Source organism: Ambystoma mexicanum, chromosome 6q, assembly GCF_040938575.1.
Source record: "Ambystoma mexicanum isolate Mex_15411 chromosome 6q, UKY_AmexF1_1, whole genome shotgun sequence".
NCBI lineage: Eukaryota > Metazoa > Chordata > Amphibia > Caudata > Ambystomatidae > Ambystoma > Ambystoma mexicanum.
The window spans coordinates 1131864495-1131936583 of record NC_090937.1 but is presented as its reverse complement, the minus strand read 5'-3'; positions in this window follow the sequence as shown (position 1 = coordinate 1131936583).

The window sequence follows — 72089 nt, the reverse complement described above, 5'->3', positions numbered from 1 at the left end:
GAGGTAATCTGGCATATCTGGCAGGAGTGAGAGCTGGAATCCTATCGCTTCATAGTGTGCCACAGCCGTTTTACTCAGCGAGCCCAGGAAGGGATTTAGATGCAGGCCCTCAAAATTAGCTGCCACCAAAGAGAAGAGTTTAGAATCGTCTGGGGGCACAGTCTTAATACACGATAGAGTTTGAAAAGCTTGAGAAGTCAATGTGCCCGGAGGGACCGTACACATAGCTCCAAGCTTAGGGCTTTCACCGGCACTGCATTGGGGATGTTCAAGATAGACCTTAATAACTGCCCCTCAAATCTGTCCAGCCTGGACAAATGGACCTCTGACAATAGTTCCTGGCCATATGTGTGGGACTGCAAGAGTTATCTGTGGCCTCAAGCCCTGGGATCGTATCTCTCCAGCTCCGATATCTCTCCAGTGGATGCAACAATTACATTCAAACCCTCTGCATTGTCCACAAGGCTTTCTGAGGCCTGGGTAAAAAATACTTTCAGCTATCCCTCCGCAAATACCTTCCCTCTCGAGATCTTTGCTCCTCTACCTCTAACTCCCTCAGGGTCAGTCATTTTTCAAAGAAACATGCTGGGGGTAGATCTCTGTCTTCGGCTGGGGCCTCCCTCTGGAACAGCCTCCCTGCCACTCTAAAACTTAAGGAGAAACAGCTCTGGTTCCGGAAGCACCTCAAGACCTTCCTCTTTGCTTCTGCCTTTGCTCCCCCTTTCCCCTGCTGATCTGTTCTCTCTTGTCACCATGCACCTGGCCACCATCTGTCCTCCAGGCCCAGGTACTTGCTCACCCTGCCACCCTCCTGCACTGCCTCCGGGCTACCCGTTGCACTGGGGTATGTATCTGTACACATACACTCCCCCCTTTTTCTTCCAGTAATCAGACCTACCTTAAACCCAGCTCTTGTCAATTGCTGGCTGCACTACCACTGTTTGTTGCCTTTATTATTTATTTATTTATTATTATTTATCTGTTTCTGCTTTGTTCTGCACTTCCACTTTTCCCCTCCCCCTCTCCCATGCACTTACGCGTTCTCAATGTAACTGGGCCTAGTATGATCGTTGTTTTGTTCTCCCCTGTTCCCCTCCCTTGCCTTGTCGCGCTCTGAAACACTTGTGTACGAGCGCAATAGAAATAAAATTTCAATATCAATACTCGTGGTCCTTTTTCTGCAACATACATCTTGGTTTTGGTGACCCTGCCTTTGAATTCCACTGTCGCTCTGATTTACCCCAAAAGATTCACACTGGCACCATGTATGCCACGGGACTAATGTTTGTTTTGTACGCTTCTACTCTTTCTCTTCCCACCATGCTTTTGTACAAGTTCAAAGGTAGTATGGTGAGGTCGGACCACGAGTCCGCCATCACTCTTGTTTCCTGGCCATTGACTTTAATGGTACAGTGGGGTTTTTCCCTCCGTATCGTGCCGCTGTTCACCATGAGAACTGTGGGACATGCTTCTTCATCTGAGTAGCCCTCATCTCTGCCCTCTTCACTCTGGATTGCTGCCACAGTCTTCCTTCTTTCCACGTGTGCACCGACACAAAATGTCCATATAGTCTGCAATTCGAACATTCTTTATTCCTTGCCAGGCATTCTCTACTGTTGGCTTGGTGGCTTGTACTGGCGCATCAAAGGCACTTTAACGGTTCAATGCTGCATCATCTCTGGCTTTGCGTTATTCTCTGTCTCTTCTGCCTATGGATTGAACCCACTGTACTTCGGGTGATTGCGCAGCAATTCTCCACTCCTTGCACCTGCAGGACATCTCTTCTACCACCCTCACAATCTGGATTGCTTTGTTCAACACTATTTCTTTTTCAAGAATACATTTGTCTTATACCTTTCTGTTGTTCATGTGACTATGAGCATGTTGCAGATTCTTTCCTCCGACATTGCTCCAAATGTGCACAACACAGCGAGTTCTCTCAACTTGACTATGTAATCATCCACAGGTTCTGCCGGTTCTTGCGTCATGCCATAGAATCTTATTCTGTGTAGTAGAACATTTTCTTTATATGAGAATATCTTGGCTATTCTCAGTTTTGCTTCTTGATAGACATCATCACCTTCTCATGTCGGGGCTTCTGGGTTCAGGCCTGCCAATGTTCTTTGTCCTTCAATGCCCAGCGCCTTCAGTAACATGGCCTTCTTGCATGCCGCTGGACAGCCTGTTCCCCCATAGCTTCCAGATAAGTCTGAAACCAAAGGCTCCCATTGGAGCCATGGAATGGCTGGTTTGCCTAGGACTTGCAGGAACAGTGTTGGCGGCGTTGCTCCTGGCATTGTAGGGCAGTTGGGTCAGTCCGATCCTCATTGAAAATGATGTCATGGCCATGCAAATGATCACACCAGGCAGGAGATTGAGTTAGTATTCCTTTATTAACTTATCACACTTAACTCTGACTTTACCCACCAATTATCTCTCAGCATACAGTGCAGTCATAGGTGGTATGGTTAATCTAGTCCTGCTGGCAGCTCTTGTATTTAGGATAGCTACTAGGCCCCTGATCAGGAGTTTGCCTGAGAGAGCATTGGACAGCCTGCCTCTCCGTGACTTGCCTTGGTTGTAATGTCCCAAGACAGGAAGCTCAAGATCTTGCAGTTGTTCCCCCGAGACTTGGCACATGACTTATTGAAGGTCCTTTACTCTACAGTACATCCTGGACTTTGATTCATCTCTGTCCTCTATTGACTCCCCTCCTCCTTCTGTTCCTATGCAGAGGATTTTGTCAGCTTCACCAGATTTTAATCTTAAAACAACAACTTTGTCGGATCAACTCCACATAGCTACTAAAAAGGTTTTATTTAACCGTACGTCTAAAGTCTCCTTGGCAAAAACGTGCTTGCAACCATTGACTTGGACGAATGAGTCTAACAATGGACCTATGTTATTCATTAGGAGGACTGTTTGCAAAAGTCTGCTCATTGTGATTCAAAATGAAGTAGGAACAAAGGAGTGAGGATTTTGGAAAACACTGATGTTATAAGTGTTAAGGGTAATAATATAATTCCACAAAGTGTAGAAACACAATTAACTTATGATTCACTTCTTAATCAGGATTTGACTAGTGTGGTGGGGTCTCGAGTTGCCTTTGGGCATGGTGTGGCCTCTGAAGTTGTCCTCATTGAGAAGGCAATACCCCAGAGACCTAAACATGGGATACCAAGCATGAATAAGAACTCCTTAGCTCAGAAGAAAAACAATCAGGTATCTAAATAATTTCAGAAAAATCTGTTTTCACAGCTGAATGTGCAAGCAATTCTTTGACAACCCCCAACAGGATTCAACGTCAATGGTAATTCCTGTTATGAGTTCCTGTGAAGAAAATACATTTGGCCCTGTTAGTGCTGTGGTGGTAGATTCTTCTTTCACACCTCTTGTTTAGCCAGCAGTTAATGCTGCTATCGATCCTTGCCTGTTCCAGCGAGGAGAACCCCAATTAGATCACATGCAGATTAACGCTCAGGTTTCCTCCATTAGTAACACTGGACTTGCTCAAACAACTTTGGGTACGGATGGCTCGATTGGGACACGTAATTCTCAGAACAGTCAAACCAATATGTCCAGTCAAACCAATGTGTCCTAAAAGATCAATCCAATTGTGGAACGTTTTTGGGTACATATCAAATGCTGAATGGTGGTACCTCAGATCATTGTCCTAAGGGTCCTTATGTTTCCCTGGGAAAAAGTGACAGCAATACAGCTTTGCTTTTGGGCCCTGAACCCTCAGCCCACAAGTATGAGAATTGTAGGGAACATCATTATGCAGTGTTATTCAGAGTGTCCTCCCTGAAACAAAATCAGTGATTCTTAGAAGTGCCACAATTTTGCACCTGCTTTCAGGAATTCCCAATTTAGTGGGGATTACAACAGGAGGCCTGAAAAGGGTAGACTTTATACAACGACATAGAACTGATCGTTCAGTGTATGTTGTCATTCCCAATTGTTGTTTAATGACGTTATGAGAAAATAGGAATGCGTGGTTTTGATCTTACCCCTTTTATGGGATTACAAACCAATGAAAAAGTTAGTAAAATGGCAGGTTTGATAAAGTATAACGTGATGAGATCTACCGATTACAACAAAAAATGAAGGTTTCAGAAGAAACTAAAGACTGGTCATTGCTAATAAATGAGATACAGCAGTAATGATATGATATTGCATTTAAAACGCGCCTATACACAAGTGTTTCATGTTGTGAAGAGGCAAGGGAGGGGGAACAGAGGGAAGACAAAGACAACGATCCTACTAGGCCAAGTGTCAATCAGATTGCGCAAGTGCATGGGAAGGGGGAAGAGGGAAAGTGCAGGGGGCAAGGAGGAGGGGACAGTGCAGTACATGGGATACAAGAATAAATAACTATAAGTGAAAGTATGGCCAACTGGTGACAAGTGCAAGGTTACGTGCAGGCATCAGGTGTCAAGTGCTGGTGTTGGGACTGTAGGGATACAGAAAACAGTCCCCAAATGAGGGGGTTGCCAGGAAGGCAGTGCAGGTGTATGACTGGCGGAGGAGGGGACCTGGGCCTGAGATCAGAGGGTGGCCAGGTAACCAGTGCAGTTTCAGCCAGGAAATTCAGCAGGCGAGAGGAAGACAAAAAGCTGAAGCAAAGAGAAAGGTTTTGAGGTGCTACCGGAACCAGAGATGATTCTCCTCAAGTTTCAGGGAGGCCCAGCCGAAGAAAAAGATCTACCACCAACTAACTTGTTGCTAACTTGTTGCTTGGAGAAGAAACTGACCCTGAGGGAGTTGGAGGCAGATGAGCAAAGCGCTTGAGAGGAAAGATATTTAGGAAGAGAGAGTTGAAAGTATTGAGGCTGCAGGCCCCAGAAGGCCTTGTGGACAATGCAGAGTGTTTTGAACTCAATCCTTGCAGCCACTAGGAGCCAGTGCAGAGGATTCAGTCCCAGAGAGATACGATCCCTGGACTTGAGGCCAAGGACAAGTCTTGCAGTCATGTTCTGGATGAGTTGCAGAGGGCGGAGAGTAGATGCATGCAGATTTCAGAAAGAGGCTGTTGCAATAGTCCAGCCAAGAGAGATCCAGAGCTCTGGAGACAGTGAGCTTCTGGGGGAAGGAGAGGAAAGAAAGAATAACTCTGAGGAGGTGCAGCTGGTAGTGTGAATTCTTCGAGATGTCAGAGATGTGAGGAGAGAAGGAGAGTGTGTAGTCGAAGATGACCCTAAGGTTTTTAGCCTTACAGGTGGGAGCAGGAGGATGCTGTAGTTGGGTAAAACCACATACCTTTTCATTGTGTTCAACTCTCCTTACTGTCTTGGAATACCAGGTGTCACCAACATCTATTTTCTAATCAATCGCTATGCAAGAAGATTAGGTCATTTACAGTTATTTCTATTAGGCGGAAACCTGTGCAGTTCCCTCTGGGACCACTGCAAAAGATTTAGGACTACAGGTTTTTGGCAGTAAACCCACTTGGTAGCAGTCTGTACCACACAGATTCACTTGGTAGCTGTGGCTGAGCAGTCAGACTTCCCTCAAGAAGAGTTAAGCAGTATGTGGAGTATACAAGATAGGGCAATTCTTCACAGTAAGGCAAGCAAACACGCAACAAGGCTTCAGTGTAAAGATATTAAGGTATTTATTTATAACGAAACATCTATCAAAAACACTATGGCACTATCACGGCAAACAAGTCAAATACAATTACTCTACGAAGAAGAAACGATCAATCCCCCTAACAATATTTCGACAAGTCTAGGTTCTACCGGCACCACTTATTTGCAGTCAGAGGTGTATGCCTCAACCTAGATGGCACTCTAATATTAGTTAGGACGGGAGAGAAAAATAGGTAGGTTAAGAAATCAACACAGTTCAATACTTCACGGGAAAAAATGCAAGGCAAGAAGGCAAGAACCACATTAGATCATAAAGTTCAGAGGCCAGGCCCACTCGGAGAGAGGCAAGGCGATATGTCCCAAAAAGTCTCTAGTGGAGATGCGTTCGAGTCTTTGTAGCAAATTGTTATCGGCAGATTGAACTAGTTCAGAACAATACGTGAGAAAGCTTGGAGGCGACCCAATGGAAAGGAGAGGATTAAGAAACCTCACTCGAACCGATCGAAAGGGAAGCCAGGCAGACACGGTACCTTGTTTGTGGAGAGACAGCTCCAGCGGGGGCAGTTGTTCCTGGTGGTGGATGCACATCGGGTCTTTGCCAAGAGTAGAGATGATTTCGTCGTTGAAGAAAAGTGAAGTCCAGTGCACCACGAGGGAAGAGACCAGCCGCAGAGTGCTCCGTCACAAGGCACCACCTTTTGGTCGCAGTACAGGGGTAGTGGCTATCCGGTTGCAGATGTGCTCTGCACGGGCAATTCGACCACTGCATCCTGAGGTGAATAAAAAGCAAAGGGGACTGGTTGTTCCCACCAGTCAGGGGAAGAGACTCTCCGGCAGGGAGATCTCCTCTGTCGTCGAGAAGTGGTGAGTCGGTTCCGCAGGGCTCCACTGGAGGTGTCGTCGTTGCAGGTTGGCTCAGCTTTACCCTCGTCGGATTCTTAGGTCCTGTGGCGACTTCTGAAGATCCAGTCCCAAAAGCCCTGCTTTTATGCAGAAAACCCCCATTCATTCAGCCTAGCTGTCAATCAACACATGCTAAGTGGTGAGCGGGGAGGCTCACCACTTGGGCCAATCACACCAGAGTGAGACCAGAGTTGGCAAGGCAACTCGGTCCAGGGTGCCTAAACCCCCTCCCACACTCTTTTGGTAACCCAGACAGAATGGCACCACTTTGGAGGGTCTCTGTACAGAGCCCGCCAAAAGTGGAACAAAGGGCTCGACCTTTGGTTTAGGAGTCACAGAGACGAACACAGATGCCATTTTAAAAACCGAGTTCTGGCAGAAAATACCATCCGATAGACTTATTTAAGATAAGTAGACTGGGGGTATGTTAGAGATTAACGAGAAACAATATCAATCTCTAACAATGGGAAGAATCCCATAGGGTTATATTCGGGGTCGAATATAACAAGTAGTTTTCACTGCCACCAGCCAAAACTCGACGAGGGGGGACGGGACAGTGCCCCCTCGAATAACAGACCGAGGAGTAATCGAATTACCCCTACTAGTACATCCACAATAGGATGGTTTGTACTAGTTCTGTTAGTAAATTTAGATCTAGTAACGCCAATGGTGACTTTACATGCCCAGGGAGACAGTAGCCAGTCCCCGGGTATGGAGTCTATGGTGGAGGTCCGCTAGGACGCCCCAGTGTTACGGCACGTAGGGTGCGGTGTAACACACATAGCAAAACATATGAGACCCTATGGAGTAAAAGACCCCATAGCCCATAGAACACATTGACATTTACAGGAATTACACACATAAATGTCCAAGAGTGAGAGAAAAAGAGTCTCACTCTTGGCAGGATGGAAAAAAACAAACTCCAGAAATCCAGCAAAGCTGCTGGGGGACTCACTAGGTTAGGAAATTCAGCCAAAACAGAGAATTCTCCCTAACACTCGCCACCCCATACCAAGGTACAGGAAGATTTAATCCACTCCTGGATGAATCTCATACCTCTAGTCGATGACAAACATCCTAGAGAGACCATCAGCATTTTGGTGGTGACACCCTGACCTGTGCTCAATGGTGAAATCGAACCCTTGCAGGCAGATCGACCATCTCAATAGTTTTGGGTTTTCCCCTTTCATTTGCATTAACCATCTCAAGGGTTGGTGGTCAGTCTGAATGACAAAAGTAGAACCATACAAGTACGGCCTAAACTTCTTCAGAGCCCACACGATAGCAAAGTACTCTCTTTCGATTGTTGCCCACCTTGTTTCAGGATCCTTCAGCTTGCGACTGATGAAGCAAACAGGGTGCTCCCTACCTTTCCCATCCAGTTGACTGAGTACGGCACCTATTCCTACATTTGAAGCATCTGTCTGCACAATGAAGTGTTGGCGATAATCAGGAGCTCTGAGTACTGGGGCTTGGCAAAGAACCTTTTTCAGGTTTTCAAAAGCCTGATTGCACTCCTCGTTCCATTTAACCTTTTTAGGAAATTTGGGCGAGGAGATGACATTCAGTGGAGAAGCTATGGTCCCATAGTTCTCTATGAAATTCCTGTAGTACCCAGTGAGGCCTAGGCTCTCACTTGGGTTTGAGTAGTAGGTGTTGTCCAATTTTGCACAGCTTCAATCTTACTGAGCAAAGGCCTTATTTCTCCACCTCCTACCTCATGTCCAAGATAGACTACCTTACTCTGTCCAATTTGGCATTTACTCGCCTTTATGGTCAGATTGGCTCGTCCAAGAGCCTGCAAAACATCTCTCAGGTGGGTTACATGTTCTTCCCAGGAATTGCTGAACACTGCTATGTCATCCAAGTATGCCATGCAGAAGTCCTCCATCCCATTCAGAACCTGGTTTACCATGCGTTGAAATGTAGCAGGTGCATACTTCAATCCGAAAGGCATTACCTTAAACTGGTATAAGCCAAAGGGGGGTAGAAAATGCAGTTTTCTCCTTGGCATGGTCTGTCAGGGCTATTTGCCAATAGCCTGATGTCAAGTCAAATGTGCTGAGGAATTTGGCGGTGCCAGGTTTATCCACCAACTCATCTGTTCTTGGCAAAGGGTGGGCATCAGTCTTGGTGACTGCATTAAGAGCTCTATAATCCACGCAGAACCTAAATTCTTTAGATCCGGCCTTTGGTACTAACACAACTGGGCTAGAGCATGGACTAGTAGAGGGCTCTATTACCCCGAGATCAAGCATCTTGCTGACCTCACCTTTGATGTGGGTTTGTACGTTCTCTGACAATCAGTATCCTCTGCTTTTGACCGGCAGACAGTCACCAGTGAGTATGTCGTACTGGCCCCAAGGGGTCAAGCCTGGTGAAAGCGAGAACAGAGAGGCAAACTGATTCAACATAGATTTGCACTCTTCTTGTTGCTCGGGTGTCAGATTAGAGGAGAGATTTACTCCTTCAATTTTTTCATCTAAAGGTAAGCCTCTGAGGAGATCCGGAAGAGCTTCACTCTCTTCTTCTTCCTCGGATGATGCTAGAAGCAACGCTCCTACATCGGGTCTTGAGACATACGCTTTGAGTCGGTTGGTGTGGAAGACTGTCGGAGCCTCCTTGGGATTGCCCAAGTCCACCAGATAGTTGACCTCTCCGAGTTTACCCACGACTCTGAAGGGTCCCATCCACTTATCTTGCAAGGCCCTCTGCCTTGTTGGGATCATAATGAGAATGAACTGGTCTTGAGCGAACTCAACCATGTTAGCCTTTTGATCGTGCCAGTGCTTGACCAATGCTTGTCCAGCTTTCAAGTTATCGCTTGCTTCCGTCATCATGTGCGACATTCTCCTCCGGAGACCTATCACGTAGTCAGTCACTCTGACTGGCTTGGGGGAAGGAGCACTCTCCAACCCCTCCCTAATCAGGGCCAATGGACCTCTGACGGGATGACCATAGAGACGCTTGAAGGGAGAGTAACCTACTCCCTCCTGAGGGACTTCTCTATAAGCGAAGAGAAGACATGGCAGTAGAAGGTCCCACTTATGCTTAAGGGGTTCTTCTAAAGCACCTATCATGCTCTTCATGGTTCGGTTGAACCGTTCTACCAACCCATTGGTTTGTGGGTGGTAAGCTGTTGAGAACTTGTAAGTAACTCCACAGGTTTTCCACATGGCTTTCATGTAGTGGGACATAAAGTTTGACACCCTGTCAGAGATTACTTCCTTAGGAAACCCAACCCTAGTAAAAATACCAAGGAGGGCCTTAGCCACAGCCAGAGCTGTAACAGTCCTCATAGGAATTGCCTCAGGATACCTAGTAGCATGGTCTACTACAACAAGTATGAACCTGTTGCCTGAGGAGGTTGGAGGATCAAGGGGACCAACAATGTCAATCCCTACTCTCTCAAATGGGACTCCCACGACTAGGAGAGGCACTAAAGGTGCCACATTCTTGGAGCCAACCTTACCAGAGGTCTGGCAGGTGTGGCAGCTCCTGCAGTGTTTTTCCACTTCGGCCCCCATCTTCGGCCAATAGAAGTAGAGAGAGAGCCTTTCCTTAGTCTTCTTGAAACTCAAGTGACCAGCCAAAGGAATCTCGTGGGCTAACTGCAAGAACTGTGGTCTGTTCTCTTTGGGTACTACAAGTCGTTTGTAGTCTCCAGGTGCAGACTCGGTCGGTTCACTGTAGAAGAGGCCATCTTCCCAGTGCAACCTGTATTTCCCAGGCTCTTGCCCTTCAGCCTGAGCTTCTGCCTGGTGGCGAAGACCTTCCAGAGTTGGACATTCCCTCTGTCCCTTACTGAAGTCTGCCCTGCTGGGTCCACCTTCTGCCAGTAAAGACTGCAGCTCAGGATGGTCAACAGGATCCAGATCTCCAATGAGTTCCTGGCCTTCCATTAGCTCTTCCTCAGAGTCTAATTCTACCACACAGGGTTGTACCTCCCTCTCAGCCTTGGCTGGAGGTGGAGTTACAGGTGTAACTTTGGACAACCGCGGGGAAGTCCGTGTTGGCTGTACTGGAATGCTGGCTGTTGGTTTCGGGATAGAAGTCTTAGGTTGCCCTTTCGCTTCTGATTTTTTGGAGACAGCGGCCGACAATTCCAGTGGAGCAGGAGTGATCTCTTTCTTCATCATCTCCTGGAGAGTACCGTGCATGGTCCTCTCTCTTGCAGGTCTGGTTAGCTCCTGTAACCGTTTACTAGGAGGTCTGGGAGTATGCGATACAACTCTGAGAGTTTTCAAATCGTTACCCAACAGTACACGTCCTGGTACCTCACTCTGTATGCTGTCAGGTATCTTCACAGTCATGTCGTTACACTGGATGAGAACTGGTAATTGGGGAAGCATCTGCACAGGCCCTCCAGCTAACTTGGTGAGGCGTTTGGGTGCCTTAGCAACATCCTCAGCCTGAAAAAATGATTTATCCACCACAGTTATGCTGGCCCCAGTGTCCCTAATGGCAGGAGTCTCCTGACCATTCACCTGGACACTGTCCTTATAATACTCTTTAGTATTATCGGGGATAGAATTATAGACAGCTAAATTCTGTTGTTCCCACAACCCCAGAGATACTAAAGAAACGCTGGCTGAGACTCCAATGGGTTCGTCAGCTAGCAGTAGAAAGTTTCCACTTGCCATTTGGACTTCCTCCTCTGGAGCGAAGGCTAAGGAGACAAGCTGGACCCCTGAAGGTTTACCCTTACATCTGGATCTCCTTTCACGTGGTCAGTCGAGCCACAAACAAAGCATTTACCGAATGCTTTCTGGAATGGTGGCTTGTTCTAAACTCCTTCCGGTTTGGCACCAGAAGACACACTATTCTGCTGTGGTTTTCCTTGTGGCTAACCCTTCTGGTTTTGTTTGGGGCCCTCTTTGGAATTTGAGTTATTAGAATTCTCTTTTGATTCTTTTTTAGGCTGTTTTCCCTCATCCTTGTTCTGAGTTGCCCCAGAATCCTTGTGAGTAGCCCTGTTGGCAACCCATAAGTCAGCAGCCTTAGCTAGCTTCCGGGAATCCAATTCATTCGAATCAGCCAAGCGCTGTCTGAGCTCAGGAGAACAGGCATCATAAATAGACTCCAACAGAAAAAGATTCCTCATACCCTCATAAGTGTTCACTTTGTAACCCTTAATCCATCCCTCTAAGTTTTTCAACCCTTCACTCACCCAGGTAGCCCAAGGGGTACCATCATGCTTTTTGAGGGTTCTAAACCTCTTAAGATACTGGTAAGGGGTCTTCCCGAATCTAGCTATCAAAGCTAGTTTCACACTTTCGTAATCCGTCTTATCCGCCTCCCCCAACTCCATTACCACATCAGTCGCAACAGGAGGGAGCCTAGAGAACCACCAGGGAAGTAAATCATTCCTGGTGATGACCTGGAGCCCATGAATGTACTCACACAGTTTCAACCAATCCAACACATCCAATCTCGGTTCATACATACCCACTAATTCCTTCGGCATCCGGGGTCTTTTGGGACTGGAGCTCCTAGAGGAACCAGAGGAGAGAGAAGCATTTTCCCCAGACAACTTTTTCATCTCTAACTTGTGATTAAGTTCTATTTCCCTGAGTCTTAACTCAGCTTGCTTCTGCTCAGCCTGGGCATTCATCCGTCTGAACTCGAGCTCTTGGTTTCGTTCAGATTGAGCCAAGAACCGTTTGTATTCTAATTCGAGCTTCATTTTTCCGAGTTCAAAATAAGCAGGATTACTCGTGGGACCTGGTATTGGCCCCGTAGGTACAGCTGGTAAGGCAGGTAGAGGAGCAGGGGATACAGGTTCGTTAGCCTCTCCATCCTCTTCAGCCTCTTCATCGCTATCATCAGAATTACGATTTAGATCAACACCATCACTGTTATCTACATTTGCTGGAGAAATTGGTTCCTCTGAACCAGAACCCAGACTTTGGTTCGCCAGCAATCTCTCTATTAGTTCTAATTTCTTGCCTCTTACAGGAAGATTCTCTTGCCTACAGAGAGCTCGCAAACTCTCAGTATTTTCACCTGACAAGGACTCATGACTGTAAGTTTCCATCGCAGACATGTTTTTGAAAGTTGCTTTTTAGTGCTAAGCTTTGTGGTTAGTTATCCTAAAGTGTCAAAAAGCACTCTAAACTGTACACTCGATACAAATTCCACCGCTGTACACCAGTGTTAGGCGGAAACCTGTGCAGTTCCCTCTGGGACCACTACAAAAGATTTAGGACTACAGGTGTTTGGCAGTAAACCCACTTGGTAGCAGTCTGTACCACACAGATTCACTTGGTAGCTGTGGCTGAGCAGTCAGACTACCCTCAAGAAGAGTTAAGCAGTATGTGGAGTATACAAGATAGGGCAATTCTTCACAGTAAGACAAGCAAACACGCAACAAAGCTTCAGTGTAAAGATATTAAGGTATTTATTTATAACGAAACATCTATCAAAAACACTATGGCACTATCACGGCAAACAAGTCAAATACAATTACTCTACGAAGAAGAAACGATCAATCCTCCTAACAATATTTCGACAAGTCTATGTTCTACCGGCACCACTTATTTGCAGACAGAGGTGTATGCCTCAACCTAGATGGCACTCTAATATTAGTTAGGACGGGAGAGAAAAATAGGTAGGTTAAGAAATCAACACAGTTCATGTTTCACGGGAAAAAATGCAAGGCAAGAAGGCAAGAACCACATTAGGTCAGAAAGTTCAGAGGCCAGGCCCACTCGGAGAGAGGCAAGGCGATATGTCCCAAAAAGTCTCTAGTGGAGATGCGTTCGGGTCTTTGTAGCAAATTGTTATCGGCAGATTGAACTAGTTCAGAACAATACGTGAGAAAGCTTGGAGGCGACCCAATGGAAAGGAGAGGATTAAGACACCTCACTCGAACCGATCGAAAGGGAAGCCAGGCGGACACGGTACCTTGTTTGTGGAGAGACAGCTCTGGCGGGGGCAGTTGTTCCTGGTGGTGGATGCACGTCGGGTCTTTGCCAAGAGTACAGATGATCTCGTCGTCGAAGAAAAGTGAAGTCCGGTGCACCACCAGGGAAGAGACCAGCCGCGGAGTGCTCCGTCACAAGGCACCACCTTTTGGTTGCGGTACAGGGATAGTGGCTATCCGGTTGCCGAGGTGCTCTGCACGGGCAATTCGACCACTGCGTCTTGAGGCGAATAAAAAGCAATGGGGACTGGTTGTTCCCACCAGTCAGGGGAAGAGACTCTCCGGCAGGGAGATCTCCTCCGTCGTCGGGAAGTGGTGAGTCGGTTCCGCAGGGCTCCACCGGAGGTGTCGTCGTTGCAGGTCGGCTCAGCTTTACCCTCGTCGGATTCTTAGGTCCTGTGGCGACTTCTGAAGATTCAGTCCCAAAAGCCCTGCTTTTATGCAGAAAACCCCCATTCAAATCCAGCAAAGCTGCTGGGGGACTCACTAGGTTAGGAAATTCAGCCTAAACAGAGAATTCTCCCTAACAATTTCCATGCAGGAAACATGGCTGCTGACTTCACCAGTTTTTGATGTGTATGCTGTAGTTTTTCAGCCGACAAAGAAGGGAATGTTGGGTCACCTCTATGGAGGTGTGATGACTTTGGTTCGATCCTGTTGAAACATCACAGTTAAGGGGAGTGCTGACATACGTTTTGGTATCTCAGGAAGACATTGAAATTACTGGCTTGAATTGTTGTGATCTTTTAATAGTGAATATTTTTTGGAATTCTGGGATAAGGGACTTGAATGAAACTGTAAAATTTCTTGTTAATTATGTGAACAATTGGAATTCATTGTTTATAGACGGTCGAATTGTGATTATGGAGGACCTTAACTAAAAAAACTCAAAATGTGCAGGCATAGATCTATGGGAAGACACTCTCTTTTCCAACGCCGAGAAAAATTGTAAACAAAGGTATGTAAGATGTTGGGTGGAAAGTTTGAGCACACTTGGGCTGACCTCTTCGCACACAATCTCTTGTGACTGGCCCCTTACAGCTCCAACATGGTCAAATGGGATAGCATTTTCGACTATCAACTATATCTATGTCGATAGTTGGATGCTAATAAAGTTCTGGGAATTTGTAGTCATTCCCTCAGGTCATACTGATCACTCAATGCTTGATTTAGTGTCTCAAAAGGGCCAATGGAACCGCAGGTGGTAAATCCGACAAATTTGAAAATAAATGTACCAAGGACACAATGCGGCAAGAGTACATTCATATTTATCAGTAACTTTGTGGGTCACCTTTTGAAATTCAATAGGATCATTGATACACTGAATACACAAAATTTAAAGAAAAAGCATCAGCATGTATATAGAGAGGATGTGGTTAACAAAAAAAGCAAACTGAGTTGTGGTGTTAGTAGTTTGAAACATGTGAAACTCCCCCTCGTACAGAGGAATACTTAAAAAAAAGCCTGCTGTCAAAATATAAGGTTAACTTAATAATGCACATGGCAAAAGGCTTCAGAATTATGCGGAGACCATGCTGTGTACTCTAAAAAATAAAAATTCTAAAGCCTTATGCTGACTGGTCAATGGGGTGGATTTACCATGTGTGGACACACAGAAAAATGGAGTGCAGGAATCCTCCTGGGTTTCTCTTTTCACTTCTTTTCATGCAAAAACAACTTTAGTTTCTTTTGAACTTGCTCCAGACATCGAGAGGGTTTGTCGGGGGGAAATTCTGCCGGGGTCGGCCGGGCCGTCCGCAGACCTCCAGGCAGGGAGGCCCCAACTCCTCCCGTGTATCCCAGATGAGATAGAGTATGAGACACACACAAGGAGCAAGGTGACTCTGCTGTTTATTAGACAAAACGGCAGGGACGGGTCAAGGAGCGTACGCGTCCGTCCTGACACACACACAATCGTGGGGCTCGCAGGCCCTTTTTACTGTATTATGACGCGCTATTTGCGTCACTTCAGAAAGTTAACAAAAAACCTATTGCCACTCTTAATTGGTTGCTCGAGTGGTAGGGTTAGTATAGCACACATATAGAGGACAATGTTAGTGGACAAAGGGTAGTCAGGTGATATATCTGGGTTGTCCCTACAATTAGATACATGAAAATTGTTACATGAAGACTCCTGAGGATTGGTTAATATTACTGGCGTCAGTGATAAGAGCCCCATGTTCTGATTGGTGCGCCCGTGAGCTTCCCAGCCTGGGACCACCGCTGTTCCCAGCTCTCGGTGTACCTGCAATTGCAACAATGTTTCACTATGGGTACGTGCAGACAATGTGAGGATTTATTCATAGTTGGAAGGCTGACCGCTCCCATTGTCGCAGATGTCCATTGAGCCTTTCAAGTGTATCTGCCTGTGTCTCGTAGCGAGGGATCCAGACGCCTTTTCTCTCCTGGGTTTGGCATCTCGTCAGGTTCGGCTTGGTCACGTGGGGAGGGACCGTGTTTGAGGCAGAATTCTGCACAATTAATATTGCTTTTCCACTGTGTGTCTGGTTTAATTTGTAGGTGTGACCTTAACGTTGGTGCGCGGAGTGCGAGGTTGCAACATCGTGCCTTTGATGCTTTGTTCTTGGAATGTGGGTTTGCAACATTGCGACCTTGGCTGGTTGTTTCACCGGGCCCATTCTGCAGGATCAGCAACCAGACTCTTGCTCTGTTAATGTCCATGGGAGCTCTTATTTGAGGCCTACTTGGGCCTGGTGCATAAGTGGTCCGTTTGGTGCATAGGTGCTTTAGGTTATAGTAGCATATAGTTCCATGACCAGTATCGTGTCTTCATTATATTTCTTATGGTGGTAACTGGTTTCAAGAGAAGCGTGAGCAAGCTTTGTGGATGAGTTCATGACGCGTCTTGCGTTTCTGCATTCTGAAAGCCTATGTAAAAATAATAAAGATGCACGTCCGTGAATATGCCTGTCGCCTACGTCATAGCACTGAGTATATTCTTCGTGTAGATCGGTGTGGGAATGTCCAGTGTGTATATTTGTACAGATGTGCTTCCCGTTGTCTAGGTCGTCATGGCATCTCTAACGACGTGTAGATTTTAGTCTAGTTGGTCCGTGTCGCAGGTGTCGGCATGGCCAGTGCGGGCTGTTGGGCAGGCAGATGGACACATCCGTATGTTCCTGTACCAGGGTATTTGGTCGTCTGGTAAATGGACAAACTCTTCTCGTGGCGGGTGTCTGGGTCGTGACCCTCTAGGCCAAGCGCGAGAGGTGAAGGACGGGAGCCTGGTCTTCCATTCTCCCACTTCAGTCCCCCCTCTGGTCGACTTGTCGACCACAAACATATCCTTCTCGTTATCTCCTCTTACTCGCCATATCTTAGTTATTCCTCCTAGATGTCCATAATGGTTTACATGATCTTCAAATGACCAATACATATATTCACAGGTTCCTCCAGGAGTACAGTATACCCATTTCCCTATGTAACTCCTGGGGTTTCTTGGGTTCTCGATCTTCACTGATGGTGGGTCTAGATGGTTGGTGATGATTTGGGTACGCAACTTCTCCCTCTCCTGTATTATCACACCTGTATGTTGGCCGTCATCTGCTGGCATCAAGGGGTGCATTCCCACCATTTCGAGCAACTCGTCAGTGGTACGTGCCTTCCGGGCCTTCCAAAATCTAATTATGATCAGCGTAGCTCCAGCCAAAATAGTACAACCCACTATTATTTTCAGTCCATCTGACAGCCAGGATGGCATCCATGACCATAATATTGAAAACCAGCTCTTATCCTTGTTTACACCGTTACTTTCATCCATCATTTTGGAGTGCATCTGGGCCAATTGTGAAACTGCTTCCGTCAGTGTACCATTATCAGCATCGTTGGCAGGTATGAACGTGCAGCATGATTGTCCTATCTTTGCACAAACTCCTCCTTCCATCGCTGTGAGAAGGTCCAATACATATCTGTTCTGAACTGCTACCATCCTTATAGCTCGCAGCTCCTCTTTTATTGCGTGAAACCCATTTACTGTAGAATTGATGGTCATCATTAGTTCCCATCTAGTTATTTTGAGCCATTTCGCGTTTGCATAAGCCTGCAGTCCCGGGTGTATTATTGAGGAGAAGAACATTGCTGCTCTGCTGAATAGTCTGTGTTCTGGCGGTATGGAGGTTAGTGCCGTTTCCGACCTTCCCCACAGGTAATTTCCTGTCAGTGGCTCTCCTTGTCTTTTTCTTCTATTTAGGACAGTATCATTGCTGTTGGTCCTGTTCCCTTGCTCCTCCTGAAGTGGTGCAGATCTCTTTTTTCTCTTGTCCCCTTCATCCATTTTGGGAAAGTTCGCCACATTGACATGCTTCTTAGGTACCACTAGTGATGGTACATTGACGTGCACCATTGTGCACACACCATTCCACAGGGGGGGCAGTGTATGGTATGCCTTTTCTCCACAGGCCCAATAATGGTCCATTATTACTGCTTTTCCTGCTCCCCCCTCAGGTAACTCCATCACACTTGCACAATTGGTGTTATATCCTACGTCCACCTCTCCTTTATGCTGGTAGCATACCTTGGGTGCAGTCAGTGGTAGTATTGTTATTGGGTCTTCATCTGTTTCTACCCACGTGAGCATTGGTACATACTTGATCCACGTCGTCCAACATCAGTGATTGTGTGCCTCGATAGTTGAGATAGTTTCTTTTGTTATCATGTTGCTGCCAATCACTCCTATCTCCCAGCTGTTGTCCAGATACACCTTTCCTGTTATCATCACCAGCGGCCTCTCCCAACATCCTTGTTTACCCGGAACTTCAGTGGCGTACCAATCACATGGTAGATACTGCAGTGTTACTTTCTTTGTTTCTCCTTTTGCAGGGCCACTTGTTATGTATCTGAATGCTTCAGCATGTAAACTGCTCTTGTGGTAATTCAAATAGGTCTTGAGGAAGTTGTTTTCATATGGATATGAGTCTCGCGTTTTCCATGTCATGTGCACTACCGTCCCTTGAAATCTTCCTTTCGTGTGGAACAGTGCCAAGTATATTATGCACCGTGCTGTCTTTTCATCAATTTCTGTGGCAACAAATGTTCGTGAAGCACTCATGGCGTATGGTATTAATGAGCAAACGTAGCAGCTATCCTCAGTTGTCTGCTTACCAATGCGGGTCATGTGTTGGTACCATCTGTTGTTTGTGACGTGTGCCGAATCTTGTATATAATTATCAATACCTTTATTGTCTGAGTATGTGCTGCGTTTAACTCTATTTTGCTTGGGTGCAAGGTTACTACTATCACCTGATGTAACACCTGTTGCAGCAGGGGACGGGGGTATATTAGGTTTAGGTGCAGCAATAAAATTAATAGCATAGCTGCATTGCCATACAGAGGCAGCCAAGAACCCGGTGATCATCAAAATCCCTATTACTTTTATTACATATGCTAATCTCACCGGCATTTTGCTCTTACCTTGCTGCAGTCCTGGCAGCGTATTCTTGCGAAGTTAAAGTTGCCCGCCTGAAAATTCTCAAAATGCTTGTTATTAAATGTTAGTTGTTTGTTTCCTTTAAGCTCTCCCTATCAAATAGTCATTCAGTGCCCAGGCGAAGAGCTGTTCCCACGCTACTCTAAGTGATCTGTCTCTTAGGATCGGCAAGTATGGGCGGAGGTGGGGCATGGAATATTCTATGGCCAAGAGGAATGCTGTGTAGTAGACACGTACCCTTCTCCTTTTTAGGTACGTTGGCCTTTTTATTTCGTATACAAATTGGTGTGACAATTCTTCTGGGTAGTTATCGTCTGGGAGTACCATCTACACCTGGGCAGTGAACTTGTTAGTAAGCTATTATCTTAACAATACAATAATACGCAGTTCCTGTATGTGCGAGAGAAAAAGAGAACATTCACGTGTTTACATGTGTATTTGTGAGGCAATGTCTTTCAGTTCAGTTATAACTATACTTGGGGGTCAATGGGCGGGGGGTTTGGGCTCAGATGGCGGAAGTATTTTTACTCTTTGAGCGTGTGACCATGGGGTGGGCAGTATGGGGATCACCCCTTTCTTCGTCAGTTATTGTCTCCGGGGAAGCTGGGTAGTGACACGGTAAGGGAACAATTGGGTCGTTGTCCGTGGTAGAGCTTCCTTCCTCTGTTGGGGATGTTGTTGCTGCTCTTCCACTGGACCTGTCGTTGGCGCTGGGGCGGGTCTGCAGTTTGTAGATCTTTACATCATGTAGGTGGTTCCAGGCACGCTTGTCTTTTAGTTTTACTGCTCTTGTTGATACGTCCTCTACCAGATGGGGGCCAGTGAACCGCTTATCGTTCCACTTTCTATTGAAATTGCGAAGTAGCACGTGGTCACCTTTGGCAAGTTTGCACAAGTTCTCCTTTTCCAATTCTGTACTGGCGCCTTCTTCTTGATTGCTGGTAGACCCGCCCCGTGTGCGCTCGAGCTGTTGAGACACAAACACAACACTAGTAATCAAAGAAGACACATATTGATACATTTCATCACCTAACACACTTGCTGAACTTTCGTGGTCAGTGAATGCCCTTGACGTTGGCATTAGGGGAAGGCGCATTTGACGTCCAGTAACCACCTCGTGAGGGGTGAGGTGGTGGTCGGACCCTGGCCTATTCCTCAATTCAAATAGGGCTAATGGAAGGCAATACAACCAGCTTTTCTTTGTTGTTTGTTGTATTTTTGCAATTGCCTCCTTCAATAGGCCATTCAGGCGTTCACATACACCGTTAGCCTGTGGGTGGTATGCACATGCAAATTTATGTTTTATGCTCAGCAAGGATGTGATATGCTGGAACATTTCGTTTGCGAAATGTGGGCCATTGCCTGACCTTAACACCTCGCACACTCCCCACCTGGGGAAGACCTCCCTTACTAGGAATTTGGCTGCTCTAAATGCATCTGGGTGTGAACAGGGCCCTGCTTCAATCCACCTAGAGAATGGACATACTACTACAATCATATACCCATTACCTTGACATATGTTGATCATATCAACATAGTCAATGTGAAGGTGCCGAAAAGGTCCCTCTGGCCGGGGTATGGTACCTCTTATCACCTTTAAGGTATGACCGGCCGTAAACTGCTGACATGTGAGACAATTGCTGATAAAATTCGACACATGAGAATTTAACTCGGGACAAAACCAATCTTCTCTAATTCGTGCTGCAATTATTTCCTTGCCTGTATGGGCTGGGTGATGTAATTGGCTCAGGGCGGTGTTTAAAAGTGCCAACGGTATTACAGCTTTCCCAGTGCCACCCTGGCGCCATAGTGCGTCGGTTGGTGACATTGTACATCCTCTTTTTACCCATATTTCTTTTTCGGCCATTGGTGCAGCTGCTTGTAGCTCCATAATCTGTGTGGCTGGGAGATGGGTGTACCCTTCTTTTATCAACATCTCCCTAGCCATTCCCCTCCCTCTCCCTCTCTGTGAGTCTGTGGGGTTCCATATCTCACCAAAGTATGCAGCATATTTCGCATGTGCGTCTGCTGCTGCATTCCCTTTTGAGACGTGATCTTCACCATTGGTGTGTGCGGTGCATTTTACTAGGGCCAGTTCTTGGGGGTTGTTTATTACTTCAATCAGTTCAGCCAATAAGAGGGCATGTTGCACTGGAGTGCCATCAGCTCTCCTAAACCCTCTTCTTCTCCATTTTGATAGCCCTGAGTGGACAGTGGATGTAACATATGCACTGTCGGAATATATGGTTACTCGCTTGTCAAAACTTTCCTTCAATGCCAATATTAGTGCAACCAGTTCCGCGGCTTGAGCAGAATAATGCTGTGGTAATTGTACACATTTCATAGCCACACACACCGGCGCCTCCATCATTTTTACCACTGCTGCCCCAGTCCTCCGTATCCCATCTCCTTGATCAATAGTTGATGACCCATCAATAAACAAAAGCTCACCTCCCTCTAGTGCGTTTTCTTCAACTTTTCTAGTACACGAGTATATTTCAGTTATTTGGGTGCAGTCATGGGCGTAATCTCCCTCCTCAATTACTTCTGCTAGGAACCTTGCAGAGTTAACCGTGCTACATCTAACAATTGCTAGTTCAGCTCTAGACAAAATGATCTCATAACCTGATGCCCTCTGCGTTGTTAGTGTGGACTTAGGTTTATTCAATATTGCAAATAGTGCATGTTCCACAAACAGTGTAGTTGGACACCCCATGGTTATTGCTGATGCTTTTTCTACTGCAAAAGCAGCTGCAGCGAGACCTTGTTCGCAAGGGAAGTGACCTAACATCACAGGGTCTAAGTGACCGCTGTAAAATGCTACTGGTTTATAGCCCATGCTCGTTTTTTGGGCCAATACTGCTTTCATCACTGCTGAGTCGCAATGTGAAAATATAAAAAATCGTCGCTCATAGTCTGGGGATGCCAGTACCGGAGCAGTTGATATCGCGTCTTTCAATTCATCAAAGGCCTCCCTCATTTCCATAGTCCACCTCAACTTTTTCTCCCCTTTATTGGCTTCTCTCAAACCCTCAAGCAGGGGTCCTATGTATGAACTGTAATCAAATACCCATGCTCTACAGTAGTTGCACAGCCCCAGAAACTGCTGCAGTTCTCTCACAGTCTGTGGCATTGGAGTGCTTGAAATGGCCTGTGCTCTTTGTGGTGCAATCTTTCTTCCATGTTGGGATATCAGTTGGCCAATGTAAAGTACCTGTTCCTGACAGTATTGTATCTTATCCATGTCTACCTTGTACCCTTTTTCAGCCAATATCGTCAACATTTTTAAGGAGTCCTCTCTGCATTTACTTTTGTTTGTACTGCAAATTATTATGTCATCCACATACTGTAACACTGTGCTTTCCACTTCAACGTTACCCAAATCCATCTGTATTACTCTATTGAAAATTGAGGGTGATTCACAATACCCCTGTGGCAATCTGGTATGTTTCCACTTTGTATTTCGGTAAGTGAAGCTTGTCAAATCTTGTGAGTCTGGGTGTAATGGTATTGAGAAAAAAGCATTTTTAAGGTCAATCACTGTAAACCGTGATGCTTCTGCTGGAATGCCACACAATATTGTGGCCGGGTTTGCTGTTACTGGATACTCTGCTTCTACTATGTTGTTCAAGGGCCTGAGGTCCTGTATGAAGCGCCAAGACCCCCCTTTAGCCTTGCGCACTGGGTACACAGCCGTGTTACATGGTGACTCTGAGGGGACCAATATGCCATTGTTTAAAAGGGCCGTTATGGTTTCATATATGCCCTCATCTGCCTCTTTTGACAGTGGGTACTGTTTCACTCTTGGTAGTATTGCACCCTTTTTCAATTTTATCCTTACACCCCCTATGCTTTTTATGCATCCCACGTCATAAGGGCTAATAGTCCATAATGATTTGGGCACCTTTGACATATCCTCCTTAAAGAAGGGGACTGGGGTGCATGCGGGTGCCTCAAGTGCCATTGCAATTTTCTGTGCTACTTGTTTGTGAGCCACTCTTAGCCATATTTCTACACTCATCATGAACACCATTTCACCTTCCTCCTTTTCTTCTGAGAACAGCTCCTCATCTGACACCTGGGTCAGCCTACATCCTTCTGCTAGTGCTATCACTGCCCTCCATGCTCTCCCTTCTTTATCTTGGGCATGTACAGCAATATAATCAGCTGTTGCAATAATGCTCTCAATGTCCATTACAAACACCTTTCCTTCTGGTTCATTAACAGGTGTTTCTGGTCGGAACAGATAGGCTGCTGGCCTCCTCCATATCTTCCCTTCTATCCCTGGCATCCATGCAAACGCCATGTCTGTTCCATACTGGAATAGCTCGCCATCTACTGGCTCCGCCCTAATCGCTGTCTGTCCACAGTATGCTTGCATAATCTGTCGTGCTGCGAGCATGTTAATCCCTGGAGTAGAGCAAATTATGCCATCCTCTGTAAAGGAGATCGTCATATTCAACCTGTTCATTATGTCCCTCCCCAGTATATTCACTGGTGAGGCACTATAATATAAAAGTGGAACCGACAGATCATAATCTCCAATAGATAAGGGAACGTTATCAGTAAATGGAACCAACCCTTTAGCCCCAGAAAATCCTTGGGTGTTCATGGCTTCGCCTGACAACTTAAATTTACCTTCCCTTATGCAAGACCGGGTTGCCCCGGTGTCAACAAGGAATGATAATTTTTTGTCACCTATCGTTATCTCTATGCGTGGCTCCTCCGCACTATTAGGTGTTACTGACAGGATGGGACACACCAAGGCCGTCTGTGGGCTGTCCTATTGTGGGTACAATGATTGGCCTTTCCCTGTGTAAGGGTTGTGTCCCAAGACCGTCACCCTACCCAATTGCGTTTGTTGAGTTTGGGGTTGCTGTGTTAGCGCTACTTGTTGTTGTGGCAGTGGCTGTTGTTGTGTTATTTGTTGTTGTTGTGGGTCACTTCCTTGTTGTAACGTCTGCTGTTGTTGTATGCCCTGCTGTTCTTGTGAAGTCCTAGGTTGTGCCTGTTCATTCCATGCTGGTGTTCCTGGCCTGACCCTACACGTACGTGACATGTGTCCTAATATCCCACAACTCCAACACACGGGTGGTTCCCTGCTTTGCCATGGGAAGCTCCCTGTGTTGTCCTGGTATACTGGTTGCCCTGTGGGGTAGGAATTTCTAAGTCCTCCCACCTACTGTTGGGCATTATATCTGTATCCTCTCCCTCTCATAAATCCTCCTCTCCCCCTATTATAACTATAATACCCAGCTCCTTGCATTGGGTACCCTCCTCCCATGTTTGGTGCGTGTAATTGCAGTGGCGGGACTTGTTGTGTTATAGTCTGTGGAGGTGCTATTTGAGCAGGATCTTGTGCAGCCACTACTTGTGTGGGGCTTTGGGCCATTGGTGTGGGCGTAGTTATTAGTGCCCCTTCCATTGTGTATTTAGTAAGTTTTTTCTGTACTAGTTTAGCCTCTTCTGTTTTCCTGTCCTCTTCCTTTTGTTTCATTTTTCCTTGCCATGTCCGGCAGTGATGTACTATAGTCAGTTGTATTTCTGGCCATGGTTTTGCTTCCATTCCCACTACTTTCTTTAGTTGTTTCTGAACTCCTTCTGGGAGCCCTTGTACTAGTATATGATAAAATATGGCTGGTGTTTTGTCCCATTGTTCTCTAGTTTCCATGCGCCACTTCTCTTGGATATCCTGGATATAATCAACAGGATCCTCATTCTCACGCATCTTACGGGAAGTAATTGCTCCTATGTCTGATGTGTCTGGGTACTGTACTCTCAGTGCCTGCCATAACGCATGTCTGCAGTTTGCAAATGGTGCCCCATCATGCGATGTGTTTGTTATTGTTACCCCATGGAATCCCGCTCTCTTCCAAATGTCATCCGCTCTATCCCCTAATATTGATATTAACAGGCCTTTTACATCTCCTACTGCTAGTTTCTGTCCTGCGGTGTGTTTTTCCATTTCATATATCCACTTACCCGCACCTCCACTAAGTGATGGGAGCCTACATTTTATATTTTCTTTATCCGTATGCTTCCAAGGGACGTACTGTGGTCTAACCCCTCCTCTCTCCAACAGTGGCATTAAGTTGTGTCTTGTGTCGCCTTTTATGTTCCATAATATCGAGTCCTCACACCCCTCCTCTTCTTCCGGTTCCTTTACCTCTTCAATTCCGTCCTTATTACCCCTGCTCCTAGCTCCTTCTCCATCCTTTCCCCTTTCGTCATTTCCTGTATTTAATGTGGGCGTGTTTATTTGTCTGTCTTGCCTGCGACTAGGGAGGTCTCTAAGCCGACATGCATAGGGTGTCAGTTCGTCCATGAAGGGCGCAAGCTTTATTCTGCGCAGCGAGCGTGCGGTGGTTGAGCATGTAGGGTGCGATGGGGGAGGGCGTGATGGAGATGGGGAGGGTGTGGTTTCACGGGTTTGTCCTTCCACTAGTCCTTGCACTCCCTCCTCACTTCTCTCCAGGTCCTCCCTTCTCCTACTGATCCATGGCGAGTCTATGTTTGTTCGAGTGAGGTATAGCTTATCTAAGCTTTCCCTTTCACTCTTTCTTCCTTCTCTCTCTCCACTCCCTCTTCTTCCTCACTGCAAAAATCATTCATAAATGGCACCCCCCACTCTGCCTTTTTCCCTTTTATTGTTACTCTCTCTAAGTCTATTAGGTCTATTTCTCCTTTTCCTTTGTTACCAACTGCTCCCCCTAGTGCTGATGTTGTTGCTACTTCTCTACTTCTATATACATCCCCCCATCTTTCACTCTCCCTACTCCTCCCTTCTCTTTCCCCTTCACTTCTCTCCTCCATCTCCCTACTATTTTCCTCCCTTTTCCTTTTCAATTCCTCCATCACTTCGTTGCTCATCTGTTCCAATATTCTTTCATTCTCTTTCTTCCTTTCCCATTTCACTCTTTCTCTCTCTACTATACTTTCTATTACTTTCCCCTCTTCATATTTCTTAGCTGTCTCTGATAGTAAGGTGAGTTTTAGGCTCCAGGAATGGAACCTGCCAGTGCTAAGCTCCAATTATGCTGTGGTTGCGATTTTGGGCAAGATCACAGGACCGGTTTTGGGGTTTAGCCTAAGCCCCAGTTTGGTAAATTAGAAAAGAAAGGTTTGTTGCTCCCGGATATCTTGCTTGTAGTTTGTGAAATAATTATTTCTGACACCTTGGTTAGTATGAATTACTTCGTTTATTGTTCGTTGTTTTTCTGGGTGATTTTTTCTTTTTAAAATACATGTGTTTATGAAAAACACTCTTTGGAACTTGACAAGCAAGTTAGGTCAGCCGACACGTGTTTCGACCATACGGTCGTTCTCAAGGCCAGTTGCGGTTTGCTGTGTGCCCAAAATGGGGTTCTGTAATATAAACTGTCCTTTACGGCAGTCCTGGCTCCTGTTGGGCCCTAGTTGAGGAAGTCCCCTGTGTCTCGCCTCACTGGCGGCCGGGACTCGAAAGACTCGAGGAGCAGCTTGTGCTCAGCAGCCTCCCGTGGTATGTTGAAATGCCCCAGTTGGCAGCCACTCGGGTTATTTTCCGAAAAAGGGGCAGCCGAAGGGGAGCGATATGAGGCTGCTGAGCACAAGCTGCTCCTCGAGTCTTTCGAGTCCCGGCCGCCAGTGAGGCGAGACACAGGGGACTTCCTCAACTAGGGCCCAACAGGAGCCAGGACTGCCGTAAAGGACAGTTTATATTACAGAACCCCATTTTGGGCACACAGCAAACCGCAACTGGCCTTGAGAACGACCGTATGGTCGAAACACGTGTCGGCTGACATAACTTGCTTGTCAAGTTCCAAAGAGTGTTTTTCATAAACACATGTATTTTAAAAAGAAAAAATCACCCAGAAAAACAACGAACAATAAACGAAGTAATTCATACTAACCAAGGTGTCAGAAATAATTATTTCACAAACTACAAGCAAGATATCCGGGAGCAACAAACCTTTCTTTTCTAATGTCTCTGATAGTACCCTCCTCTTCCATATTGCTATTTCCTTTTCTCTTTCTTCTTCTTCTCTCTCAACACTACTCTTGATACCCTGTCTGCTGCTGCTTTTACCCTTTCAGCTTCTCTCCTTTGCTCCTCATTTCGTTCCCTTAATTTTTCCAATTCGTTCTTACCTTCTTTCCTTTTCCTCACTCTCTCTCTTTCCTCCCTCTCAAGCTGTTTGATCAATTCATTCTGCTCATCCCTTAGTTTTGCTAATCTTTCCTCTAAAATCTCTTCCTTTTGCTGTAATAGCTCCTCCCCCCTCATTTCACTCTCTCTTGCACTATCCTCGTCTGTTCTCTTTACTACCTCCCTCTCTTCTCCAGTTAGTGAACCTCGTAATTTTAATAATATCTGTGCAGCTACCCACTCATCATTTCCTATCTCTACAGTCTGCTCTTCTCCAATCCTCCCCTCCCCCACTGGCATCTTCCTATGAGCCACATATGGTGGAGGGCTGTATGCCGGGTTCGAGTATCCTTCAGCCGCCCTTAACTGTCCTTCTATTTCTCCTAATTCTCTTAAAGGGTACAACCCTCCTCCCTCCGTTTTCACTCCCGGTGTTATGGGTATCTCGTTGTTCGGTTCCTTTTTTATGTCGTCTGATTTAACAATCTTTTCTCCTCCCTCTCCTCCGTTCCCCGTATTCTTTGTGCTTTCACGCCCCTGTTTCCCATCCTCTCCTTCTTTCTTAATCTCCTTTTCTTCCGGTGTTTCCCCCATAGTGAACATTCCATTTGGTCCTGGTCGGGACCCCTGGAACATCCTCCATAAGTTAAACACCTCCACATGGTTTGCCAACTTCTTCCCCTTGTAGGTATTGTGCAGATGGTTTAGCAGTGAATGTTGGGCATATGGATCGAAACTCCCATTGGGCGGCCATGGTGTTAACATTTTGTTATCCGTCCCCTGGGTCCACTCTATGCTGTACTTGATTAATTTCTCCCTATGGGGTGGCAGTGTGGTGCATATGTGTTGTAGTGGTGTAGTGAGGGTGTTCCCCCACCCTCCCGACCCTGTCCCGTATGACATAGTGGCGCTCCACTTGTTATCCTTCCCTTCACTAGTAGTTTACAATATACAACCTTATATTGTTTACCTGGCCCCGTAAGTATGGGGACTTACGACAATCCTTTATGTATGGTTTTACATTTGTCGATTCCCTTCTGTTACTATACCCTTAGGGCCCCCTGCGGCCGAAGCGCACGCAGCCCCCTGCGGCTGCGTACCCTTTACGACGCTCTTATACAGTCGTCCTGTTTCCCCGTTCTCCTCCCCCTTTTACACTTGCCTTGGCCGGCGTTCTCCGTGCGCAGCCACGCCCCTTTCCCCTTCTCCTTTTCCCGATCCACTCGTTTATCGTTTAGCTCCGTGTCTGCTCCCTTATCATATTTCTCTTCCCCACCACTCCCAAAACCAAAGTTCCTTGAGTTCGCGATATCCTATTAAATCCCTACTGGTGACGTCACCGATCTCTTCGAGCTACTGGTACATTCTTATTATGTTCTTTAAGTTCAAAATACACTTGCAATCTACCCCCGCTAACCCTACAGCTGTCTTCCTGTCACTCCTGGAACAAGGTAATCAAATCAATAATATAATCGGACTGCGCACGCTGCGTCGCCTCGCGTGTGATACGCCCCTCAACAGGAGGGTTTAACCAGCCAATTATCTTCCGTATTGGGCAACTAGGCAACTAGCCACCGCCTACAGGGAATCGTCATCTACCTATCGAGTTTCTTGCTCGAACAATAGGGATCCTCGTCTACTCATTGATCAATAAATGCCAAATCGTAGGAAACCACACACACCCCCACACTTACACGTAGTCACGACTTAGGCCAATCAGTGCCTTACGAGCAGCCGCACGTGATGTTTTCTTGCTCCGCCCTCCCTCTTTCGCGTAACGTAGCCGACTGCTCTCGCACTCGTTTCGCTACCATTCATTCCATTGGCAACACTAAGTTGTTAGACCTTCGCCGTGCATCTGTACAACACCTCCCCTATTTACTTCCTCCCCCCTCCCTCACAATTTTGCATTGCTTGTTGTGCGTGTCATGCTCACCAAGTTCTCTCGATGCAGGGCCGCTCGACTGCGTGCACCCCTCCAAGCGGCTCGCCACCTCCCCTCGTCTGGACCACGTCTGGACACTCGCCAACCGCGGGCGGGATACTTCTCAACCGGCTCCCGAGGACCAATATCCGGATTGCGCTGTCCGGTCTTCTCGCAGCTCCGCGATGGTCCTGTAGTCCTCAGAAGGGGGCAACGGCAGAGGGGCCGCGCCGCCGGGCCTCCTCGCAACGGGAGTGCCTGGAAAAAGTAAAAAATAAAAAGTCGATCTTAAACAGATCTCAGCAGTGCCTCCAACTTGTCGGGGGGAAATTCTGCCGGGGTCGGCCGGGCCGTCCGCAGACCTCCAGTCAGGGAGGCCCCAACTCCTCCCGTGTATCCCAGATGAGATAGAGTATGAGACACACACAAGGAGCAAGGTGACTCTGCTGTTTATTAGACAAAACGGCAGGGACGGGTCAAGAAGCGTACGCGTCCGTCCTGACACACACACCATCGTGGGGCTCGCAGGCCCTTTTTACTGTATTATGACGCGCTATTTGCGTCACTTCAGAAAGTTAACAAAAAACCTATCGCCACTCTTAATTGGTTGCTCGAGTGGTAGGGTTAGTATAGCACACATATAGAGGACAATGTTAGTGGACAAAGGGTAGTCAGGTGATGTATCTGGGTTGTCCCTACAATTAGATACATGGAAATTGTTACATGAAGACTCCTGAGGATTGGTTAATATTACTGGCGTCAGTGATAAGAGCCCCATGTTCTGATTGGTGCGCCCGTGAGCTTCCCAGGCTGGGACCACCGCTGTTCCCAGCTCTCGGTCTACCTGCAATTGCAACAATGTTTCACTATGGGTACGTGCAGACAATGTGAGGATTTATTCATAGTTGGAAGGCTGACCGCTCCCACTGTCGCAGATGTCCATTGAGCCTTTCAAGTGTATCTGCCTGTGTCTCGTAGCGAGGGATCCAGACGCCTTTTCTCTGCTGGGTTTGGCATCTCGTCAGGTTCGGCTTGGTCACGTGGGGAGGGACCGTGTTTGAGGCAGAATTCTGCACAATTAATATTGCTTTTCCACTGTGTGTCTGGTTTAATTTGTAGGTGTGACCTTAACGTTGGTGCGCGGAGTGCGAGGTTGCAACATCGTGCCTTTGATGCTTTGTTCTTGGAATGTGGGTTTGCAACATTGCGACCTTGGCTGGTTGTTTCACCGGGCCCATTCTGCAGGATCAGCAACCAGACTCTTGCTCTGTTAATGTCCACGGGAGCTCTTGTTTGAGGCCTACTTGGGCCTGGTGCATAAGTGGTCCGTTTGGTGCATAGGTGCTTTAGGTTATAGTAGCATATAGTTCCATGACCAGTATCGTGTCTTCATTATATTTCTTATGGTGGTAACTGGTTTCAAGAGAAGCGTGAGCAAGCTTTGTGGATGAGTTCATGACGCGTCTTGCGTTTCTGCATTCTGAAAGCCTATGTAAAAATAATAAAGATGCACGTCCGTGAATATGCCTGTCGCCTACGTCATAGCACTGAGTATATTCTTCGTGTAGATCGGTGTGGGAATGTCCAGTGTGTATATTTGTACAGATGTGCTTCCCGTTGTCTAGGTCGTCATGGCATCTCTAACGACGTGTAGATTTTAGTCTAGTTGGTCCGTGCCGCAGGTGTCGGCATGGCCAGTGCGGGCTGTTGGGCAGGCAGATGGACACATCCGTATGTTCCTGTACCAGGGTATTTGGTCATCTGGTAAATGGACAAACTCTTCTCGTGGCGGGTGTCTGGGTCGTGACCCTCTAGTCCAAGCGCGAGAGGTGAAGGACGGGAGCCTGGTCTTCCATTCTCCCACTTCAGGTTGAACCTTCGGTACACTTTGCTTTGAGCCCTGATGATCTAATAACTGTGAGGAATAACAGCAGTGAATCTTGTGCACCCATCATGGGCATAACGGGCTCTCAAAGTTTTTATTTAGAAAAAGATCCTATAGTAAGGGCTCAAAATCCTATCATATTTATTTACAACAATAATGGAATCCACTTCTCTTTCACCCTCCTGGTCAACTGGGTACATTGTTCCTATATTTAAAACGTCCGACAGGACAGGACCTTTAAGTTAAAGACCTATATCTATCATTGATGCTGATAGTAAGGCCTTTACCTCAGTTCTATTGATACATCTGGAAAGTTGGGCAAAGGAAACACATAGGTTGGAGAAGTGGCAGACTGGCTCTCACAGAAATATGGGCACCTCCCCCAATGGCCTAATGTTGAAATGTATCCAACACTCGGCCTGGGGGTGGAAAATAAATCCATATATGTTGCCTCAATAAACCTGACTGCTGCATTTGACGCAGTGGATCGTAGCCTATTATGGAAACAATTAGATCTATGGGGCATCCCTCAGGTCACTTGAGATTGATAATTGCCCTCCATACCACTACTAACGTCCAAGTCCATTTATAAATCACTCTGGCAATTGTCACACATAATACCAATTTATCATTGGGTGAGGCATGGGTTCATCTTATCTCCCTGCCTATTCAATCTTTACATGGCTGATATTGGGGAATGCATGAAATCATGGTTTTATATTACACCAAAGGTGTCAACCTTGAAACCTTACTGGCTAATTGTTTAGTTTTCAATTGCACTCCCCTTGTCCGCCAGTGCCTAGTGAATGCCTTTTTATCCTTTGCAGATATACATTCATTGGGCCTCATTACGACCCAGGCGCTGGACCATGGTGCTATTAGCAAGGTTGGCGGGGGCGGTAATTCCCAATTCACCATCCCCATTCCCATTTTGCCCCATACCCATAGGGCATAATGGGGATTGGGAAGGCGCTAATTATGGCAAAAAGCAGGCGTTAAAGCCTCCAATCCGCTAAGGGACCTTGTAATCAGGCGCTAATGGTTTAACGGCGCCGACGCTCTTTACAGCGCCGTTAAACCATTAGCGCCAGGGTCGTAATAAGGCCCATTGAAGTTAAATGACTCTAAAACAAACATCATTAGGCTTATCAAAGGTAATAGGGGGAGCAATTTTAACTGTAGGATTGGTAAGGAGCATTTGGTTGCAGTTGAATCATTAATATATCTTGGTTTTCTGGTTGCATTCTCACCTAGTTTGAATAAGTTATACTTGTGGATTAAGGATAGGACAAGTTCAAAGATTAATCAGTTAATTAGATTCAACCCTACAAATGGGACATTTTCTGTACTTCCAGTTCTTAGATTTTATCCAGAAAAGAATGTACCCAAAATAGTATATGGGATAGAATGCTGTAGATCAGCAATTCTTGAACATTTCTATGTGATCGAAGTTGTGATATGGAGGAAGATCTTATGACTACCTTATTGTGTACCAGTTAGTGCTATATAATATGCACTAGGGCTGGTTTCTTTAAAAGCTCAAGCACAATGGCAAATAATGTCTTTGTTCAGGAAAATTCTTACCCTGTGGAAGATTCTCTTTTTGAAGATCTGAACGTTGTCTTGGGGAAAAGGGAAGCTTTAAGATTAATGAATTGTCTTAATGTACCCAAGATCTCATTGATAAAATAGCTTGTACTCTTTTAGATCTGAAAACAAATCTGTGTAAAATTAAAAAGCTTTTGTTCCATATGATTGGTCGACTACTGTGAATACTATGCACCAATATCCTACCATAGCCATTTGCAAAATGATCATAAGAAATTAGGCTTGCTTGTCCCCTTTTTAAACATATACCCTGATAAATTGACTAGGTCAATATTTTTGAGTTTCCGGTGGAACATAATTCCTACTGAGGACATTTTGATATGGTATGGAAAAAAAATTCCTGAGCAAAAGGCCTGTCGTTTTTCCAAAGAGGAAAATCTATGTGAAATATTAAAACATTTGATGATGTATTGCTCAGAGATCAAGGTCCGGACGTACTATCACAATTGTAATCATTGTTACTGGTTTGTTTAAATCACTGAAGTTGGATTTATTGATGATCTGATATCTAACAATTGTATTTAAAAAATGACATGATTTTTTTTTCTTTTTCCCTCTTTTTTATGAATGATATGATATGAAGTTTTATTTATAATGCGCCTATACACAAGTGTTTCAAGGCACGACGAGGCAAAGTGGGGGCAAGGGAGGACAAGACAACAATCTTACTAGGCCAAGTGACATTGAGATTGCTCAAGTGCATAGGATGGGAAGGGGGAAAAGTGCCAGGGGAAGGGGAGGTGGAGAAGTGCAGGACATAGGATCAAGACATAGAAAAAAGTGCGGCCAACAGGTGGCAGTGCAGGGGTTAAGTGCAGACAACAGGTGTTGGATAAGTGCAAGTAGGGACACTGTGGGGATGCAGCTGCAGCCACCAAGTGCAGGGTTGCCAGGAGACAGTGCAAGTGTGCAACTAGGAGAGCAGGAACCAGGGTCAGTGATTCAGAAGGTGGGCAGGAACCAGTGGATTACAAGCAGGAGATAAGCAGGGAAATGGAAGAAAGAAGGCAGAAGCAAAGAGGAAAGTCTTGAGCTGCTTCCAGAACCGCAGATTGTTCTGCTCAAGTTTCAGAGAGGCAGGGAGGCTGTTCCAAAGGGAGGTGCTGGGCGAAGAGAGAGAACCTTCCCCAACTCATTGGTTAGTAAAGTGACTGACCCTCAGGGAGTTGCAGGTGGAAGAGCGAAGGGCTCAAGAAGGAAGATACTTCTGTAGAGAAAGCTGGAGGTTTTTTGGTCCGAGGCCCCAGAAGTTCTTGTGGAGAATGCAAAGGGACTTGAATATGATCCTTGCAGCCATTGGGAGCCAATGGAGAGATTTCAGTGCTGGAGAGATACGATCACTGAGCTTGAGGCCAAGGACAAGTCTTGCAGTCCTGTTCTGGATGAGTTGGGCAGGACGGAGAGTAGTGGCAGGTAGATTTAAAAAGAGGTTGTTACAGTAGTCAAGCCTAGAGAGAACCATTTCCTTTTATCCATTTCCATAAACCTTTTATGAAATCTGATTAATTATTTGCAATAAGTGATTTCTATCTTTTGGAATGTGTGCACTAATTTAAATCTAATTTTATGTGATTTGTTAAAGGTTGATATCTAATTTCAACCATATAGAAAACTTCTTAAAAAGATACTGGAAAGCTGTTTTGGGGGAAATCTGCTACTCCTGATTGGTCCCTGGGACTGCAAGCTGTCTTTTTTATCATGACATTTTGATTGGGATGACTGACATGTGCATGCCTCTCAACCTTTTGAGTCACTAGAGCTGGTGAAATCAGATGTTTTTGTTTTGGGAGGGTGATCGACCATTGAAGCCTAAGGTCGGTATGGGGCCTGCCATGAGCGTGGACAGTGGACAGTAGTTCAGAGGTATGACAGTCTGTGCATGGTTCAGTGATGCAATGTGTAAAAATGCTGCTGCAAAGTCAAGCTGTACAGAAAACATGTTACATGTTCTTGTACCTCATCTCTTAATTAACCATGTACTAGTTAATTTGTTAATGTTCCAGTGATACTTTAAGAACACACATAATCAGATTTCCAAGGTGAGGCATTTTGTAGTTTCACCTCCTGATGTATGCTTTACATGTTTTTAAACGAAGCATTTTTCTTAAAGAACACTGCCTTATTAACATGTAATATTTTGTAATGCTATTTAAATTGAACAATATTGTGTTAAAAAGCAGAATCAACAGCCTTTCATCATGGTGTAGTTAGTTATATGGCAATCATGATAGTCGCTCTGTTATGTGTTTTAAAGCCCCCTCCTTCCTGGCAATGATTCTGAAAGGGGAAAAATGCAGATTTTACCATGGAAACACTACTATTTCAGCAGCTCTAGGAAAGACAGAAAAAAAATCACGAAAATAGCGCCACCCACGCTTTCCAAAAGGTTCTGTAGCCATTCCGAACTGTTTTAACGCAGACTTTAATTTGTAATGATGGAAATAATGTCACATGCCACGGAAACGGAGGGCAAATGGAAAAATAGCAACTGCCCATGCAATAAAGCTGCTGGCACTCAATATTGTTCTTGTTCTAATCTAAGGCAGAATAATTCAGAACGAGTACCATACAGCACCTCATTTTTACAGTATTTCTATAAAAATGCCTAGGATAGTAATACAGCTTCAAAGCCTTCAACTGTGGGTTACACAGGCTGGTAATAGGCTGGTATGGCTGTAATAATGTCAAATAATCCATGGTAAACAAACCTACAGGAAAAAGCGTCTCCTTGGGCAATTTCCTTTTTTAATTGAGAACATATTTATAAAGTGCATTTGGCAATGTGCTCAAAATCGATCATATAAAGGCAATATTTATGGATGGTTGAATAGTTCAGTGTTTTATCACTGCAAGTCCCCTTTTTTGTAATGGGACAACAAGATGTAATAACTTATTTTGCAAGTACGAATGATGTGGCAAACCCTGAGATTAAAATAACTGCAGACACAAAAGTTACTGGGTGTTCACACAAATGGGCAATACATATTTGCACATCGTAAGATGCAGAAATAGGTATTAAGTGGAAAAATAAGCATCACAGGTCTCAGAAGAAAAGAAAAATGAGGACAAATTACAACATATAATGACCATTAATCACAGGCTTTGGGTGGTTGGTTAACAAGCAACAGTTTCTAAAACTCACTCAGAAGTGAATGGAATCCACAACTGAACAGGTCATACGAAATGATGGACTAGCCACAACAACAATCGAACAGAGCGCAAGGCAAGACAAGGGTCACTGAGCTACACATGTGCCACACAGCTTAGTTGATTGATCGGCAGAGGAAATGCAGTTGATAACCCTGTACATTACGTGACAAGTTCACTACAAGGAGAGGGACACATAAGCCTACAGACTACATGGTCATAGTGTAAAGGATTGCCATCTGGCAAGGGTGTAACACCCCTGGATCTTTTTAATTGTATGAAATAATGAAAGGATGTAGGTAAGAAATCTCAGAACAGTGGTCTGCTATCTGGACCCCTTTCATTCAACTCTGTGCCAAAAGCATACTGTTCATCTGTGCCCTGCTGCATCAGTATCCTGATCTGCAGTTTCGGCCCAGCAGTAGCACAGAACAGCTTCAGAGGTGACAGGTGGCCTGTGTAAGGGATTTCAATCAGGCACACACCCAAGCCTCACCCAGCATGTAGTGCGCAAAGGAAACCCTTATTTATTGTTGTCTTTAAGTTCAATATTCTGAATGATATACCACTCACATCACACCCTTCTCACAATACCATCCCCCCACGCCCCGGTCACACTGAACCAGGAATCAGGCTAGCTTATAATGGTAAATATTTATTTATGGATTGAGAATTTAAAACACAATGGGCCTCATTACGACCCTGGCGGTCCGGAAATAACGGTGGCGGTAAACCCGCCGCCACCGTTGTTTCCGGACCGCCTGATCCCGACCCCTGCAGGCGGGAGGTGATGTTCCCGCCAGGTCTGACCTGGCGGGTTTAACACCGCCCGCCTGCAGGCAGACGAGGAAACACCGGCAGCATTACGAGATGCTGCTGGTGTTTCCATGATCCCGATTCCCATTGAGTCCCATAGGACTCAATGGGAATGGGGATTTACACCATTCCGCCTCCGTGATTCCCGGAAAACCGGGGTTGTAATGCCCCGGTAATTCCGGGAATCACGGAGGCGGAATGGTAATACGAGTCCGGCGGTAACCAGGTGGTTTTACCGCCGCACTCGTAATGAGGCCCAATATCTTTTTAATAGGTAACAACAATCATCAAGGGGTGACAAGGACAATGAACAATAGCTTTAATGCACTGGGAATTAGGTCATGAACACAAAAAGAATGCAACAAAGAAAAGAATACTTTTGGATTGGTTTGGAACAGATAACACTGTGGTTAGAGGTTCCCCCTGCAACACCCCTCGACCCACCAATAGGCAAATTCAATAGATATGAGGAAAGAGCAGGTACTCAGGAATAATACAGACCAAACAGAATATCACTCCCACCATCCCCCCTTAAACACAAGAGAAAAACGGATTTGACTTTTCACCTGTCAGCATGGCTTTGAAACTGGCTGAGCAAAAACACTAAGGGGCCGATTCATGGAACAAACGTGCGCCGAAAATCTTGGCGCAAGCAGGCGCAAGCGCGAAAAAACAGGCGCAAGAGCACGCATGCGATTCATGGCAGTCCCTATGCGTGTTTTCCGCTGGATGTGCGCCAAACCCGTGCATGGCGCACACGTCACTGCAACATCCCGAACGGCGTGTGTGACGCGCACAGTGAAAGCGCACAACCTCGGCGCATACACCAGAAAGTGGGCGGAACACGGGGCGTAACTGGGGATGTACTGCAGGGAAGCAGACGGAACGCCCACACGCACTCGAACCACACGTATTCATGGAATCGAATAGGGCAAAGCCGCGCACAGCCAAAGAGACGCACAAGCCGAAACACGTCCGCCACACGAAGGTAGGTGGTAGCGTCCCTGCGCATTACAAAAGTGGCAATATACAGCAATGATGAATGTCCCATACTGCGATTGGACCTGTGCGAGCGGGGTACGTGTATTTCAGGGGTGCGCGGGAAGTTTCACACGCGATTGTGCGGGGTACGTTTATTTCGGGGGTGCGCAGGAAGTTTCACACGCGATTGAGCGGGGTACGTGTATTTCGGGGGTGCGCGGGAAGTTTCACACGCGATTGTGCGGGGTACGTTTATTTCGGGGGTGCGCAGGAAGTTTCACACGCGATTGAGCGGGGTATGTGTATTTCGGGGGTGCGCGGGAAGTTTCACACACGATTGAGCGGGGTACGTGTATTTCGGGGGTGCGCGGGAAGTTTCACACGCGATTGAGTGGGGTACGTGTATTTTGGGGGTGCGCAGGAAGTTTCACACACGATTGGGCGGGGTATGTGTATTTCGGGGGTGCGCGGGAAGTTTCACACGCGATTGAGCGGGGTACGTGTATTTCGGGGGTGCGCATGAAGTTTCACACGTGATAGGCCTTGGGCGAGCGGGGTACCACTCACCGTCTGCGTGTAGAAGAACGCGTAGCCAACACCCACCCGCTGTGAAGTAATAGCGTGTGAACCCCAACGCCTGGAAAACACACGCACCGCACCCCATGGAAAGCACGTACAAAGCAATGGAAATCCACGTGGGATCTTCAAGCCCTGTCAGGGCAACGCCCGTGCGCGATACATCACAGACGCGCTTACACGCTAAGGGCCTTTCCTCGAATTACACGCTGACGTGCAATTTTTTCACGTGCCAAATCACTCCGCATCAAGCTGGCCACGTGAAAACACACGTAAGACCACCCTCCTGCCCAAAAGGCCGAATCACTGCCCCCCAGAGCCCCGAGCATGCTCCCAACTGCTGCTGCCTGACTGCCTGCTGCCCTCGTGCCCTGCCATTTGGTGCCTGCACATCAGCCATTTGCAGGGGTCCAGTTGCAGAGCCCACCCCTGCTGGAAAAGAAGACTCCCGACTGGGATACCATCGCTCCACAGCCCAGCCCCAGGACCCAGTTGCCCACCCACGCCTGCCTCGGGGGTCGCCATGTCGGGGCAAACACCATCTGAGACCACTGGGGACCCCCAGCTAGAGGGGCAGAGGGCCACCAGCTTCAGTCAGAAGGAAGTTGGTGTCTTGGTGGAGCTTGTCCTGGGGCATTATGATGCCCTCTTCGGATCATCACGCGCCGACAAGGAAGGACGGGACAGGATCTGGGACGACTTTGTGGTTGCCATCAACGCGGAGGGGGTGGCAACCCTCAACATCAAGCAAGTCAAGAAGCTCTGGGAGGACTTGAAGTCCAGGACCCTCATAAAGGCCCGGCGCCTCGTGGAGGGGGGCCGGGGCAGCATGAGTACCATCCAGATGAGGGTCCTGGAACGCGTACGCCCAGCGCTCCATGCCCAGATCCTTGAGAGGCAGACCCGTCTGGAGTCGAGCGGTAAGTGGCCAAGCATTGCTGTGTGAGACAGGGCATGTTGCAGTGTGCTGGTTGTCTGATACTTGCCTGTATGTGTGACATAGGCCATGTACGCATGTGTGTGTGCAGGGACATCATGGTCATGCATGTGAGACCAGTAATGTGTGAACCACACGGTTGGTGCATGTGTTTAAATGCAACATGGGGAGCCCTATGCGGAATGGACACATGAGAACATGCCAGTCTCTGTTCCTGGACATGGGTGGGGGTGAGGGATGGGTGCTGATGCCATGTACATGTATGGTGTCCATGTTTGTGTGTCTGACCTGCGTGTCTGTGACTTGTGAATGTCATGGATGCATGACACATCTCTGTGACAATGTTCAGATTCACTGATGCAGCCTAGTTATCCTTGCATCCACTGTGTCTGGGGTGTACAAGGCCAGATGGATGAAACTACAGTGAAGTGTGTGTATGTGCTAGGCATGGCTCATGATTCATGTGAGTTCCAAAACAACATTGTATGTTTCAAGAGTCCCTTGGACATGTATGCTAATGTCCATAACATGCGCCATGCCTGTTACTGCATGTGTTTTGCCTGCACTGACCCATGTGTTGTGGAGGGACATGATGGAAGTGATCTTTGACAGTGCCACTCGTCTGCTATTGCTTCCTGTCTAGGGGTCCATTGTACCGTACCCTGATGCTTGTGTTCTATGTCTCCCTCTACACAGAGCCAAGTGAATAAGAGGGCCGAGACGGCGCTGTGGAGCAAAGCAGCGAGGATGCCCCCACAGGGGCTTGCAACGGCGGATGACGGTGTGGAGCCATCCAGGTTGGTGGTTTCCACAGAGGAGGAGGAGGCTGCTACTGAGCCGCACATGGGGCCTAGTGGGGGCATCCCTTCTGGTGCAAGTGCTGCAGTCCAGGGGCAGGAGGCAGCACAGGTCACCGTGGAGGGGCCTGTGCATGTCACTGTCCCTGACACTGTGACTGCACCACCATGCACCAGCAGGGATGCCCCATCCCAGGCCCGTCCGCAGGTAGGGGGGATGTCCATGTCATCTGACTCCCCTCCACCTGCGGATGAGGGGACCCCTGGCCGTATGGAGAAGGTCCTGATTGGTGTCGCGTTGCGCATGCGTGGCATTCGTGATGACGTGCGTGCTTCCCGGGGGGAGCACGCACGTCATCACGAAGAGCACTGTGCCAACGTGGCCCAGTTGGGAGCGGCCATGGTTGGGGGTTTCGTACATGTGTCGGCCACTCTGGCAACCCTCTCCTCCTCTGTGGAGGCTATGCGCCAGTCGTTCTCCATGCCATCTTCTGGCCCAGATGCCACCAGGGCCCCCTGTGGACCTGCCCCGACCAACGCAGCCAACTCGGTGGGGATCCCATCCCTGCCACCGTCGGGAATCGGAGGTCCAGCAGGGGTGGACACACCAGCAACTGGACCCCAGCAGATGGAGGATGTGACGGCATCATCGGGCAGGGCACGTGCACAACAGCGTCGGTGGATTCCATCAGCCTGGATGCCATCGTGCTGGCACAGGCATTTGCGTCGGAGGCAGCGGCAGGCTCGACGTGGGAGGCATCATGGCTCGGGGCCATCAACATCAGGGGGGCAGGCATCGGCCGGAGGGCAGGAGAACCCTGGAATGGGAGTGTCTTCCGTGTGGGAGCGGTTGGGCCAGCAGATAGGTGCGGAGCAGCGGCGGGCGGAGGATGAACGGCTCACAATGGTCAGGGCGGAGAACTCCATGCGGAGGGCGCTGAGGTGGCTGAGTGCCTCGAGGGTCTTCGCAGGGAGTTGGAGCTGGACACCGCATTATCCCTGCGAGACCTCGGGGCCAGGGAACATGCCCGCCTCCAAGCCATTGAACAGGAGTTCGATGATGCCCTGGCCCATGACATCAACCAGTGAGCCGTCGGACTAGCCCGCTGCTAGTTTTAGATAGGTTTCATTTCTTCAGTTGGGATCATGGACCCTGGATTGTTTATCTGTATATAGTTGACTGTTGGATTATACTTTTTTTTTAGGATTTACCCATGGAGCAATGGTTTTCAGTTTTGTTTTTCCCTTGGATTTACTTTTTTGAACTGTGACTTTGGACACCTTTCCTTTGGATTATGATTTGTTGTTTTTCATTATTTTACGGACATGCTGCTTTTCGTTTTTAATTCCCTTTGTCGTTTGTTTATTTTTAATTCCATTTATGTTGCTTTTAATACATTTTTTTCATCAAACTTCAATGTGTAGTATCATCTCATTGGTTTCATGCATGTCATGATATGGGTTTTGACATTCACTTACACCCATTGGCCCTCATTACAAGTCAGGTGGTGGACCATGGTGCTATTAGCACCATGGTCCATGCCTGATTCCGCCATGGTGGATGGCGGAATTAGCGCCCCATTCCAAGGTGAGTGGGGCGGTAATTCCCCATTCACCATTTGCCCTTCCCATTTCCCATTTTTGCCCCATAGGGCATAATGGGGATGGGGAAGGCGCTAATTACGGCACCGTAAATTACGGTGCCGTAATTAGCACCAATGTCGCTTAGCGCCTTAGACTTTAACGCCTGCAAGAAGCAGGTGTTAAAGTGTGAATCAGGCGTTAAGGGTTAACGGCGCCGACGGCGCCGTTAAACCCTTAAGGCCTGACTTGTAATGAGGGCCATTGTGTGTATGTGAGGGACATGTGTTCATTTACATACTTGCCATTGGGGTTGTATCATGTGATTGCCATTTCTAAGTGGGTGGATCTAGGTTGTGATGACGTGTTGCCTGGGGGACATGTCGGGGCCTGCTGGCAGGTGCCCCGCACTGCTGGGGGGTGGGGGTGCAAGGGGACATGAGTGGGGGCCTGCTGGCAGGTGCTCCGCACTGCTGGAGGGTGGGGGTGCAAGGGGACGTGAGTGGGGGCCTGCTGGCAGGTGCCCCGCACTGCTGGGGGGTGGGGGTGCAAGGGGACATGAGTGGGGCCTGCTGGCAGGTGCCCCGCACTGCTGGGGGGTGGGGGTTCAAGGGGACATGAGTGGGGGCCTGCTGGCAGGTGCCCCACACTGCTGGGGGGTGGGGGTGCAGGGGGACATGAGTGGGACATGAGTGGGGGCCTGCTGGCAGGTGCCCCGCACTGCTGGGGGGTGGGGGTGCAAGGGGACATGAGTGGGGGCCTGCTGGCAGGTTCCCCGCACTGCTGTGGGGTGGAGGTGCAGGGGGACATGAGTGGGACATGAGTGGGAGCCTGCTGGCAGGTGCCCTGCACTGCTGGGGGTGGGGGTGCAAGGGGACATGAGTTGGTGATCAGTAGTGCAAGGAGACATGTGCCTTTGCTGGGGGGCATGCCCATGTTGGGTGGGCTGCCTGCGGGACATGACAAGGGGTGCAGGGTAGTCCCCTGTGGTGTGGGCTGCCTGCACGGGCCGCGGAGGGTGTACAGGGAACACCTGGGAGGACCCACACTGCCAAATCATGTGTAGGACTCCCCGGCACCCCCGAAATACACGTACCCTGCTGAAATCGCGTGGAAACTTCCCGTGCACCCCTGAAATACACGTACCCTGCTGAAATCGCGTGTGAAACTTCCCGCGCACCCCTGAAATACACGTACCCTGCTGAAATCGCGTGTGAAACTTCCCGTGCACCCCAGTAATACACGTACCCCGCTCGCACAGGGCCAATCGCGTGTGAAACTTCCTGCGATCCCCAGTAATACACGTACCCTGCTGAAATCGCGTGTGAAACTTCCCGCGCACCCCTGAAATACACGTGCCCTGCAGAAATCGCGTGTGAAACTTCCCGCGCACCCCCAAAATACACGTACCCCGCTCAATCGTGTGTGAAACTTCCCACGCACCCCCGGAATACACCTACCCTGCTGAAATCACGTGTGAAACTTCCCGTGCACCCCAGTAATACACGTACCCTGCTCGCACAGGGCCAATCGCGTGTGAAACTTCCCGCGAACCCCTGATATACACGTACCCCGCTCGCACAGGGCCAATCGCGTGTGAAACTTCCTGCGAACCCCTGATATACACGTACCCCGCTCGCACAAGGCCAATCGCGTGTGAAACTTCCCGCGAACCCCAGTAATACACGTTCCCCGCTTGCCGTGCTGGTACAGGGTTAGCGCAGCCCTTTGCGCTGGATTGGGAATTTTGATGGCTTTTCCTGCGCGAGGGGCGTTCTTGGGGGCATAACTGGAGCTGCTGCAGGGTCGCTGCGCCACTGTGCGCCACGGCTGGTTTTGGTAGCTGAAATCCATGAATACGCTGTGCGCGGAAATGGATTTTAGCGCACGCGGCTGGCGCAGAGATTCGCACGCGCACACTGTGCGCCAGCCGCGTGCGCCACTTGTGCGCTAAATTCTATGAATTACCCCCTAAATGTGTTAAAAAATGCTTAACTTATTATACATTTCTACGTGAGCCACTTTGAACAGATGCAAGCAATCAAAAGCAATGATTTAATCAAAAGAAAACAATTCACACCTGTAAAACATTTGCAAAATGTAAATTCGCGGCACACTTTTACTATGCGATTTCTTAGGGAAACGGGTGAACTACACTGTTTGGATGTAGCTAAGGATGTTAGGTATCAGTGGGAGTTGAAATTTTGTTTCTATCCTTAAAACTGAGGGAGTTATGGAGGTTTTAGTGGGAGGTGTTTTTTGAAAATAAATACACAAATTTGGACATGAACTTCAGTTTATAACCAGAAATTATAGATTATGCTTTTAATCAAGACTAGAGTATGCAGGCTAGACAACCAGGTTGGGATGAAGTAAGCTCTGAGACTGATTCATGACTTCAGTAACAGATACCCACTGCCCTCCCCAGCGGACCCAGTCCAAACACTCAAAGTGGGATTTTTGGATCAGAGTTACACAAATAAAAATGACTATGAAAATGACACTTTAGCAAATAGACAGAATAAGATAGCACTAAAGATTTTGACACTGTCATTGGTTATGAAAGTAAGGATAGTTCAGATATTAGAGTGGAACAGGATAAGGCAAGGTATACAATAGTTCTCTGGCACCCTGTTAATACTCACAATCCACTGGGATTTAAGATTTTTGGCCCGTCAAGATTCTGGTCAATGGATCGGGTCTATCAAGGAAGGACAGCACATCAGCTATGATCAGCAAGGCCGGTCACCGGAACTGGACGGGATCTGCCTACTTGTTTCTGGATATTTCAGATCAGCGGGATGGCGAGTTCATCAGGCAAGCGTTATGGTAGCAAGCCAGATAGTTTCAGGATGCTTCCCTACACCACAGCGCTTCACTGGGTTGTAAGGATTAGTTGAGGATTAATTGATGATTGAGGCCTAGCTGAAAATGGTTCAGCTACTGCTTGGCCTTGTGATTGCCATCTGGATCTGGAAGGATGTTAAAGGCTGGATGTTGAATGCTGATCAGAGTGCTTCGCTGGAATCAGAAGAGAGAGTGTGTATGTGTTGTCAGATGTCTCTATTTATCCTTTCAAATGACATCACAAAATTTAGTGTATGGGCCGGCTTAACTAGACTTGTGAACTGGGATTGGATCATATCCTCATATCCACCTTGCATCTGAGTGATTGGATCAAAGACAGATGATGTCAAGTTTATGGTTTAGTGTTTACAATCCTTAGAAACCTCCACTAGCCACTAGTATTAAAATCTAATTTTGTCCTAAATACATATTTATATATTTGTAACTACTAGGAAAATCACATACAAGGATTATATATTTTACAGAGTATCTGTATATCAAAATCCCACAGCTGTGAGACCTTGTTTCACCTTTTTGCAGCATCTTGTCCATTTCGCCATGAACACATTTTCCAAACTTTCTCCAAATTTCCACAAATATGCGTATTTACCATAGGAATGAGTGTGCTCAGTTTAACAATTCTAGCATAAATACAGTTCTGATAAAACCACATATATTGCCATTCCTGTTCAGAATATGCTACACAGTTCCACCACATTTTGAAATATAGGGCCTAAAATTAGATTAACAAATCTGCCCTTTTTATATTGTTCACCACTTCTGATAGCGAGTTTATAAGTCTCTATAAAATGTTCATTACATATTCTTAGCAGCAAATGGTCAGCCTTTTGTCAGTTTCTGGAGGCAAGGAGCAGCCCCCACCTTTGGGATTTTCTTCTGCAAGCCTAGTTTACGCCCTCTTTACACGTCCATTTCCTGCCCTGGAGAATCTGCCATTGTTCAGTCCTTGGTAGCAGACAAAAGTCTGGCCTACCCCACAATTATCATGTGTCAGTGAGCATCTGCTGAGATCAACGCCCTCCCCTTGGGTAGAAACCTGTTTTTCAACCTCTTGCAGGCCCAGCCAGTCTAAGTTAATTTTTAATTTCTTGACTTGAAATCCAGCATAAAACAAACTTGTTGCATCAGATGACATAGATAAATGACATTCTTAGGTTTAAACCTGTGGGATCAAAACAACTGAGATCTGTGTTCCTTTCAGCAACAGTCCTTTTAGATTTGCTAATCCGGCAGATCTTTAATTTTAGACAACTTTAAAGTTTAATCAGGAGAGCCCATTTGACAGGGACTGTCACTCACAGTGTGGCTGCACACAGATTTCTGACAGGAATTGTCATTCACAGGCATTCCAGTTTTGCTGTGAAAATGTTTTGCTCTTAACATTTCAGGACTTTGTAAATTCACAGTGCTTCATTAGAGTAACTGAATTTTAGTGCCAAGCAAGATTTTGAGGGTTGGAAAGTGTTATGTACAGGCATTTTGAAGTTTCAGCAGCAAAGTAAATGTCATTTACAGGCAAATTTTGGAATTTCACTTGCAAAATGCTGCTTGTCCCTCTGTACTCCATGTTTACTTGTCATGGAGCCCACTGGCCCTTTTTCTGCAGCGTGTGCTCTGTTCCACCATACATGCACCATGGGTGGCAGGCTGTGCAGCCATCTTTTTGTGTGTTGAAAAAATGCGGTTTTGGAGGTTTTGGCACGCAGAAGGGTTTTGCTGCCATTTTGCTGTTTCTCGCACCATAGATAGCAGAGTGAGGCCGCATAGTATAGCAGAGTGGGTCTATACATCCCACACCGATTTGATAACTGATAAGATAGGAAAGTCACTGAAGTGCAGAGGATGAATTAAATCTGCACCTCTGTTCGAAAACCATGATAATTATGATAAACTACCAAATTGCTGGCAGGAAAATATGGAAATATAATCAATACCTATGTTTTGGAATGGTGGCTGGTAGTTCACATAATTATTAGTAACACCACATCTGTTTTTAAGCATACCAATGTCATCCCTGTGAGGTCAGACAAGCTATGGAAGAGAATGTTGATTTCAGCCACCTGCTGTCTGCATTCCGGTGAATGAGACAAAAGGCATGATGCATACCTCTGATGACCGTTTGAGAGGAAAGATAACTCCTCTCTTTCCAGGCATGGTATCTCCCAGCCAGAGATGTCCTGAGAGACTGACTTCAAACGTATAGTTCAATAACAAAGACGTGCCTCACAATATGGACTGCACACCAAGGAGAAATTGAAGGTGTACGCTAGAAAAGGGGCAAAGTTTGGAAAGTCAGAGAACACACCTGGGTTTGAAGGAGGACTCCTACATCTTACTCGTCTGCAGGCTTGTCTGCTCTTCCAATCTCTTCCTCTTCCTGTGGAAGAAGGCACGCTGTTATGACTCCAGGAGGCAAGGATTACTTGTCTCAAGGATGGGGATTGGACCACATAATGCACATTTGCTTCCCTCCAAACCCTTGTGGCCATTTACCTCTAAAATACATGGTCTCCCACTCATTGTTTGAGTCATTTGTTTGAGTCATTTGAGGATTCATTTGGGATTCATTCCCGGACATCAAGAAGAAATAATTTGGACCTCTTTTGGAAGAGTTGTCCTTTTTCTTGGAAATGGTAGGGCTTAGTTGGATGGGTGAAACCTCCCTGGACTATGTGGCAGTCAAGGACTCCTTTCCAGAAGGGGATCAATTGGGTTATTACCTTCATGACCCAAACATAGTCACAATAGTTACTGGAGTTAAATCTCAGGGAGCAGCAAAGGAGCAAGCACGACTGAGAACCTGAGGCTTCCTCAGCTGGAGGGCTCAAGAGGCATGTATGACCATTATCTCCCCATCCAAGCCTGATGTCCCATAAGGCACCTGCTCTTGTGAGAGAGGGCTCAGATGCCACTGAGGTGAGTAATGAATTAGTACTTGTTCAGTGATCTAAGGATTACCTGCAGCCATTGGAAAGGAACGTGAGATGGTGGACAAGCTAGCTTTAAGTCAAAAAGGAATGCAAGGACTGAGTGAGTTGTCAGTCTGACCTTTGTCAGGAACATCAGAAAAGCAAGGAAGAGGTCTTGAACCACTACAACAAAGCGATTGGGCACAAAACAAACACCTTGGCCTATTCCACAAACAGATGGATACACCAGCTGGATGTTCACGAGGCCAGTCCAACCAGTAACTCTGAGTCAAGGCCTGAAGTCCCCTGTGGTACTTGCTCTTGGGAGAGAGAGCTTAGCGGTGGCTGAGGTTACAATGGAGTTAGCACCAGTTTCAGTGATCTCAATGTTGCTAACGGTGTAGAAACAAATATGAGATGGTAGACAGGGAAGATTCAGATTCTTCCTATTTGGACTCTTGCTCCCTCTTTCTGTTCCTCACTCTGGCCATCTTCCATGTGTCCTCACCCTTCTCCTTCATCTGAAGCCAGAAACCTTGACGTCCTCTTCGACTCCTCTCTTTCCTCCATCCCTCACATTCAGGACCTTGCCAAGAATTCTTCCTTTCCTCACTTTTCCCCAGAAGCTCAATGTCTCGAGCTCTGATTCTCTCTAGGCTAGACTGGTGCAATAGCCTTTTCCTTAATCTCCCCTCTTCTTCTCTATGACCCCTCCAGCTAATCCAGAATATGGCTGCAAAACGTTTCCTTGGTCTCAAGCCCAGGGATCGCATCTCTCCATGCCTAAAAACTCTCTACTGTCTCCTGGTTGCTGCAAGGATCAAATTCAAATCCCTCTTCATCAACCACAAGGTATTCTGGGGCTTGGGTCCATGCTATCTACACTTTCTCTCAATAAATACTCTTGCTCCAGATCTTTACGTTCCTCTGCACCAACTCTCTGGGTGTTAAGCGCTACGCTAAACAGTGAGCTGGTGGCCGATCTCTCTCCTCAGCAGGCTCCCTCCTATGGAATAAGCTCCCTCTTCCTCTTTGTCTTAAGCCGGATCTCTTCAAATTCCGGAATCTCCTCAAGACTTACCTTTTCACCTCCTCCTTCCCATCCTCCCTCCTCTGTTAAATTCCCAAAGTTGCTGAGATTGGTGACCAGGGCCCTTATGCCTCCTCCTCCCCCAAGCACTTTGCCTTGGCACCCACTGGTCTATTTCACCACAGACCTGCACTTACTATATTTGCGGCTGACCACTTCACTAGGGCACTTACAGCTGCACACCTCCAGCTCCTGATACACTTAGGCCTTACCCCCTCCCCACTCCCTCATCCATTCTCCCTCTCTCTGCACTTGCACATTTTGAAGTTAGGCTGACATTTTCAGGGTGCAGAGAGACAGTAACACTCTGGTGAGACTGTGTTTTTACTAATTATGTGTTTTTTAAGCTTTAATGTATGGACTTTGAGACGTAGGGCCCCGATTCATGGAATATTTGCCCGGTTCAAAGTGAATTTGCACTGCTCAAAAGTGATTTTGCACGGCCGAAAAAAAACCCTGATTCATGGAACCATGCAAAGTCAGCGCATAGTCACTTTTGCAGTTCAAAATTACTTTGCCTGGACTTTGCACGGTAAAAATGGACTTTGCACAGTTCCATAAATCAGGGTTTGTGTCAGCAGTGCAAATTCAGTTGAACTGGGGGAAAATTCCATGAATCGGGCCCTTGGTCCATTAGTGGTGCGTTTGATGTTGTGAATAATAAAATCAGGTTGCTGTCCTATTATTTCAACACATTATTTCCAGGCACTGCTGTATTTGTTTCTTGTCTTTACATTGGTGGGCTATGTGTTATAATTATTTCAGGCACATCAAGAGAAAACTTGAAATAATATATAAATATAATGAAAGGCACATATATTGTGTACATATTTGTTTATGCTTAAACCAGTTGTTACTAGTAATAATACTATTTAGTAAAGTATACTTGTCAATGTTCTAACATATTAAGTTTATATAATACTAAAAAGGCTAGCATGTGATGTTGTAGTACTAACAATAAAGTGTTACATTTGTACATTCCAATTAATATAATGCTTATTTTTAGTTTGTGTTAATTGTTTGTGTAAAGTATGTACCGGAAAATATATCTTCAAATGATGATTTCTTTTGGGCTGTTGCAGACACCACTATTTTCTGTTTCTCAATTTTATCTTTGGTTGGAAAAGTGTCAAAATGTTTTAGTTCTCTGGTTTCACCTATGCAAGTGAATATGTGACAATTGTAAGTATCTGCAGTTTCAATTGGGATGATAAAAGTGTACTAATGTCTTGGTTCTATGGTTCCTCTTGGAGGTTTTCAAAGGGTCCGAATTGTTTGGTTGCCCAGTATCTCAGAGAAAATTAATTCTTACTGTTTTCTTTCCCTTTTAAGATTTGTATGATTCTTTGGGGTTTGATGTATTTTGTGTTGTGCTTGGTATTGTTTATTTTCTTTTTTCTGTGTTTGGGGGTGGTCACGCTTTAAAGCAGAAATTTTATTAAAAACGTCATATGTAAAATGTTAATTTTATAAAAATAGTTTATGTTACATTACTTTACTTCTGAAAGTTATCAATCGTACAAGTGTGATGGTGATTTGTTTCTCTTTTTTGTGTGCTGGTGCTGCCTCTTCAATAATTGCAGAAACTATATGTTCAACATTTTGTTCATGATCTACTGTGTCACCAATGAAAGTAATTAAACATGATTTGTGACTTGTATTCATGTATAACAGATTGCAATACATTTAATATATTGTAATATTTTTTATAAATAGTTTATAATGTTATAATGGCTTATTTGTAAATAGGTTTTGAAAAATGATATGGTTTGTTCTATTATTTGTTTGGTTTAAATTAATTATTGCTAATGTAAAGAGGGTTATGTAGAGGTTAGTAATGTAAATAAATTGAGCAACTTTAATAGCAATGTACATGCATATCACATAGTGTTACTGTATATAAATACTGTTCATGTGATTATGTTTCAAAATATGTGTATTAGTAAATGTATATAATATTTACATACAAATCTTGTGTGTCTGTGCGGTTTTCTATCATATGCAAACCTAACAGTACAGATGTGCATAATTAGTATACACACACACATGTACACAGTTTAATATTGATGTGTAATTCAATGTAGAAATGTACTAACATTGATTAAGACACATTACAAGCAGCTGTTAACGTGCTCGCTCCATTGCGTAGCCAGAAAGTTACTCTGAGAGAAACTAACTCATGGTTCTCTCCAGAAATACAAAAGTTGAAAAGTGACAAAATGAAAGCACTATATAGGTGGAAAAGAACACTTGCTGAACCTGGCAGAGTACTATATAAAATGACAGTTAAAAAATGTAAGTCTGCTGTTGTTTCAGCAAAAATATCCTATTTGGATGACTGGCTATCCAAGGCTCAATCCCAACTAAGAGAACTTTTTAAAGTTCTAAAAGAGCTAGAAACTCCTAAGCAAGATGATTCCGAAATAATTATTAGAGACACCAAATGGTGTGAGCTAATACAAGACACCATGGACTCTAAATGAAAGATTATTAAGGAGGGGCCTGATATATCAAAAGAAGCAACTTCTATGATTCACTTTGAGATGACAAATGTAGAACCTGGAAAGCTGAGGAAACAATTCACTTTTAAATCAATAAGTGAATCCGAGATGGCTTTAATCATTAAAAAACTTAAGCCTACAAATTGCAAGGGGGACGTTTGTCCAGCCCTTGCCATTAAGACATGTTCACCTATGCTTATTCCAACACTATGTAGGTTTGTGAAGGCCTCATTCAGGGACTGTTATGTCCCCAGAAGCATAAAAAACTCCTGGGTCACTCCACTACTGAAGAAGCCTGGCCTATGTCCGAGAGACCCTTTGAATTATCGGCCCCAAACTCACCGTTTCTCCTAAAAATATTAGATTGCGTGGCATACTCGCAAATGCTCAGTCATCTTAAGACATATAACATCTTGAATCGAGGGCAATCTGGCATTAGAGAAAGTCATGGAACTGAGACAGCGTTGCTCGATCTTAAGTCCAGGCTACTTCATCATATGGACCAGGGAAAAACATCCATGCTTATGCTTCTTGACCTGTCCACCGCATTCAACCTGGTCGACCATACATTGTTGGTCACCAGGTTGGAGAAGGTGGCAGGTTTTGCAACACCAGCAGCCCCATGGGTCTAATAATTTCTTAGTGAGCGCCAATGGAGAGTGAGGAGCACTCTGGCAGATTCTGAACCCAGTGAGTTGTCTCAAGGATTACCACAGGGGGCATGTCTGTCGCCTATGTTTTATAATGTATTTACAGCCCCTTTTCTGGACTTCCTAGAAGAGAATAACATTGAATTTACCAACTACGCCTATGACACACAATGTGTCATCCCTTTGACAGCCATTTTTTAATAAAATGAGCACAACATTAATAGGATTTATGGTCTAATCCAAAGATGGATGGGTCTCAACAGCCTTGCTCTCAAAACAGGAAAAACTGAGTTGATGCTCATTGGGACGGAGGCAAACACTCGCAAGATGATGTCAAAATATACTCAGTATCAGATTGAAGGCTGTACAATAAATATTAAGAGCAAGGTCAAGACCCTTGGGGTTTACTTGGACTGCAATCTAAACATGAAGGTCCAAGTGAGTAACTTGGATTTGTCTGCCTCTTACTATATTAAGTTGTTAACTCATGCAAGTCCTTTTATTTCAAAAGATAGTCGGGAAACATTGCAATGAGCATTGATCCGTGCAAGAATCGACTACTGTAGCAGTCTCCTTGTTGGGATGCCTAAAACTGAAGTCAGAAGACTACAGGTAATTGAAAATAATGCAGTTAGAGTGATTATGGACCTGGACAAAAGGGACCACATACTGGAGGTGAGAAGGAGCCTACATTGGCTACCAGTCTAGGGGAGAATCTGCTTCCAGCTGATGCTAATCTCATTTAAGTGTTTGAGAAGCACAGCACCGGTGTATCTGAAGGACAAACTGGTTATCAAGTCAAATAGCCATAACTTGAAGTCCAACAACACCACACAACTGAAAATTCCCACATGTAAACAAGCAAGTTAGGAAAGGATCTTTCTATGTAGCAGCGCCAGTGGCTTGGAATAGACTGCTGCTGACTTTGAGGGAGGAATCCTCAATCACTTTGTTCAGGAAAAGACTCAAGAGCTTTTTAATTAGTTGCTCTATTCAAGCTGTGGTGTTCTCTCTCCCAGCTGGTTGTCCCTTTTGTTTATGTGTTTGTACTGTTTGACCGTAAGCGTCCTTAAGACTCCCGGTCAGTGGCAGCACTATATAAATCTAATAAAGTAAATAAAGTAAAGTAAGCTATTAATTACTCAAGTAATGTGTTTGTGCATACTGTAATGATGTTTTTATATATGTAGCTGTGTTATAGCATGTATGTGGCAGTAGTACATGAGTACATCATTGCAGTCTTTTGTACAGATGCTTAAAAATTCTGTACATGTGTGCATATTTCCATGGTGTTAAATAAATCTGAGAAATGGTCAATGTATTACTGTAGTAGTATGTACAGTAATGAGGCATACATGCACGTACATGCCTTAGTTCATGCATAGTTTGGATGCACGCTTAGGCATCATTGAGTGCATTGGTGTGGTTCTTAAATCATTCAAGTTACCAACATTAATGTGTAATCATGTGTCTGAAAAATTGATGTTGCTGTGTGTGTATACATTTCACAAACCTTTTCTAATATGTAAATATGTAACCACAACCATTGACTCATTAGACCCCTTACTATGAAAACAAGACAACCAGATAATCGTTCAAACATTTGGTTCAACAATGAACTCATAATACTTAGACATAACAAAAGGTCACTGGAACACATCCAAAAAAAAACCATACCATAGACTCAGCTACTGCTTTTCAAATAGCTAACCAAACTTATAAGGCAGCCATCATAGCCAATAAAGCTAATGCCTTAATCACACGCATCAGCAATGCAGCCTCAGATTCTAAAGAGCTGTTTACTATACTAAGAGAGCTGGAAACCCCAACCCCACCACCCACACAGAATAATGTCAGTAAAGCCTGGAGTATGACCATCCAGAATGCCAACCAAAATCCAAACTCTCCAAGCTAAAATTTTTGCTAAAAGGAAATTTCAAAGGGGACAGTTTCCCTGCACATCTAGTTAAATTGTACGCCCTCACAATCACACATGTTATCACCAAATTTGTCAATGCTTCATTCACCACAAATAGTGTCCCGACAAGCATTAAGGAAGCCTGGGTCACCCCGCTCTCAAAAAACCCTCACTTGACGCGACATTCCCTTTCCTTCTTAAAATCATTGATAAAATAACCTACACCCAAATCCAAACTCACCTTGAGCAAATCCACCTCTCAGGAGGACGGCAATCAGGTTTCCGGCCTAACCATAGTACAGAAACAGCATTCCTGGACCTTAAAATCTAGATGCATGTTATAAGAGATGCCGGAAACTATGTATCCTTTTGTTACTAGACCTGACAGCGGCATTTGAACTTGTCAATCATGACAAACTCTGTGCCACTTTAGCGAAAGATTTCCACTTCTCCAATGACGCCACAGCATGGGTTAAATCCTTCTTAGCTGACAGAGCATCTCGTGTCACCATTGGAAAGGAAGCTGCAGATCCCATTCTAGTACCCATAGGAGTTCGACAAGGATCTTGAATATCGCCCACGTTATACTACACTTATACCAAGCTACTATTTGCTGCACTGGATGCCATAGGTGTCATCTATACTAATTTCGCAGATGACACGCAAATACTTATTCCCCTCTCATGGAATTATGACCAGGATATAATTTTGATCAACAAAATATATGCCATATTCCAAAACTGGATGTCACTAAACAGTCTCTACCTCAATGATGAGAAGACAGAAATTCTCATCGTAGGCTCACCAGCAAAAATAAATACCCTCTCTGCAGACTACTCAGCCATCAACATTGATGGCACTCTTATCCCAGTCCTTAAACAGGTCAAAACGCTGGGCGTGTACTTAGACACCAACCTAACAATGTATATGCACACAAATTCCTTATCATCCTCTACTTCTTACAAAGCCAAATTGAAAGCCTTGAGCCGGCAATTCCTATCATCTCAGAACTGCGTCACTTTGGACCGGGCTCTCATTGTATCAAAATGGGATTACTGTAATGTATTACTACTAGTTCTTCAAACACTAATCTGGAAAAAATGCAACTCCTGCAAAACAAAGCGCTGCGCGCAGCACTAGGTCTAAAAAAATCAGACCATATCTCTGCCATCAGAAGGGGAGCCCACTGGCTTCCCATAAAAGCTGGAATCGTATTCAAAGCCCTCTCATCACTCGCAAGTGTCTTGCTAAAAAAAGCTCACTGTTATCTGAACAATACTGTCACCATAAACAAGTCAGCTAGAATGCTCAGGTCCAATAAAAACGCCCACTTGGCGGTTCCCCGATACAAATATGCTTGAGCCAGCAGCAGCAGTTTCCCAATAATGGCCCCTAAAAATTGGAATAAGCTCCCACTTCTCATCAGAAATTAATCATCCTAACAATGTTTGAAAAAAAAACTAAAAACGTAGCTATTCAACAAATACTAGGCAAGGGTTTAGTAAGGGCTATCTAGTGGGATATATTTACCCACTCAGCAGTACTTCCCCACATCACCAAGCTGCACTTCAGCAGAACCAGCAAAATGGCTGTGCTGGCCCCTGTGAGCACCATTGCACCCAAACTGAGTTTGCAGCGACAAAAGGATGGCTGCACTGTTTTGCCAAAGCGCCATTGGGCAAGATGGAATAGGGAGCACCCCGGGAAAGGTTACTAAGGTGTGTTCTTGTTTGTCTTAAAGAAATGGAGGGAATAAGCAGTGCTGTTTTGCGGCAAGCCCAGAATTACCATTGAAAAATGGAATATATCACCATTAAAATGATGCCGCTCTGATGCTATTTTTCCCTGTTTTCATCAAACTGCTTTTATTAAAAAGACACTGTCATGCCCAGCCATATTCACATTGTACTCCTTCAGAAAATAGCCTTATTCCTGAATGACAAGCTGTGCCAGCCAAAACTGAGAAAATCAACAAAAGCCTTCCTTCAGCTACACGGGAAAAACGCTTACATTTCGATACAAAATATCAGAAAATCACTGCTTGAAAGGAAAATCATAGTTTTCTGTGCACATGTCATTTTCATGAATACTTCTGCCTTGTACAGATTGTTGAGTAAAACAAGCTGACTCCAGCTTCAAAACCATGTGGGAATCCAGATCGAAGAGCAAAACCGAATTTGAAATGAAAATGCCAGCTTGCACCACATGTGTCAGAATGGGCTTTTACAAGCCAGAGAAAATAAATGCCTGTTTTAAAAAGTACCATGTTGAATGAAAGCTTGTCCGTGCCTATCAATGTAAAGGGGTTTGTTGCTGGGGAAACATATATGGGCTGTTTTATTCAACAAGCTTGTTTTGATTCAGGACAAAATAAAATTAAAATAAAACTGTTAAACTGAATTGCCAGGCTTTTGCAAGCTCCCAAAACAGGTTATTCCAGTTGCTCAGAGCTAAGGCTTCCCCAAAAGGGAACCACCATAAAATTCCAGGATACCTGGATGATAATCGCTAGGCTGGAAAACTTTGATTGACCAAGACAAAGAAACTTCACATACTAATCAGACTTGGGTCTGGGCGGAGCCATCTTACAATGGAGCTTCTAGGACATGGATGTGCGAAGTGAAAAATCACACTTCCTCGTGACTTTTACCAGAAGCTTCAAAGGAAATCTCAGTGACAACCCTGGGTTGGGGCGGTAGCCTTGGAAAGGCATGCCCATATACAATACTGACATTTGCCTCCAAAGACTATTTATTAATAAAAATGTTAAAGACTTTTATCTATGCAGCAGGACTTGGATGCCACTGTCAAATTTAACACCGATATGCCTAATAATAATCTATACAAATGTGTAAAGTTATAGAATTTTAAGTAATATAATTCTCACTGAAAAGCGGGAAGAACTGATAGAAGGGTGAAACAAGGTCCCACAACCGTGAGGATTGGACTGCTATGCTCTACATACAATGTGTCATCTGCCCATGTGATTTGTGCCATGCTCACCTGGTCTCTGCAGAGGCGTTGGGGAATGGTTGCAGCCCTCCCAGGGGTGAGGTCGCTCAGGTCCGACTTCGCCCTCTGCACTTATGTGGTGACTGGTGGTCATAGGTGATGCTGCTCGAGACTGCTCCTGCATGAAGAATAGGAGGCTTGAGTATGTCAGCTTGTGGGCCTGATCCCCTTCCAGACCCCTTCTACCAAACCGTGGTACCAGTGGGATGCGCTGTCCCTGGAAAGCTCACGTGTTGATTAGTTTTGGCGAGCACTCCATCCTGCTGCTTCTGGCAGGGGCGCTTGTATGATCTGGACCGAGTTCCCACACTGGTCCCTTGCTCGTGGTAGTCCAGTCCTGCTGCGACTAAGCCACTATATTTCAGGTAAGTGTTCCTGTTTGCCTTTGTCTTTCCTTGTCTGTTTTTGTTGTATTGTAAAGTTTGTTGTCTTGTATTGCTGTCTGTTCCACTTTTGATGTTTGCTCTTTTGCTTTTTTCCCTTGAAGGTGACATTGCCGGCCTGGCAGAAGCTGCAGAGTTTGCGGCGGCAGCCGGAGGGAATGAGGAACTAAGCTGCAGGTGACAGTAGCTGGTAAGTTGTTAACTAGGGGGCGCACAGGGTTTAATTGTGACACGACCCTAGGACGGATGTTCTAGCCTTGTCTTTCTTCTTCTTCACAGGGTCCGAGTTTGTGGATGCAGAGTGCAGTGCTGTGGCGTCGAGATCAAGATCACTGGATGTCAAGAGATGAGTCTGCAGATGAAGCACCGGTTTCCTGGAGGTGAGTATGCAGGAGAATGCCTGGTTTCAAAGGTAAGTAATCTGGTCCAAGCGGCGGTGAGCGTCACATTGCACGCGAGTGTACAGTAATGCGAAGCACCGTCCTTAAGGATGGAGCAGCTTACATAGCTGAGCTTCTGCAGCCATGCCCACCAGGTTCAGCCTGCCTGTCACACCCTGCCACATGAGTCAGCACATGAAGACTAGGCCTAGGGACCCACACCCAATGAGTCAGCACATGAGGATGTTCTCTGGAATAAAGGCTTTCAGCTCCTGGAAAGTTCTTGTAAATTAAAAGCACTCCTGCACAGAAATAAAGTAAACACACTCCTGCACTGAAATAAACTGTTCCTACTAACATCTCATTATGAGCCTGGCACCAAAGGCGCCAGGACTGAGTCCAGCCAGGGCCCCTGTGTTTATGGGTCCCAAAGAAACATAAGTGAGTCAAGTGATCCACTGCCCCCATCACTAGATGGTGTGCTGATTGTTTTCTGGGGCCTGTAGCCATGACAGCACTCTCCCTCAAGGCCCCGCTCATGGGTGGTTCCCCCCTGACCCTGGTTTAGTGGAGTTATTGCAGTGGAACTGCCTGATTAATCGTGGAGCGTGGACATGCTCACTGGGTTCCCATGTCCAATCTTGGGGTCCATAACCTTTCCAGTCTATAAGGTAGTATAACTTGGACCGGACCATTTTAGAGTCTAGGATCCTTTTAACTTTGTATTCTGGTTCTCCTTCAACAATTTGGGATCCGGTGGAATATCGATCCGCATACCTGGTCTCAATGGTTTTAGGAGGGGGACATGAAACACCGGGTGGATCCGCATGTGGGCCAGTAATTCTAATTTCCCTGCCGCAGTGTTGATCGCAGCCTTGATATTGTAGGGTCCCAGATATCTGGGATGGAATGCCTGTGGTCCTTTCAGGGGAATGTTTTTGAATGCTAACCAAACCTTGTCTCCGACTTGGTAGTTCAGAGCTTCCCTTCGTTGTCGATTCGCAAACTGCTTCTATTTCTCTTTGGCTCTGGCGGGATGCTCTGCTGCTTCCTTAAAAACCTGGGCGATGGTTTTGTGTAAGGTTGTTACAGTGGGCATTTCTAATGATTCGAGTGGGTCGAAAAGCAGATGTCCGTTGATGTCGACGGTACACTGTACATGTAAAAAGGGCTTTGTCCAGTACTGGTGTGAATAGAGTTGTTATATGCATATTCTGCTAACCAAAGTATGTGCTTCCAGGTATCTTTGGTTTGTTGCAGCATATACCTTATGTATTGCTCGAGGGTCTGGTTAGTCCGTTCGGTCTGGCTGTCGGTTTGGGGGTGATGGCTTGTAGATAACCAGAGACCGATTTGGGCAATTTTACAACTCCTTTTCCAGTATGGAGTAATGGGTACCGTTTTTTCACCGTGATTTGGTTAAGTGCTCTGTAGTCAATGCAAGTTCTTAGGTCTCCCTCCTTTTTAGGCACAAAAAAGAGGGCGAGGATGCAGGGGACTTGGACGGACGAATGCAGCCATTTGCCAGACACTGATCGAGGTAGGTTTTTAGATGCTGGTTTTCCTGTTCTGTTAGGGTGTAAATCCAGCTGCAGGGAATTTGAGCTCCAGGTAGCAGATCAATTTGGCAGTCATACGGTCTGTGCAGAGGTAGGGTGTTTGCTTGCTCTTTTTGAAAGATATCTTGGTAATCCAGGTATTCAGGTGGTAGTGAACTGGTGAGGCCCAGTATGGTTTCTTTCTTTGATAAACCTGGGTTGGTAAGACCTTTTAATGAGAATCCCTTGCTCTAACAGGTGCCGGCACAGTCTTGGGGAAAGGTCAGAACTTGTTTACGCCAGTCAATCCTGGGATTGCGTGTCTCTGCCAGGGCATTCCCAATATCATCTGGAACTGAGGAGTGCCGATCAGATCGAAGGTGATATCCTCTTGGTGACCATCCTGACACAGAAGCATAACCTTCTCGGTGTAATGCGTCACTGGGCCGGATGATAGCTGAGATCCATCAACTGCTGTGACGTTTTCCGAAACCTGCTTCTGTCGGAGAGGAAGGCCTATCCAGGTAGCCAGATCTTAGTCCATGTAATTTCCCACAGCCCCACTGTCAATGTAAGTCTCCAAGGCATGTATTTTTGACGGTTTCTTATGGTTTACCAGGAGCACAGGGATGACTAGATGTGAGGTCTGTATAGGTTCCTTTTCACCGCTCGACAAGTGGACCCCTACGCTTGCCGGGCGTTGGAGGTTCCCGAGTCCTGTTCTTCTTCACCCTTGTCAGTTGCTCCAACTGCTTTCCAGGGTGGTTTCACCAGGCATTCTCAGAGATAGTGACCTGCCTTACCATAGTACAAACAAAGCTGCTGCTGTCTCCTTTTCTGCCTTTCTGCCTTGGTGAGTGGGCTCTGCAAGCCTTTGATTTGCATTGGCTTGGACCGATCGTGTGATTTGGTTTGATTCTCACGGGGTCGCACGTAGACCAACCGCCCCTCAGCCTTGCCCGAACCATCTTCCGATCCTGCAATCTGTGATCGAGCTGCACTATCAGGTCAATGTATTCAGCACATCTTTATGGGGGATTTACTACTTCGGCTAATACGTCCTTCAGTTCCCCTTGCAAGCCTCAGTAAAACAGCATAGTTCTTTTCTCCTCTGGCAGTTAGTTTGTGCTATCAGACAATTGAAGGAAGTGATATATGTTAGTAAGTCTTGATTAACCTGCTGTAGTGATAACAGTTCATTGTCCAGAGCCAGCCCTTGAGTATGCTGTGCAAATAGTTTCTCCATTTCATGCTGGAAACCTGCGAAGTCTCAAAGCAAAGGATCATCCTGGTTTACCAAGGGTATTGACCAGTCCACTGCACTACCTCCCAAATATGAGAGTACAAATGCCACTCTTGCTTGATTGTTGGGGAATGCCCCAGGTCTGCACAAGAAATGTAGGCGACATTGATTCATAAAGATGGCATACTTATTCGGATCGCCTGTGAAGGGTTCTGGTGGGGCCAGGGGAAGCCCCTCTGGAAGAACCACCTGTACTTGTGTGGGCTGTGGAGGCGTGGAAGGAGGGGCATAACCTGGCAGTGGGACCTGGCCTACCTGTGCCTGGAGCATTTGCCTTGCTAGTTCATCTGTCCGCTCCCGGTTCACAATTAGATCCCTCCTTAGGGCATTGGTTTCCTGTCTTGAGGCTTAAACTTCAGCCCGTAACTCTCCCAGTAATCAGGCCAACTGGTCCATTTCAGAAGTTTCCATAATGTCCAGGCAGAGATTCGCAGAGGCTTTGTGTTCTGTTATGCTCACCTGGTCTCTGTGGAGGCGTTGGGGCACGGTTGCAGCCCTCCCGGGGGTGAGGTTGCTCGGGTCTGAATTCGCCCTCTGCGCTTATGTGGTGACTGGTGGTAATAGGTGATGCTGCTCGGGACTGCTGCTGTGTGGAGAATAGGGGGCGTGAGTATGCCAGCTTGTGTGCCTGATCCCCTTCTAGACCCCTTCTCCCAAACCGTGGTACCCGTGGGATGTGCTGTCCCGGGAAAGCTCACCTGTTGGTTAGTTTTGGTGGCACTCTGTGCTGCTGCTCCTGGCAGGGGCGATTGTATGATCTGGGCCGAATTCCTTCACTGGTCCATTGCACGTGGTAGTCCAGTCCTGATGCGACTAAGCCACTAAACTTCAGGTAAGTGTTCCTGTTGGCTTCTGTCTTTCTTCATCTGTTTTTGTTGTGTTGTGAAGTTCGTTGTCTTGTATTGCTGTCCGTTCCACTTTTGATGTTTGCTCTTTTGCTTTCTTCCCTCGCAGGTGATGTTGCCAGCCCAGCAGAAGCTGCGGAGCTTGAGGCGGCAGCCGGAGGGAATGAGGAACAAAGCTGCAGGGGTACAGTAGCTGGTACGTTGTTAACTAGGGGGCGCGCAGGGTTCATATGCAGCATGGCCCTAAGACAGATGTTCTAACCTTTTCTTTCTTTCTTCTTCGCCGGATCCGAGTTCGTGGATGAGGAGTGTGGTACTGCGGCGTCAGGATCAAGATCACTGGATGTCAGGAGATGAGTCTGCAAATGAAGCGATAAAGCACCCGTTTCCTGGAGGTGAGTATGCAGGAGAATGCCTGGTTTCAAAGGTAAGTAAACTTGTCCAAGCAGCGGTGAGCATCACTTTGCACTCAAGTGCACAGTAACACGAAGCACCGGCCTTAAGGATGAATCAGCTTATATAGCTGAGCTTCTGAAGCCATGCCCACCAGGCTCAGCCTGCCTGCCACACCCTGCCACACCCGATGAGTCAGCACATGAAGACCAGGCCTAGGGAGCCATGCCCAATGAGTCAGCATATGAGGATGTTTTCTGGAATAAAGGCTTTCAGCTCCTGGAAAGTTCTTGTAAAATAAAAGCACTCCTGTACTGAAATAAAGTAAAAGGACTCCTGCACTGATGTAAAGTGTTCCTGCTCACATCTCTATATGAGCCTGGCGCCAAAAGCGCCAGGACTGAGTCCAGCCAAGGACCCTGTGTTTATGGCTCCCAAAGGGACATAAGTGAGTCAAGTGACCCATTGCCCCATCACTAGATGGTGTGGTTTTTGTGTTTTGGGGCCTGTGGCCATGACAGTGCCACAAATGTATAAATGTGTAAATTAGGTTATGACTGATTTTTGGCAAAAAGGACTGTGGGATGGCTTTTTACCTCATAAAATTCAAACACATGAGCTGGGACTCCTCTTCGAGGAGGCAGCCAACATTAATTGTCCTATCCACTTCTTGGAAGTAGGTGTAGCTCTTGTCTGCCCACCAATAATTATGTGATGCCCCATGTTCTATAAATAAGAATGGTTGACAGAGCTCCACACACACACACTCTCTCCTGAATTTCCCATGGCTGCGTTCCTGATCTGCTCCATGCATCTTGCTGATTCCAGATTTTACTACAAGGCCAAAGCATTGCTGACCCTACTCCAGCAAGGTCAAAGCATTGCTGATCCTGTCCCAGCAAGGCCATTGATCCAGAAAAACACACTAATATCCCATTAAAAAGGGAAAAGCTGTGGTACCTTTTGCATCCTGAAATAAGACCAGCTTGCTGCCCACTTCCTGCATGCCCACTGCAACCCTGCCATCCAGCTGTCCTTGCCATCCATTGACCAGAATTGCCTAGCTGTTTGCTGTAAGGCACGCCCACCGTGTGGTGACCAGTCCCAGTTGGCTGTTCCATAATTCCAAACCTAAGTGTGGAATGTGAGTATCTCCCCATCACAGAGAAACACCTAGGGGGTCATTACGAGGTGGACGGTAAAGCCCTACTATGAGGTCCCTTAGCGGGTCCCTTCCTTAACGCCTGGTAAGGGACACGTTAGGGGACTTCAGAGCTAAAGACGGGCCCACTAATAGCAGGCCCGTTATTAGCTCCATCCCCATTCCCATTGAGCCCTATGGGGGCTCAAATGGGAATGGGGAATGGTTCCCGGAATGGGGACTTACCGGGTCCTCCAAGGTCGGAATGACCTTGTAAGTCCCTATTCCGGTAACCCAGACCCGGAATGCAGTAAGGGGGTAGCCATGGCGCTAATAGCGCCATGGCTACCTCCAACCTCGTAATGACCCCCATAGTCTCCCCAACTTGACCCTTTTGTCTGTATTACACTATCTAAGCAATCCTATGTATACCCTGATAACTTGTTAAAACTGTTAGCATTCTCTGTGCACCCTGCCCTTGATTTCTAAGGGCTAGCACCATCTCTCTTTTTATTTCTGTCTAGTTTAAATCCTAAGCCCTTAGTTATTTTTTGAGTAATCAAACTAATTTCCAGTTAAGGTTGAGCACTGGGGTGATAAGGTCGACCTCGTGAATCAACCTTGGAGCTTACTGTGTTCCTCTTTAACAATATAGTCTAGATCATTTAATTAAGTAACATTTGTCTTTCTTTCAAAACCATAGTTTTCATTTTAACGGCTCTATTTTCCTAAAACTGAACCTCATTCCACCCTGAAAATCTCATCCAAATTCTTCAGCTATTAACATTCTTTCACTTTGATATTGTCCTTGTGGTAGACATCTGTCCCCCAGACCAAAAACCACATTGTGATTTTCAGTATTTCACCTTTTTTTATAAAAAAACATTTGGGTCATTTTAAACGGGAATTCAGAAAATTGCAACTTTCCAACGTGTCATTCGGCTGCAGCATGTTTTAACTTTCCACTCATTTTTTTTTTTTAAACTTCTTTTTATTATTCAGCGTGGCAGCAAAACACAAGCGAACAGCATGAGGCGTTACAATATGAATACCGTATACATAATGTAGGTGCACAGAGGTTATTTCACATAATATCACAATCAATGGGTACAATCACAGCATGGATTGGGCAACAGAAGACCGCAACAGGGGTGAGGACCCGAGCAGGCGGGGGGACGAGGGCGGGGGGGAGGTATCCGGTGTCGCGATTAGATCGGACATGTAAGAGCAGAACTTAAGCCATACATTTCTAGGTCTGGAGTGGGCAGGTTGTATATGGGACCAGGCTTCCTCAGAGTCCGAGGCCCAAGTGACCGCCCTCAGCCATTGAGCGTGTGTGGGAGGCGAGGGGCGAAGCCAACAAAGCAGGATGGAGCGCACCGCCAGCAGCAGGCAAAGGCCGGCTAATTTTTTGGAATCACGGGAGAAGCCTGGGAGATCATGAAAGAGACAAACCAACGGGGAAGGAACAATGGGATGGTCGAGAACCGCAGATGGTCGAGCAAACTGCCTCCCAAAACTGTGAGAGGCGAGGGCAGGACCAAATCATGTGAATGTAGTCGGTATCGTCTCAATAGCATCTAGGGCAGCTGGAAGGGTGATCCCTGGACATGCGATGTAGTCTGATCGGGGTGTAGTGAAACCTATGTAGTACTTTGAACTGAATGAGTTTAAGACAGGAGTTAAAGGACACTCGATGTGTACGCACGCATAGATGTGCCCAGCGCTCGTCCGACATTTCAACACCCAGGTCTACCCCCCACACACACTTCAGTTTAGTGAAATCTGGGACAGATCTGGATTGCAACATCGTGTATAACCTAGAGATTTTACCTCTTGTGGGCCCAGGGGTGGTGAGCTCCTCAATAGCCGGGTCGTACGGAGGCAGCGCAGGGAACGTTTCATAATTACGCTTGAGGGTCCTGCGGAGGGATGCGTATTGAAGCCATGCACCCTGGTCACTCCTCAGGGGCAACGGGAGATCGGGCCATTTAACAAATATACCCTGGTCGAACACATCACGCAGCAGCTCGTAGCCTGCGTCCGCCCAGCGACGAACCGTGCCCGGTGGGACCTGCGGGGCCCCCGGGAGGAAATTCCAGAGAGGGAGGTTGCCGTGAAAGGCATAAGTAGTTTTGACTAGTCTCCACATCTTCGCTAATGCGATGGAAGTGCAAGCGACCGGGCTCTGTGAGTCCAGTGCTAAGGGGGCGGGTTGTATCACCAAGGAGCGGATATCCAGGTCGCAAACCGCAAGCTTCTCGAGTCGAACATGCGGGGGAGGGTCAATTGTATTAAACCAGTGAGAAGTATATTGAATTTGGGATACCAGCCAGTATTTGAGGAAGTTAGGGGCACCGAAGCCCCCGTTAGAGATGGGAGTGGACAGGGTATCAATTTTAAGGCGGACCGCACCCGAGTGCCAGAGAAAGGAATTCACAGTGCGAGTCAAGTCCCGGAAGAAGCCCCCCCCGGCCACAAGGGTATGTTAGTGAACCTGTAAATCAACTGGGGTAACACCACCATCTTCAATAGCCCTATCCTGCCTGCCAGGGAGATCGGAAGCTTGTCCCAGGCCCGGACCTTAGCCGTCAGGTGTGTGAGATACTTCTGATAGTTTTCCTGGAAGGTCAATGCCTGTTGGCGTGTCACCACTATACCCAAGTAGGTGAATTTGGACTGAGCCCATGTGAAGCCAAAGGTATCAGGAGGAGGGAGAGTGCATTCTGTGAGTGGAAAAAGAATGGATTTCGAACAATTGACTTTAAGACCAGAGATTCGACCGAACCGAATGATGTCCTCCAATATTGGGGGTAAGTTGATGGAGGGAGAGCGCACAAACAACAATGCATCATCCGCATATAGGGACACTATGTCCGACTGGCCGGCAGTGCGGAGGCCTCTGTGAGCATGAAGTTGGCCGAGCATATCAGCAAAGGGCTCTATTGCTATAGCGAAGATCAAGGGAGAGAAGGGGCACCCCTGTCTCGTCCCCCTGGCGATCTCAAAGAGGGGGGAGCAGTGGTCATCGGTGCGGACCCTGGCCACCGGGGAAGAGTAAAGCAATCTGACCCAGGAGAGAAAGGAGGGGCCGAATTTGCAACTATCGAGAACCCGCCATAGGTACCTCCAAGAGACCGAGTGAAATGCCTTTTGCATGTCGAGGGTGACAGCCACTGCTTGCGTGTCGGGACTGATTCTGTTAATTATATTAAATAGGCGCCTCAGGCTCAAAGAGGTGGAGCGGCCCGGAATGAAACCCGCCTGATCTGGATGGATGATAGATGGCAGGAGGGGAGCCAACCGGAGCGCCAGAGCCTTGGCATATACCTTGACGTCACAATTTATGAGTGAAAGCGGCCGGTATGAACCACATTGCAGGGGGGATTTACCTGATTTAAGTAGTACTGTGATTGTGGCCTCCCGGAGTGAAGGGGGGAATACACCGGACTCCACAGACTCCTCCCAGAGAGCTAGCAAGTGAGGAAGCAGCTGTGACTTAAAATGCTTGTAAAATTCGACCGGAATACCGTCCGAACCGGGGGCACGCCCCGAGGATAAGGAGTCAATAGCGTCCGACAGCTCCTCCAGTGTGAGGGGGGAATCGAGGGAGGCCGCGGCTTCCGGGGGCAGAGCTGAGAGAGGGAGGGCATTGAGAAAGGAGTCGATCTCCGCCACCGGCACCTCATCTGAGTTAGAGTATAGGGTTTCGTAAAATGTGAAGAATTCCCTGTTGATGTCTTGCGAGGAGACAGCCATGGAGCCGTCAGGTCTCTCGACCCCGATTATGTGTGGGGACCCCGTCTCATGACGGATCAGACGTGCCAGAAATCGACCGGGGCGCTCCCCCTCCCCATATCTCCTCGCCATGCCAGGTCTATCCAAAAACCTTTGTTCGCGATCCGCGAGGGATCGAAACGTGTCCAATTCCGACCCTATGTCAGCCAGGTTGCCCCGGGTGGAGTGAAGTGAGCATATAGCTTCCAGGGTAGAGAGTCTGGATTCACTAGCAGCAAGATCCCTCCGGATTGACTTAAGGACCCCATTCTCTTTGGACAACGCAATCCCTCTGATATAAGCCTTAAATGACTCCCATAGAGTGGCCTGGGTCGCTACCGAGCCCGTATTAGTCTCGAAGAATTCCTCAATCGACCGCTTGAGCTCAGAACAGAACTCGGGATCCAGTAAGGACAGGTGTTTCACCCTCCAGTTGCGTGTCCGGCCGGGATCAGGACCCCAACCGATGGTCACAGTGACTGGAGAGTGGTCAGACAGGGTTCTGGGGAGGATCATAAGCTGTATAACGCTCTTAACCAGTTCGTTGCTATATCACCCATCTGTCAATGCGGGAATAGGAGTCGTGGACTGAGGAGTAAAAAGAGAACACACGGGAGTCCGGGTAGAAGAATCTCCACGCGTCCACCATGGCGAGACAGGGCAGGGATGATAGTGCAGCGTAGGCTGCCCTAGAGAGTAGACGGGGCCTGGATCCCGATCTGTCCAGGGCCACATCGAAGATCGTGTTGAAGTCACCCCCCCAAAGGATGGGAACCAGGGGGAAGCCTTCAAGGAGGGACGTGACCTGTACATAAAAATCTGGGTCATCTAGGTTAGGGCCGTAAATGTTCATCAGGACCACCTCCCTGTGTTGTAGCGTAGCATGAAGCAGTACATATCTGCCTTGAGGGTCTATTTGTGAGGAAATAAGAGTAAATTTGAGGCTCTTGTGAATGAGGGTCATGACCCCGTGGCTTTGGGTAGAGAAATCGGTAAAGAATCTATGGGGACCCCAGGTTTTGGCAAAACGCATACACTGTTCCGCGCGGGCATGTGTCTCTTGTAAGAACAGAATCTTGGACCCATGACGCTCGGTCTGCAGCTGGAGCTGTCTCATCTTTTTATAATTTCCCAACCCACGTATATTCCAGCTCATGAAGGTCAGGTCACTCTCGGTCACAGATACAGTGGTGGTTGAAAAAGAACAAATGTCAGTACCCTGCGGGTCAATTTCACGGCCCTGCAGCACCAAGTCCTGAGCACCACCTCACGGCTCGCCTTCGCTGCCAACGCCAACTTTTTAACAACAAAAACCCTGACATGACCCATCCCCACCCACACCCCCCCCAAACAGAGGGATGACAATCCCAACCCCCCTCAACCAAAACCAAACCAAAAGCATCAGCGCCTGGGGGCCTGAGGGCCGGACTAGCCTCCGCAGTCTGGGCTGCGGCAGATCCAATAAGACAAGAGGTGCCCACAGTGGACCTTAGTAAATAACTTGAACAGGGTTCTGGCACATGTTGATGTGGCACACATTTGTAAAAATGAACTCAACAAGCAGATTCCGAGATAGAGGATCAAGTAACCCCGATGCAGGAAGGCGGCCTTGCCTGGCCCCTCCACGTCGGGACAGAAGGATAACTGCAAAATCGTGAACAGAGGGGGGGATCAACCAGGGAAATGTTCGTCGATGAACCTGGAGGCCTCCTCCGGGATCGTGAAAAAAAACACCTGGTTGTCGTGTTCTATGCAGAGTTTGGCAGGGTAGAGCATAGCATATTTGACTGAGTGGTCCCGCAGCCTGCGCTTCACAGCCTGGAAAGTCTTGCGTTCACGTTGGACGGCCGTAGAGAAGTCTGGATAAAGATGAATCCTTGCACCGTCCAATAGTAGCTCCCCTTTTAGCCTAGCTGCCCTGAGGAGGGCATCCCGGTCACGGAAGTTCAGCACCCGGGCTATGATGGGCCGAGGTGGAGCACCAGGTCTGGGCTTAGCCGTCAGGGCTCGGTGTGCCCGCTCAATGGCGAAGTGCGGGGAGAGCTTGGGAGAATCCAGGAGCGAGACCAATGTGCACTCGACAAAGTCCTCCATCGGTTCATGCACTTTGTTCTCGGGAACCCCGATGATGCGGAGGTTGTTACACCTCGATCGAGATTCCAAGTCCTTGTTCTTCTTCTCTACCTCAAGGACTCGGTTGGAGAGAGCGGTGACCTCGGAGCGCAGGGCTCCCAGTGCATCCTCTGCGGAACCGACCCGTGTCTCGACTTCTGACACCCGGCTGTCAGTCCGCTCGATGTGGGCCTTAATGGAGGATATAGTACTGTTCATGTCATCCAGTTTTGAGTGGAGTGCGGTGAAGCCCTCGCGAATGAAGTCCATCATATTTTGGGATTCCGGTACTGTGTCGGGTGGAGGTGCAGCAGGGGCCTGCTCAATGGTCTCCTCTGATGATCTCGACGCAGCCTTAGTAAACATGTTGATGGAGCTCTGTTTCCTCGCCCCTCCCTTGGTCATCCTGGCTCGAGCCTCAGGCGGCCATCTTGTTCGGCGCTCAACAGCACCCCCTTTCCACTCATTTTTGAAGTGTATGCTTCTTGTTGATCCATTGCATTGTGATTGCTCATGTTTCTGCATTCCTCTTGTTGGGAGAAATCATATTTGCCTCACACATTTAACCGCACATTAATTATTTATTTGTCCATTTCTGAGTGTCATTTCATGCCTTTGCAAAGGGTTTAAAATCCTGTGAGGGAAGGTCAGATTTTGATTCTGTTTTCTGCCCCTTATTCATGACTACCTGCTGATTCTTTCTATCCACTCAGAATCTGATTAATTGGGGGTTGAGGGAACATTGCAGGGGGAAACCTTCCCTTCAGTGCTATCGATCCTAATTCAAAAAGTGTTCCTATTCACTTGTTTCCTTTAAATTGAAGTAAATAAAATATAAAATTTTCATCAACCCGCCTGGTTCATGGTCTATTGTGACCCGGGGTATTTTAAAAAAAAGGGTGTGGGAAGAGTTGTGTACCATCTCAAATTGAATCTGCATAAAATAAAGAGAAAGGCATCTCAGTTGTGCGCTATATACTAGGCTGAGACCAAGGTGTGTGTATCTTGATTGAAATCCTTAACAAATTTGGGGGCTCGCAGCCGGGATTGGGTTTTGGTTGCCAGCCATGGCAGTCTAACACAGCAGACTAACCTGCAAGGTAGTGATACTTTGTGCGGTTGGAATGATGTATTACACTATACAAGCACCTCCCCAAAACAAATACTCTAAGTATCAGGCCTGTGTATAAAATTAAAGCTAAATCAACCCCAAAATAGACAGAAAGCAACAGAATACAGGTTACCCTTACATAAATAAATACATTAATAAAGAAAGAACATTTCCAAAATGACTGTTTCAGTAGAGATCAATATGGCTAGGGAGCACCTTCTGCACAAGTTATTTGTCATAGGTGAATGGCCAGAACAAGATGAAAACGTCTAGCTAGAAGGAATTACACAACAGGTCACCGCCATGAACCTGGATATGTGGCAGGACGGTGGCCTATTACACCAAGCAATGAGTGAGTTATACCCAAAAATTAAAGAGGAGCAAATTAAAATCAGCAGAATCGCGGCCTACATGTATCTCCACATGGGAGTGATGTGGGAAAAGTATGAGGAAAACACAACTCTAGCGCAGAATAAATCTGAATTATTAAATAAAATCCCGACGGAACTAAAATTAGCAGAACAAAAATTACAAAAAAGCCACGATTTGGAGGTAGAATCTGTAAATTACATTCTAAAACTAAAAGAGGACTTGGCTCTCCAACAGCAGCATAATGTAGACATAGAGGCCGAACTAGAAGCAGTAAAAATAGAGTGTCAGGAAAAGGTTGACTCTGGAAGAGAGTCAACAGAAACTGACTCAACAATTAACGTATAACAGGAGCTGCTCAGGACAAATAAACATGCTGGAAGATCAGGTAAAAAGGTTGGAAGATGAGAATAGCAAATACATTATTAAAGAACTCTACTCCCAAGCAGAATTCGATCAAGAGTGCCAAAAATTAAAGGGATGGCCTGGCTGAACAGGGGGGTACCCTAAATCAGGAGAAAGACGTCCTATGCCAGGAAGTAAGCAATTTGAAAACAGAGTTACAGGGAAGTGAGTTAGGCCTCCAGAAACTAAATTAACACAAAACAGATTATGGGAATCTACTGAAGCATTCCAGATGGATAGAAGGTGCTCTGGAAGAAAATTCCCAAACCAAAAATGCACAAACTCAGGAGGTGAGTCTCCTGTAACATAAATTGGCGCCGGGTGCCCAAACTATACAGGCAGCACAAAGAGCTAACAAGGTCATCTGTGAAGAGAATGATGGGCTCCAGAAACAAGTGGCAGCGCAAGAGCGGGTCATAGAGGCTTGTAAAACCCTGATAGCCGAACAAAAGGCTCAGATCTTTGCCTATTATCAAGGGATAGGGTCTGAGAAAGAAAAACTAGTGAGGTTGGCGAAGGAGTATCCTAGATCTAATACAAACTGGAGGGACCCCGAAAAGGTGGAGAGGGACAGGGCAACCCCTGATCATAGAATGATGACCTCTATACTAAGTGACTCACACCCATTTAATCCTTTGCGCACTGCTGACTTCATGGCTACCGGTTCAAATGAGCCGGAAACCATGAGGCCATCAGAATTTAATAGGCCAAGCATAATGGTCAGAGCCCTCCAGAAATTGATAGAAGGGCGTACCTATGCAGGTACAAAAATATAAAGGCTGATGTCTCTGTCCAGGAAACCTCCTATGAGGAGAGAGTCAGGAAATCAGACCTGCAGGAGCACTGCCTCCAAAGGAACCAGTTGGTTCAATTTTCAATTTGCTCAAGAATAATGGAAAAAGAGGCCCCACAAGAGCATCTTGAAGACCACCACCCAATCAGGGCAGCAGGGAGGATACTCTGCCAACCCTGGGAGCAGGGAGGAGTCAGATGACTACTCTCCTGTGCGCCGCGGGAGTGAAGAAACTAGGCCCTACCATTCTGCGAGCCCCTGCCAAGCTCAGAGAATCAGGGATCGCCTAGATGATCATGAGGGGACCTCAAGTAGCAGCGCCTCTGAGTCTGAGGGCGAGTGGACTCAGGTGACTATGCCAAAAAAGGCAAATAAACTCAAGAGAGTTATGACAAAGGACCCCATTAGGCAGATTAAGGCCTTTAGGAGTTTCATAACCCCATACTACAAAAATGATAAATATTCTGTCTGCGAACACTTGGAACTGTATGAGCAGATGATGGACACTTTCCATCTTAAGGACAACCAGAACTGCATAGAGTATGTTAAATGGACCTTCTCTCCAGAGTACTTCAGCTTCTTTGCTGGACTGGAGGACCACAACAATTCAAGATGGTCCACCTACAGGGCGGCCATCTTGAAGCACTTTTCTGCCCACAGAAACTCCCAAGAGGCTTTCAAAGCGGCCTACAATTTGCAGTGTGGGGAAGATCAGGCCAGACGAGAAACGCGCTTTTGCACAAACCACTAGGAGGGTGCGCACGGATAGCAGGGAGTTTACAAATACCTTCTTTCATGTGCTCCAAATTTATATCATAACCCAGCTGGTGAGGGATTTCCACGATAAAGGATCTCTGGACTGGGTCATAGAGCAGGCGACCCACATTTATGAAGTCCAAAAACCTGCATAAAACAGAAATCAGACCAAAATCCCCAAGCCAGCCAACACCCCTGCTGCTGACAAGGCAGGGGAGGTGAAGGATGCCCCCATTTTAGACCTAGGAGCCTAAAAATGTACCTACACAAAATCAGAGATCCAGAGGTCCTTCAGGCCAATCACAAACAGGTGGCGGACATGGAGGTAATCTCACCAATGGGACCCCTAAAACCCCAGATTATATAAGTCCCAGATACAAGGGCAACCAACCAATCTTGGGGTATGTATGGACTACCCCAGCCCAAGGGCGGGGGATCCAATCAGGTAAGTACTGCCTGGGAAACGTACCTCCTATCCCCCCCCAGGAGGGCAGTAATCCCCCAAATGCTAGGGTAAGTTTCTTTCCCCGGTATCCAAAAAACTCAAACCTGCAGGAAAACCCTCCTTTCTTTCCCTGCTTTCAGGAAAC